This window comes from Anoplophora glabripennis, unplaced genomic scaffold (genome assembly GCF_000390285.2).
Source record: "Anoplophora glabripennis isolate ALB-LARVAE unplaced genomic scaffold, Agla_2.0 scaffold861, whole genome shotgun sequence".
Classification (NCBI taxonomy): Eukaryota; Metazoa; Arthropoda; class Insecta; order Coleoptera; family Cerambycidae; genus Anoplophora; species Anoplophora glabripennis.
The window spans coordinates 124,808-190,022 of NW_019416947.1; the positions used below are offsets into that span (position 1 = coordinate 124,808).

Sequence of the window (65,215 nt, forward strand, 5' to 3'; positions counted from 1 at the left end):
TGTGTAACTTTTTCATCTTTGACTTTTTAACAAATTGGACAGCAAATTCCGTTTTCCCGAACTGTTTTACGTTAAAAAGGTACTCTTGTTTCAAATCGTTATCTTTAACGGTTTCTGAGAAAATCGCTCTTGAATTAATCCCACTTTGGTCAATTTCATAGTAATTTAAACAAAAAATAATAATAATAATTTAATACGTAATCAGTAATACACATTATTGATGTAGAACAATTATGATATGATGATTTGTTTATGGCTTTTGCGATGGTAATGCTGCGCGGCAGAACGCGAGTACGGCAGAAGGTTTCCAAACAGAAGGCTGACATCAAGGAGGACATTCCTCACTGTATTCCGCAATTTAGCTGCAACCGTCACTTTTCGAAGGGATCATAAGATGGAAACTTAATTTTGATAACAGACAACAAGCTATTTTAAAAACTGTTCAAAAAACCCTCCACCTTCTCTGATACAAAGTCTTGCCCTACGTGTAACACTTCTCGAAGCTATTAAGATGCTAAAACGGTTTTGACGAATTTCATTGGCTGCATCATTGATACGCTGCAGCAATTCCTCACGGGTATCGACTTCGGTGGCGTAAACTTTTTGATTTAGATATCCCCAGAAAAAGAAGTCCAGCGGGGTTAGGTCGGGAGAACGCGGCGGCCAAGCTACCGGTCCGTGCCTCCCTATCCACCGTCCAGCGAAATTTTCGTTTAGGAAATTTAGAACATTGCGACCACTATGTGCCGGGGCTCCATCGTGTTGAAAAAACATGTTACGTCGTAAATTTAGAGGCAGATCATCGAGAATTTGGGGAAGATTTTCTTGAAGTAAGTTTAAATAAAGATTTGAATTGAGACGTTGTGGAATTTCAATAGGTCCAATCAGAGTGTCGTGAATTATTCCCGCCCATAAATTTATGGAAAACCGTTGCTGGAAGTTTGTTCTCCGAACAACATGTGGGTTCTCTTCTTCCCAATAATGAGAATTATGAAAATTTAATTTTCCATTTCGGGTAAAAGTAGCTTCGTCACACCACAAAATTTTGGAAGCTTGCTCGTTGTCCAGCGACAAAATCCAGCGACAAAATTGCATACGTGGCGCAAAATCTTCTGGTATCAAGCCATGTACACGTCGATAGTGATAGGCATGTAGACCTTGTCGCTTTAATATTCTTCCAACCTGAAATGTTAGTAGCACATCTAATCAATTCTGTTAAGGAAATCTTTAAGATATGTAGTACCGTTGGCCGAGGAACATTTATTTGCCTTGAAATGTTCCGTATGCTAGTCGTAGGATCTTGTTCAATAGCGTCAAGGACCTCCGCTTCCCTATTAATCCTGGGACGTCCTTGACCCGGTGCCTTTCGAAAAGTGGCGGTTGCAGCTAAGTTGCGGAATACCGTAGGGAATGTCCTCCTTGATGGCAGCCTTCGGTTTGGAAACCTTCTCCCGTACTCGCGTTCTGCCGCTGCAGCATTACCATCGCAAAAGCCATAAATAAATATCATATCAACTAACTCTTGTCCCGTAAACTCTTCCATTTTTTTCGCTTAGAACTATTAAATTGGCAATCGGGTTGACAATACTTTGACATAAGAATACCTTGATAATTTTGTTTAAATTACTATGAAATTGACCAAAGTGGGATTAATTCAAGAGCGATTTTCTCAGAAACCGTTAAAGATAACGATTTGAAACAAGAGTACCTTTTTAACGTAAAACAGTTCGGGAAAACGGAATTTGCTGTCCAATTTGTTAAAAAGTCAAAGATGAAAAAGTTACACACGCAAAGTACCAAGGGCCCCCCCGTACCCACCCCAATGGACCTTGTGGAAATAAATGGATTAGTCCATCAAATTGCTCATCAAAATTTAGCTGTGTATACCAAATTTCATTCATTTATCACAACGCGATTGAGAGATATTGCAAAAAAATTATTTCCATTCCTCCCTCTTCAATGGGTCCCTGTGCCCTTAGGTAGCATTTCCGGACCCAACGGTCTGATAACTTCAGGGGTGACAATTCCACTGGGACCAGCAATATCACTATCAAACTGATTTGAAACCGAAGAATCCTCTAACGTTGTGATATTTTCGCTTGTGATGTTTTGATCAAGTTCATGCATAACTGATCAGTCTGTTACGTATGAACTCTGAAAGTCTACCTCAGTAAATATATGATCATTTAGCGGCCACAAACCACAAGATTCAAAAGCTTCTGTTATGTTTTTCGGAACAAAGCTGGCAAAAATGGTTGCTTAGACAAAAGTGGAACATCGTGTATTGATATTTGCTTTCCAGGATGAGTGGCCATGTGGTTGCTGAAAGCATTGCTTTAAATGGTCCATAAACTCCAACATCCAGTGGTTGAAGTTTATGTGAACAATGTGGCGGAAATGAAAGTACCACAATCCCATTTTCTTTACAAAAGCACAATGCTGGCAGTGATATATGGAATTTCTGATTATCTATAAACAATAAAACNAAAGCATTGCTTTAAATGGTCCATAAACTCCAACATCCAGTGGTTGAAGTTTATGTGAACAATGTGGCGGAAATGAAAGTACCACAATCCCATTTTCTTTACAAAAGCATAATGCTGGCAGTGATATATGGAATTTCTGATTATCTATAAACAATAAAACGGGGTTTTCCTTAGTCGGTAATACATGATGCACGATGCACAATATGTTTAAGTACATCCATAAATAACTCGGCTGTCATCCATCCACTTTTATGAACTAAACCAACAGCTCCAACAGGTCCGCCATTCACAAAGTGATCTTTTGCATGGACTCTAGGAAACACGTAGACGAGTGGCAATGCATTTCCAGTTGCTGTTATAATTCCTGTAAAAGTTACAAGCTGACCACGTTCAGAAGAAACTATTTGGCCTACTTGTTTCTTGCCTTTCTCGGTAATAACTTTTGGAGATGGTAAGACAGTTGTTATTCCAGTCTCGTCTAAATTTAGTATACGGTTTAGTTCAAATTTAATTTTTTCTAATACACTCTTATAATTAAAAAAAAAATGCATTTACATTTGCTGCGTTAAAAGAAGTTACGCGAGCCAGGCTAGTATTTTCTGGTTTTCTCAATGAAATGTTCGCATGTCTTTTCAAGAACGATTTCATCCAGTCAATGCCTGCTTGTTTTTCTATATCCTTTCTCCGGAAATTTCCTGTTTAATTTAAGAGCATACTATGCTAGTGTTCTGGTTTGCCGCAAAGTCAACCCATAGTGAATAGATGAACTTTTAAGCAGATAATTAATCAAGTTGTTTTCTTCTTGTGATGAAATTCCCCTTATCTAAAAAATAGTTTCTGTAGCAGAATCATCCCCTGCGTCATGTTGTTTTTTGAACAGCGCGTATTGACAATTTACCATTAAGAATTTCTGTTAAAGTTCTTGTCACAACCGCTTCATCAATATCAGCCCTCAAAGTTTTACGCTTGTAGGACCTTACCATTCTGTTAAAAAAAATCTTATTAAAGATCCAAAACTTATCGAATTAGAGTATGCTCTGACAGACAAATATAGTCATAAATATGTATCTACTATTTGTAAAATCACTTTACACCACAAGTAATTTATATAAACAGTGCTTCGGCCTTAATTTCAATTGAAACATATCAGATTAATGCTATTTTGCGGATGCACACTCTATAAGTCAATATTTTCAGGCTCATACGATAATCCGGGGCACATGTGGACAGTATAAGATCGAGGCGGGGTGCATGTAGACTGTCCACATCTCCCCCATATTTTAATGTCCACAAGTGCCCCTGGTTACATTTTTTAGATTAGAAATAATTTCCAAGTCTGCTATAAATTCACAGCCATCATATTGTAATAATAACATCTAATTAAGGCTTGTAAGCATACACTACCAGTTGTATTATATGAGTAATGTACTTACTTGAATATCATGTACCACTAATAAATTTAGTTTGTCACCACTAAAACGTATTTTCACTCACGACACAAGAAGTACTAATTGTTTAACGTTGAAACTTTTATTATATATTCAGTACAATTGAGACATCTATGAGAATTTTTTTGATTTCATGTTTTTTAAGGCGCAAAGGTCAAACTGTCCACATGCACTCCCTGTCCACATGTACCCCCCTCTACCCTACTATCTCTTGAACTCTCACCGCATTTGCAGAGAATGTTAAAAATAAACGTATTAAGAGATCCCACCCACCCGTTTAATTTTCCAGGCCGTTACGGATGGTGAAAAGGGGTGGGTTTAATAAAATTCGAAAAATTCCAAATAAAAAAATTATTTCTTGAACCGTTACCCTATACGCAGAGAATGTTAAAAATAAGTATATTAAAAGATCTCACCCACCCGTTTCATTTTCCAAGCTGTCAGGGATGGTGAAAAGAAGAATGAACTTGAAAAAATTCGAAATATTCCAAATAAAAAAACTATATATCTATATATCTATAACTGTCACCATATTCGCAGAGAACGTTAAAAATAAACGTATTAAGAGATATTTATATACCTAATATTTTTTCAACATTTTTTCCCAGAGAAACATTACTTTTGATTTACAGATAAGTTTGACGCAGTGAATCTTTTTCGCCTTTCTTCGTGCCATAACTGACTTCTGCTTTGGTGTATTGTTTTTGCGGCAAAAAGCGTAATTTCATTATGATTCAATTTGATGTCGTGTATCCATCTTTGACATTTTGCCTGCAAATCTGTTTTTAAACTGGTGGACTTTGCATTTATAGATTGTAAGGTCTGTTTTAATAGTGTCTCTTTAAAATTGTTGTTGGGGGAGGTAATATTTTTGTTCCAACTTTCTTGGGTCAATAGATTGGTACTTTCATTGAGAATTGTACTGATTTTTGATGGTCGTTTCCATTTCCGCGTGCAGTTAGACTTTGGTCTATCCAAAATGATTTCTTTGTACATGGATAGTACCTGCCTTCTAATCTCCCGAACTACCCTACTTACCTTCTGATTTTTTTGATTCATGAGAATATAATTTTTGACAATAAGGAACGAATTTTCGATGTTTGCATTGCTTTTACGCTTAAATTCTGGAGATTGCAATGGTAATCCACTCGACATCGGCAAATAATGAATATACTTTTTCAGGACTAAATTAAAAAAAATTCAATATTATAGTATTTCTTTTGTTCCGACGACGATTGTTGAATGTTCTGATTATTTTGCACCTCATCGTGTATCTTTTTGAAATGTATATAATATGGACTGCAGGAAAATATTAAACCATCATCATCGTTTTCCATTTCGGAAGGTAAGTTATCAATTTCCTGCACTACCTCATCCGTTTCGTTCCCAACGGATATTTTTATACTCCGCGGTCGAAATTATAGAGAGTGACTAATCGCTAGCTTTTGGACTAGTAAGGGGGATGAAGCGTGCCGGGAACGAAAATCCATTGGCGTGTCTACGTAAAAGGCAACAAGATATAGAAAATATTGAAAAAAGATAATAAAACATAACATCTAATATTTTCTACGGTTTGCTATATATAATCGGCATTTTGATCCATTTTAATTATTACAGCATTTTAAAACGTCCCAATTGTATTTTTTTAATTTATAAATTTATTATAGCCATGGAATTAGACCCCTACGTTTATGCTATGACGTTTCTCAGGACTGGTAAATCAAGTCCGTTTACACCCATTAAAAAAGCATTTCCCTATTCCCTACCAAGTGCAAAAGACAGAGATATATATATCGTCGAATATAGATCGACGTTCGGTGTAACTCAGTCTATAGACGATTATACATTCTATCGATGTGCGTAGCGAGCGGCACAAAGATAAATAATATTGAACCGTATAAAAAGCATTTTATATTTTATACGCATTATGGTAATAGTGTTTTTATATTATGTCTGAATCACTCTCTATAATTTCGACCGCGGAGTATAAGGCTATTTTTCGCGAGTGAAGTCGTATGTTGTAGTATGTGTAGTATGAGTGAATATTACGTTTTTGCGAGAATAGTCAGTCATTTACACTACTATGTGACGTCACAAGGTTAGATCAAATGACTGAACTCTTCACCCTTCAGCTGAATATTCTGTTGGTATATTCAACTAGTATAGTCAGCCGGTAACCACATACTTCTATACATATACAAAGCATTTTGAAAGGGAATTGAAGCCAAAAAGTGGGGGTGTTGCACTTTGTGTATTATACGCACGCGCTACGATTCATTTTCTCATTGGTCGGTTTGTCGGTTAACGTCATTGTTATTTCCGAAGATAGGTTATGAATTTGAATAGAAAGACAGCTGAAAATGATTTGTAAACAAAAAAAGGAAAGGAAACGAGGCAGACCCATAAAAAACATAGGACCAAGGACCAAGTAGTGGCAGAAGACTTAAAGAAAAGAGGAACAAACTGGCAAGAAGCGATGAACCTAGCAAAAAATAAAAAAGAAGACAAAATTTGTTTATAAGTAAAAATGTATATCTTTACACCCTATGGATACTTAAGGTTTTATTGATTGAGGATTTTTATTAATTAAGGGTAATGTATTGATGAAATTGGCTAAAGCAAATTTTTACGTGTCCAATCAGTAGCTAGAAATTTCACATTTTGCTAATGCATGAAACTTCGTGTTTCATGGTGAACTCTTACTGTTATATATTAAAAGGAGACGAGTAGTTTCCTTTTATATATTTTTTTGTAAATGTCATAAGAAATTATTTTTTTAACCTGTGAAGTTACAAAGCCCGCTATATAAGATACCACATCTTCTACATACGGCGAAAGGTCAAACATGGTTTTTACGTGATCATGTTCAAATAAACGACACTTAATGTACCTACTTGTGTTTGGATCACAAACTGGATCAGCTATTTTATTTGAAAAATAATACATAGGGACAATTTATATCTAAAACCGGCACTTCTTCAATGTGTTCTAAGATCTTGACTAGCTTTGCATTGTATATTTAATAAAATAAGACCTGATATTTAGCCTATGTTAGAAAATCAAATTGAATCTGCTACCTCGAATCATGAAACACATCATAGGTTAATATGATTGATATGATTTATTATTATTATTATTTATATATAAGTATTAGTTAAGGTAGATAACTCGTTATTATTTTTATGTATATTTGTACATAATGTGTATTTTTATATGAATTTTTGTGAAGATGCATCGATTTTAAATTTCAAAAAATGTTTACTATTTTATATAAATAACACACTTGTACTCTCTTTTGGATTGCATTTTATTGTGCCCATTTTATTTTACATTCATACTATCTAACATTCTCATAAATTACAATTAACAAGTTGTATAAGTAGATATACAAAATAATAATTGGTAATTTTGCTCTGTTAATAGTACATCAGTTATTAAATTTCATTTGAAATAATCCGCTAAATTTTCGGGCTTGCGCAAAATTGACAAAGTGCAACACACTTTTTATCCCCTCTTTTTGGGAACAAGGTCATTCAATGTAAAAGTTATGCAGTGCTTGGTATAAGTATAGAAGTATGTGCCGGTAACTTAACCTTTTTCTTTTTGACATTTTGTTTGAATGAGGATAAAAGCGTTCAGCAAAATGATGGATTCTGATACGGCTGTGGAAGTTAAATTTAAACTTTAGAGGCACAGATGTTTTAGTAAACGTAGACGTTGAAACAGCAAATATTTTACTTAATGGTAAGATTAATTTTTTATATGGGACATATGTGCGAACCACTTTTTGCTTCAGGATTAACTTCCTTTTTTTTGTAACCTACGCCAGAGATAATATTGGTAGAATCATTTGTAATTCAGGTCTTTTTCGTATGAATTACATAAAAAACCGACCTAACCTCTTTCTAGTTTAATTTTTTTTTTATATAAAAAAAATTTAAAACATATGGGGAGCCTTGAAGCAAAATGGGCTGTTTCTAGGCACTATTTTAAGCACCTACTTTCAAATCTTTGTAGATCCCGAAGAATTGGAAAATATTTCCAAAAGTTAATAACCTTGGGTCAATTAACTGAAAATATGTAATAATATTAATGAAGGGTGTTCTAGTATTAGTGATACAGATGTTCTTTCTGACATATCAAATAATTTACTAGAAGATACTTGTAGCAACTTATGGCTTTCAAAAGGAAGGCCCACTGAACAAGATCGGATGGCAACTCAGATGTTTTTAGATTTAAGGAAAAAATATAAATCACAATTTGATGATAGAAAAACAGTAAAAATGCAGGTTTGGCAAAAAATTGCCAATGAACTTTGCAATTCAGGATTTGATGTAGGGAGTGGCAAAGCAGGAGCTCTTAAGTGCAGGCAAAAATTTGCAAACCTAACAAGGACTTATTTAGGCTACATCAAACATAAGAAAACAACAGGAGCTGAAAAAGTAGATGAGAAACCATTTTATAATGATATGCATGAAATTTTAGGGTCTAAAGATAAGGTAAAACTGTAAATACTATCATATTTTAAAATAACAATGTGAAAAAAACTTGTTTGTTTAGGTTAACCCTAAGAATCTGCAAGATTCTATGGAGTCAGAAGGTGAAAATGAGAATGTAACTGACAATTCTGAAAATCAAAGAGAAGAATATGATGACGAATCATCCAATGTTAGTAATGCTAGTTCCAGTTTTTCAATTCGAAATAGGTTTTCAAATGTTTCAAACACAGTTAAACCAAAAAGTATTAATGTATTGATGTTGGAAGAAATGAAGAAACAACATAAAGACAACTTGCAACAAAAGGAAAAACAGTTTAACCTTCTAGAAACACATGTAAAAGAAAGCCTAAAACAAAACCAAAGATTAATAAGGTTAATGGAGAAAATGATTAAATCAAATATGAAAGATGTTGATAATGAATCAGATTAATCATAATAGTTGTAGTGTATTATTTAATAACTAGATAAAAGTAGAAACTTTCTTGTTTCTCTGTAAATCCTAAATAAATAAATTAAAAATGATATTTTGTATTTCATTAGACTTCAATTGTTTTTTTTATGTACACAAATTTCACTACTGTGTTAAGTTTAAAGTGCCTATGTGAACTTTAAACAATATATTTTCAGAAATAGTGTTCCATTTAAAAAAATATGAAATTAGTAATTCTTTCCTTCTAATACGGTATGAGATATAACTTTTTTTTATAAAAATCCAAAAATCAACAAGATTTTTCACAGGAATTATTTATTTATTATATTTATTTGAATTAGTTGAATTGGTTTTTGTTATTTTTAAGATTTTGAAGAAAATGTTTTTTTGATATACTAATTTTATCGGGAAAAAGGAAAACTACAAAAAACACATTGCGCAAACAATAACATTTACACTTGCAAAAATTAAGTACAATTTTATTCAAGATTTGATTTTACAACTTACATAATAATTTTAAAACATACTAAATTCGAATTACCTATAATATATTTATTAATTGCCTTGAAATATTATCTCTTTTTAGTTTACCTAAAATTAGTGGTTCATGGTTAACTGTTATGTCCCCTAAATAATTACTTGTCATCATTTTCAAAAATTTCTTCCCACTCATCGTTTAAATAACAAAAATTGTGTAATACACATGNTATATAGCGGGCTTTGTAACTTCACAGGTTATAAAAATAATTTCTTGTGACATTTACAAAAAAATATATAAAGGAAAACTACTCGTCTCCTTTTAATATATAACAGTAAGAGTCCACCATGACGAAGTCTCATGCATTAGCAAAATGTGGAATTTCTAGCTACTGATTGGACACGTAAAAATTTGCTTTAGCCAATTTCATGAATACCTTTATTACCCTTAATTAATAAAAATCCTCAATCAATAAAACCTTAAGTACCCATAGGGTGTAAAGATATACATTTTTACTTATAAACAAATTTTGTCTTGTTTTTTATTTTTTGCTAGATTCATCGCTTCATGCCAGCTTGTTCCTCTTTTCTTTAAGTCTTTTGCCACTACTTGGTCCTTGGTCCCATGTTTTTTATGGGTCTGCCTCGTTTCCTTTCCTTTTTTTGTTTACCAAATCATTTTCAGCTGTCTTTCTATTCCTATCTTCGGAAATAACAATGACGTTAACCGACAAACCGACCAATGGGAAAATGAATCGTAGCGCGTGCGTATAATACACAAAGTGCAACACCCCCAGTTTTGGCTTCAATTCCCCTTCAAAATGCTTTGTATATTACGAAGGGGCCACAAGAGTTTTATTTTCAACTCACTATAGTCACTTAATATCTAACTATAGTTAGATATTAAGTGACTATAGTCAGATAGTATCTAACTAGAGTTAGATATTAAGTGACTATAGTCCGATATTATCTAACTTTAGTCAACTGATTATAGTCAGAAAATAAAAAATATTGCTTCATGACTATCAAGTCTAATACTACTGATCACAAGTGTTATGTCTGTTGTTATGTAGTGTAAGCCAAAAGCCTAATGTGTAATGTACTGAGTGACAAATGAACCAAAAATCTTTAAGTGTAAAACATGAGTGAAATGTTTTTCGACAATTTAATTAAATACTTCTTTCTTTTGGGTTTAAAACATTTTGAAATTTTGGCTTATCTGATGCAATATAACATTTACATGAGTGAACGTTCTCTAAAACGACGCCTTCGCAAGCTTAATTTATATCGCAAGAAACATTATACAAATATCACTACATTGGTGCCGTTTTTAATAAATGAAATACATGGATCTGGTTGTTTACATGGATATAGATGGATGCATCTTCGTTGTCTTCAAGCAGGGTTTACAGTGAAGCAAAATACAATTCGTACCCTACTTAAAATTCTAAATTCTCGTGGTGTATCAAATAGGCAACGTAAGAGATTAAGAAGAAGGCAATACCATAGCAATGGTCCCAATTTTATTTGGCATATGGATTCTTATGACAAATTAAAGCCGTATGGAATAGGGCTAAATGGGTGTATAGACGGTTTTTCCAGAAAAATTATTTGGATCAAGGCTTCTCGTGCCACAAGTAATCCGAAAGTTATAGCTGGATTCTACTTAGAATCTGTAAGAGAACTAGAAGGTTGTCCATTAACAATACGTTCTGACATGGGAACTGAAAACGGGCATGTAGAAAATATGCAAATATTTTACCTTAACCGTAATCAAGTAACAAATTCATCGAGACCGGCTTTTCTATATGGGACGAGTCAAGCTAATCAAAAAATAGAATGTTGGTGGTCGATTTTAAGAAAACACAATTCCCAGTTTTGGATTAATCTTTTTGAAGTCGTAAAGGATGATGGTTACTTTTCAGGCAGTTTTTTAGATAAAGATAGATTAGATAGATTCAGTATTGTTTCCTAGATATTATTCAGGTAAGTTTTTTATAATTACTGTAACGACTGTAATAATTATCTTCCATGCTACGCTCACACGTTAAAGGAGATCATCCACCAAAGCGGAGTGAGAGTGAACAACAGATAGGACCGCGGTATTTTCACAGCTGTTTCAGCCTAGTTTTCGTACCGCGATTTTGTTGTTTGTTTATTATTACGCATCTCCTTTTCGCTTTGGCGGATGATCACCCTAATCAATTTAAACGGATGAACGTCCACTAAAGCGGAAATGAGCAGAAAAAGACAAGATGTGTAATAAACATCCATCAATAGGAATAATAGGATCGGTCGCGGTACTAAAGCTAGGCGGAGTTGAGATGTGAAAATACTATGATCCCATTGTTTATTACTCATCTGCTTTACGCTCATTCATTACCGCATTGGTGGAGGGTTACCTTAAACCATTTATAAAGGTATATTTGATAGTGTGTAAATAAGTATTGTATGAATCTCGATCGTAAACGGTGCTTAACGCCCTAAGCGTATAATATCCATAAAGCTATACTGCCGTCCTAATACTAGTTGTTCTATCTACAAATCATCTATTTAGAGCTCTCCAACAGTACCATTATCTAAAAATCCGAAATTTTGTTCCACATAATATAATGAACTGCATGCCGATCTCGGAAACGGTAAGAGTTACATATTTACTTAAATGGGGTAAAAGTTGCGCAATTAGGAAGATGTTAAAACAGTGCAAACGGATTTCAAAAATTATTTTTCGATTTTGAGTTATTTTGAAAAAAAAGGAGTTTCTATTTTCGTTTTAAATTTTTTCTAGATTTATTTTATCAAATAGGGAAAAATAAAAATTACTTTCTCTTTAATAAGGCTACAAAAAAATTTAAAACGAAAATCGAAAAAATCTTTTTTTTTAAATAACAAAAAATAAAAATAACTTTTGAGATCCGTTTGCACTATTTTAAAGTCCCCCTAATTGCGGAACTTTTACATTCCCCATTTAAGCTAATCTATACCTCCTGCCGTTTCCTAGATCTCCATGCAGGTCATTCTTATGTGAGACAGTATATATAAATAATGTCTTTAACAGGTTATTTATAAAGCAAAATATAAAAACTAATTCATCGTAGATGCAGCATGGAAGAGCACAAGCGTGACGTATAATTTGTGTTGTTTCGTTATAAGTTTATATATTTGCCTCATCCTGTAGGTGTACACAATATTTTTTTTATAGGAGGAACACGACCAAATGCAATGCGAATGGAATTATCACAAGATTCGGAAGTCAAGAAACGGAAGAGGAGCATACGGCCGACCGTCGGTAATGTTTGATTTGCCAGAATTATATGAATCGGATAATTATTTAGTTACTGTCAATTATCAGGACATAGCATACTGCGAAGAAAACTCCTTATTTCTGACTGAACCTTGTGACAAAGATGTGTTTGATTTATGTAATATCATTATGCAAGATCTAAGACTTGAAAAAAGTCGAGATCCTTACAAGGCAATTAATCTGTACATTAGATTAAGAATTGAAAAAATTTCGCTTTTACTAAATATGGAATGAATAAATAAATGTAAAAAAATGGTGTTTTGTAAAGTCGTACCGGAAGTTCACATCAACTTCTTTATTTTAAATGATATGATATACTTTTTATTATAAATTTGGAATCTACAGGTTATTTAAAGGAAACTTTCATGAAATTTAAAACTCATAAATAAATCACTTTTGGTTAAATATTAAATAGGCCCCTTTTTTGTGAGATGGAGCCAAGCAGTGAGTGGGGTAAATAAACATTAGTAAAAGTCAATAAAAAAGCAAATTTCACAGGTAAAACAAATTTAAATTGTGGGAAGAACTGGCAATCTGAGTTAAGAGTCTAATGTTCTAATAAGTGAGTTAGCATAAACACAAGTACACACTACACGACATATATCGCACAACACCGACAAGTGAAATAATGAAAGTAGACACACACTACAAAATGCCACACACACTTTACACGAACAATAAAAGTCAAGCAACTAAAGTCAATAATCCCTCAATCACCTGCAAAACAAATATTGCATTGTAGTTAAACGAAATATTAAATTAAGAAAAAAAAAGAAATCTAACGCATTTACAGGCATATTAGTTCCAGCCATCTCTTCTGTTTACTTATATAAACTTTAGTTTTATAAATTTTGATAAATCAAATTGTATGTTATATTTCATATTATTCAACACGATACAAAGGGATATGAAAGGAAACAGAAGGGACTTAATAACATCAACTAAATTTACAACAATTATTCAAAATTTTTAAGCCTTAAAAACTCAAATTTTTATTTAATAAACCTGTACTTTATGATTTAAGTGAAAATAAATAAAATAAACATGTTTTTCTAACTAAATTGTTTAACAATAATATGGCTAGACCATGTCAATAGACCAGTCTGTATTTTCCAAATTTCCTTTTGGGGATACATCTCCAGAGAAAAATAGTTCTATCCCTTTCTTTATAAGGCTATCCTTTTTAAATGATTTTAAAGCGCTAAACTTCCTCGTATCGCCACCACATTTAGATCGAACTTGAATATATCTGTCACCATTTAAGCTACAAAGCCATCCCATGTCAACTAGTCGTGTAGGTTTTTCATTCCCGTACTTTGTTTTCTTCTGTGTGGTCATTGCATCTTCATCGCTGCTAGAAATCTTATCACGACGGGATTTATTTATCTTCTGTTGTAGCTTCTTTAAGTGATAATTTTCTGTCTGACCTATTTTTCCTACCACAAAATTGTCTAACTGCCACTCGATCTCCGTAGGCTGGAATATATTTCATTAAATCTCCATCGGGAATTTGCTTTATTACTTCAGAATCTATCTACAACGAAACAATATAGTTAATATATCAATCAGTCATTTCATTATAAAAAAATCAGCTCAATCAGAATTTCTGATCAATTTCTGATCAATCAAGAAACACTTTTTTTGTGTTCCAAACCGATTAACAACAAAATTGATTTATTTTATCATGTGCATTTTTACTATACTCATTACATTACTTAAAATTATAACAAAATAATAAATTAACAATGGAATTACTTTACTATGATTTATGACAAATGTTGGAAATCGCCACCTTCAGCCAAAGTACATGCTTCAGATCTTCTTGAAACTGCAGATCGAACACATGCATTTGTTTTTTTTTTTAATTTTTGACATGCTGTAGCTGTCCTAAGAACCCACATTTATATAACAAAAAATCCACAGAATACGCTCCTGGACTCTACTTAAGAAACACCCTTTATGGCAATCAGCTAAAGATCTCTAAGGTCTTTGTGTGACGTTTTTGGACGCCATTTTAGGAGAGCAGACAGTTTCTGACTAAAATAATTTGGTTTTCTACTTCCTTGTTCCTTGTAACAAAACCGTATTACCCATTGTCAAATAGGTACACAAATTTTAATAATTAATAAAGGTTGTACAATAATTGTGGTTTAGTACCTAGTGTGCCACTATCGTCTTTGACAGATGCTCTCTTCAAATGACGTCAGATAACCTGCTGATTGCTTTATATGCTGTGATTCGTGTGTCAGCAGCAGTGTGATAAAAGTCAGGCTGTTCAGACCAAGAGATGGCCATGCAACCTAACTGCAGCAGATACCCTCCGTTTTAGCCTTAGCACCAGCCACAGGGTGTTCCAAATTTTATGAAAAAAAAACATGTCTTTTTAACGCTCTGTATATATTCAAAACTGAAATACAGATAAACAGTTGTATCACTTACTAAAGAAATAAGCTACCATTTAAAAAATAATAATCATCAAAATCGGATAAGCAGTTTGTGGGAAAATTGACTGAATTTTAGGTAATTTTTTAGTGGTGCGTTAATTTTGACGGCGTGTAAATTTAAAAATAAGTAAAAAGTTCGTTTAAACATGGATCTAATATACCTCCTTTTTGAAATACAGGGTGTTTAAAATTTTCTTTCTTAATACACTTAACATTTCAAAATCAAATCACATACATATATGACACTTTATGTATTTTATTTTACTAAATATGGAGTAAATTTATGACAATCTGACAGATGCCAACTAATACATATATAAGAACTTACCTTTTCACTTCGTAAAATATTTATAACCTCTTCATTTAAGCCGCGCTCCAGTAAAAAACTTTCTAAATCCATTGCAATAACGGACGTATTGTCTCCACTGTCTGAACTTGTCCGACAGGTTAGCTTGTTGAAGATTCTGTGAAGAAATTCGCGGGGGAATCAGGGGATATGCGCAACGCAGTGTGCACTTGTCAGTTATAACCGACTATAGTCTGACAACATCTGACTATAGTCAGTTAGGTATCTGACTATAGTCACTTAATATCTAACTATAGTTAGATATTAAGAGACTATAGCGAGTTCAAAATAAAACTCTTGTGGCCCCACAGCGCCTTCGTAGTATATGTAAAGAAGTATGTGATATCGTTGCACATCATAGACTTGACAGTACACTATGGATACAGCCAAAGCCGACTTTCTATACATTATAGCTGTTCCAACATGAACTGCAGAAGCAGCAGCGATTTGCCCTAAGTCACGTGACCTAGGATAAAACCGCCGACATTGATTTAAAAAGAAACTCTATTCTTATTAGGAAATTGACGTTTTTTGGTGCAACAATTACAAAAATTACTGTCAGATCTATATGTAAAATGCGCAATAATACTTAATACCACGTATTGGATATAACAAATCACCCCTAGTCACGTGACGAGAGACTATTTGCGTCTCACTTTACATCCTTTACCCGTTCTGTCTACATTCCATCCATAGTATACTGTCAAATCCATATTGCGCATCTACCAGCTCTCCACGGTCGCTAAAAGGCAGCCCAGGGAAACTTATTGGCGATTCAAATGAAATTTTCCCGCGCCTCGCGTAATCAGCTGATTTATGAACAAGGCAGTCAGTTAGTACGTGGATGGTCTATGCTTACTTACCAAAATCGGTATCGATAGACAGTTTATATACAGGGTCGGAAAGTCCCCATGGTTCATCGGCCGTTACGTGAGAGCGATAAAGTAAGTCATAGAAATCCGTGCGATAGAGAGAGTTGGCGATAATGAAAGCGTCTAATAATCACCGCCCATTTCTCTCTTCCACAAATTTCCGACCCTGTATTTTCTCTGCCAGCACTTATTTGTTTTTCTTTTTGTGATTATTTTACTTTAATTTCCTATTTTTATTTGTTGTTTGTGGTTGTTAGTTGACGAATAATGAGTCTTTGGTATTTTCTTGTTATTATTATTATTATTATCATTATCATTATCATTATCATTATCATTATCATTATCAATATCATTATCATTATCATTATCATTATCATTAACTTTATCTTTATCTTTATCTTTATCTTTATCTTTATCTTTATCATTATCATTAACATTAACATTATCATTATCTTTATCTTTATCTTTCTTTATCTTTATCATTATCATTATCATTATCATTATCATTAACATTATCATTATCATTATCATTATCATTATCATTATCATTAACATTATCATTATCATTATCATTATCATGATCATTATCATTATCATTATCATTATCATTATCATTATCATTATCATTATCATTATCATTAACATTAACATTAACAACATTAACATTATCATTATCATTATCATTATCATTATCATTATCATTATCATTATCATTATCATTATCATTATTATTATTATTATTATTATTAGAATGTACACCAGCGAGGGTGAGGCAATTGTGAACTCTGGACATTTAATTTTGTGTGGAATAACCGAGTCTGATGATAAGTACTACATTTTTCTGTTATAAAAAATTAAGTTCTAATTATTGCAACCTGCATTTTAGGTTTGTACATTGCAGTTATTAAGTTTATGTTTGCAAACCTCAGCTATTACCTCTCTACCCCATGAAATTACTGGCAAATTTCAGGTTGAAAATGATAATATAAAAATAATGGAAACAATATGCTCATGTAAAGCAGGACTTGGCGAAAAGTGTAAACACATATCGGCTATGTTGATAAATTGCTCCAGGTTGTATAACTCAAATTTAATACAGTGTCCCCCTAAAGTCGTGCACAAATTCATTATTAGGTAAACAAAAGAATTTATTAAAAATTCCCGAAACAGGTCGATTTTTGAATTTAATTTACTATTTTTTCAAATAATAATTTAATATACATGGTGACCTATGTTCGAGTAATGACGTCATCGCAATTTTTTTTAAATGGAACACCCCACTTTTTTTCCAATTTTCGGATTGCCCTAACTGAGCTGATTCCAAAAATATACCACAAGTTGCTTCTAATTGTTACAGGGAGGACAACAATACCCAAATTATTTACAAATACTAAATTTATTTACAAATAAATAAACGTACTAAAAATTGAATCAAATCACCANCCACAAAGCGCTTACACCGGCCGCATTTGCCGTCGGGGTAGACGACGGATGGGGCCCATCTACGAAGGCTGTCCAGGCCTACACGAGATGAGGCAGAATAAAGAGGGATAATCCCCCTCGATCCCAAATCATTGAGGCCAATTTCTAGTCATGGAAGAATGGCGCGTGGCGCTCTTAAAAAGTATCAGTATCGAATACTTTTCACATCGATTACTCAGTATTCGTTACTTATCCAGGTAACGGATAAAAAGTAACGAATAATTATAATATTGACATCACTGATCACTACCTTCTCAGTGTTGCGAGCACTATTACTTTCGTAATAGATCTATTACCACTAAAAGCTCCCTATTACGCTATTACGCCGCGACGAATATCTATTACTTTTTTCAATATGACATGACGTTATTTATACCGATGAATGCTACCAATACAACCCTTGCTCAAAGTGAAACTAAATCGCTCGCCATTTGCAAGAAATCTCACTTCATTACTGTTCAATGACTGTCTGGTCTAATCTGTGTTTTATGTTTTATGGTTGGACTTGTATAGTCATAAAGCAATGATACTTATAATACATGTACATGTATTATAAATATCCTTGGTACCCGGGCTGTCGAATTGCCCTGTTTCACGGGTTCTCCACCCGCGGCAGCACACTACAGGACAAATTACCATACCTATATGGAATTACATCTTCACAATTGATTGATCAACTGATCAATAATTTGACGTTTCTTATAAATTACGACATTTTGCATTTAACGTGTTGTGCGTAGTTTGATTCATTGCATTTCTTTGTGTTTCACGTCATTCTTTACTTGCATTGTTGTTTATCGGTATTTCACGTTTAGTTTTAATGTGGTTTTGACATTTATGCTCTAACATTTGTGTTTCCAAATAGTGACACTGGAGCCACCACACTACAGGACATTACAGAATTCTATTTTGAAAATCGGCCATGTCGACAGACAAGTATTACGCAGGCGACGCGATTTAGCAGACTATGGTCATGATGACGGTCGCGAATAATTCCTTAGTGTAATAAGAATTCTTGCCTTTTAATGATAGATGGAGCCATTAAAGTATATTAAAATTACAGTACCTAGGCACTGTAATTAAAATGTATTCAATTTTCACTGTTTCAATGTTTAACTGACCGTTTGCTAGAGAGTATACAATGTTTTATACTTTATTATATATACTGCAAAAAGATAACCCTTTTTTCTAGTAAAACGAAATCTATTACGAAAAGTTGAAATTTATTACTAATTTACAACGACATCTAGTACGAAAAAAAGAGACCTGCTCGGAACGCTGGAACGATTAGCTCCTTCGTTGCGAGTCGTTCGTTCACGGCACAAGATTATGTGCCGGCAGTGCCGGCACATTCGTGCGAGTCGTTCATGAGCGACCCAGCTCTATTTCTTATTTAGAATGTACACCAGCAAGTAGGACAATTAGAAATGGTGAGGCAATTGTGAACTCTGGATATTTAATTTTGTGTGGAATAACCGAGTCTGATGGTAAGTACTACATTTTTCTGTTATAAAAAAATTAAGTTCTAATTATTGCAACCTGCATTTTAGGTTGTACATTGCAGTTATTAAGTTTATGTTTGCAAACCTCAGCTATTACCTCTCCACCCCATGAAATTACTGGCAAATTTCAGGTTGAAAATGATACTATAAAAATAATGGAAACAATATGCTCATGTAAAGTAGGACTTGGCGAAAAGTGTAAACACATATCGACTATGTTGATACATTGCTCCAGGTTGTATAACTCAAATTTAATATAATTACCATATCGGATATTGCAATTGGATAAATTATACTTCATTAATTATTTTAGTTGTTTTTGTTTCTGTGCGTGTTTCTTTGTTTCTTTGCAGGAAAAACCTGCTTGAATTGGAAAATATTTCCTCAACGGATGTGAAATGTGTTTGGGCAACTAAAAAGGAGGCATCTTTAAATAAGTACAAGCCTCAACCAATATCTGATTTTAGTTGTATTCGTTACAAACCCGTAGAAGTTCTGTGATATTTAGTGATATTTATAAATTATTTTTTTTAGAAAAAAATTAATAGAAAATGAAGAATATAAAAATTCTCCTGGGCCTTCAATAGCCATTGATTTGTAATGTACATATACATATAATTTTCTTTACATATTTTTCTATATGAAATAAATTTTTAGTATTCAAGTTGAAAGTCAACTACAAACAACTGATACATTATGCACTGATTTGTATTATATTTTCGAGAATGCCACAAAGTCACCTATCATGAATAGAATTGCTGATATAATTGTACACCCTCAAAGGAAATGTTGTGCTGATACATATCAAGAAAAAATTGTTTGCTATAATATAAAAGATATACCTATGTATAGAAACTTCTTTAAATAGGAAAAAATGGCAAGAGCAGAGGAGGTATTGAATAACAGGATCTAGGTAATTTAGAGTAAAAACATTTTTTTAAATATTTTTCTTTGCACTATTTTAATAATTTTATTTAATTCTCATTTTTAAACCTTAGAATAAAAAAAATAAATATTTATTTCTTTAAATGCTAACTTATACAGAGCGATCCCAAATGATTGAACAGTTGGGGAGCGCAGTGGATATATCTGCCTTTGTCTGTTAGAGACAGGCTGCGTTTCCCAACCATTCAGTTGTTCTGGAGGTCTCTGTAGAAATACATTTGTTTTAGATGCTATGGACTTTATACTTATAAAAAGGGAGACTGGGAAATAAAAAGCGCAAAATATTTCTGGCCTAAAACATTTTCAAATAAGTACACAAAATATGGAAATGCTGCTGAAAAGGAAGCTAGGGATACATATTGCAGGAACTTGGGCAGAAAGGTTTTAACATGTGGATTGATTATTTCAAAATCAAATCCGTACCTAGCATATTCACCAGATGGTATTGTGATGGACAAAAATGTTCCTATTAAATTGCTTGAAATTAAATGTCCATTTAAAGGTATTTTTTAGCATTTTGTTTGATAGTTTTTGTTTAGTTGTTGTAGAATATGTAATAAATTATTTTAGGTCAAGAGCTTACTGCAGGGGCATTGTTTTCTTGTTGCCCATTTTTGAAAATAGAAAATGATCGATTGGTGTTAAATAAAAATCATTCATATTATGGACAAATTCAACTGGGCATGGCAATAATGAATTTAAAAGAATGTGACTTCATTGTTTATTCATCACTAGATAAATCTTTTTTAAATATTGTTGTACCATTTGATGAAGGATTTGCATTCACAATGATGTCAAAATTAAAGACCATATATTTTGAACATATGATATTTGTATAAATTAGAAATAGGACTTTTTAAAATTTCATATTCGAATAATTCAAATAATCAAAATTAGATATGTAGTCAAATATTCAAATTACTGGAATAATTAAGCACATAATTATACAGATATTTTATTTTTAATACCTAAAACTATATTTTCAGTTTTAACTTATTGTGAAAAAACATTCAAATGAAAACCACAGGAGAACACTAATCTAAACCATATAAATTATTCTTTGTTGAATATTTATTTATAATAGTTTAGTAAAGGAATTAAAAATAAACAATCGTTTTAACTAATGTACTACCTAGTAAAAAATATAAATCTTATATTTTTAAATTTAACTTAAATCAACTTAATTACTTGACATAAAAAACCTTATATATAAATTAATTGCACCATTTATTGATATGCTAATACCATAAATTATTTTTTGATATGAGGATGGGGTATAGGGTGTGATGGGAAGTAAAATTCAATACCTACATCATGTTGCATACCACAATATATTTTAAAAATGATGTTATGACAATTCATGGGAGATAAAATTACATTTTATAACTTAACTAACGTTATATATTTACAACAAATTTAATATACATACAGTTTTTTGTATTAATAATTAACAGTATCAATCAAAGTAGGTATGTTATATTTCTAGTTATTGGAGCAGATACATAACAGAATAAATATTTCCCCAAAATGCTTCTCTCAAACACAGGATGTTACAGTTGCATGCATGAGCACCGGCAGAAAAATTTCAGGGTGGCAAGAAAAATAACGTGTAGGTAGTTTTTTCTAAATTTTAATGAAACATTTAAAATTCTTACCCAAGAGAAAACAAATTTTAACCTTCTTCGGTCTTAGCCAAATGTATCCAGTAGTGCCTCGATAAATTGAGTTTTATCGCTTTCAATTTTTTTCCTATATACACTAAGTAAGCATATGCTAGCTAAGCAATTTTTGGCCATCGTTGACCTTAACCAAGTGTTGATCCTTCTTAGTGTACTAAAGGAGTGTTCAATTGAACATGTCATAGGTGATAAGGAAGGAAACTTCAGCATTGCCATTGTTGAGAATATTTAATTTTACTCATTTTATAATTTTCAGGTATAGTTTATCTCATGGCTATAAGGGAATATAAAAAATTTCAAAGGACGCCAACAACAAGTCGTGGAATAGAGTGGTGCAATATTTCAAGCAAGTGACATAAAAATCATTAGAATATATGAATATGTGCATAGTACGTTATCAGAATTCTGTAAATATTGCCTATTTAAGTCATCTGACTCGATATTATTAAAAGCGGGATGGTTATTAAGGGAATCTTTTGTCTCGTCATCAATCAGTATTATTGGTTACATGTTATGTTGATTTTTTACTTCTCTATCTATGAATAACAAAAATAACAATTTAACACTTATAATGTCCTTAAAACCGTTTTTCATTGAGAATTGGTCTGGATAAATTGCAGATTGCACATGCAATAAGAAAAATGTGATCGATTACTTCGATTAATGACCAATCCAATGTATGATTTAAAATTTTAAAAATTTTTATTTGCTGGTTCACTCTTTCAATGTGGACTCTGGCTTTTGCTATGCAAGCATTACTTTTAGCTTCTTCATAACTGTCTTTTTTTTAGAAATGGTGGACGAATTATTTTTATTCCATAATTATTGCAAATATCATCTACCAGAAACCCTTTATCCACCATTATAGCATCTTTATAAGGAATTCATTTTTCTATTATGCCACTCTGCTCAAATATTGCTTTGTCTGAAGCTCTGCCACCATAAGCTTTGCTTATAAACATAATTAACCCTGCTGGACTAACTCCTACCATGTACTTAATAATATTTCTCGATTTATAATGAGAATAACACTTTATTCTACAGCACAGACACTTTGGCTTTTGAACATAAATTTCTGTGCAGTCTAAAACAACTCTTATATTTTTAAAGTTTTCAAAACACTTGGGAAGATTTGACAACACTTCTTCTTTACTTACAAAACTAATGGTGGCACCAAGAACTTTACTTAAAACTTCAAAGAATACAGTTTTGCAATGCTGAGATGACATTCCTCCGAACAAAATTGATAATACTACATGATATATTATTTTTTAATTTTAAAAAAGTTAGAATAATTCTGTCTCTCAATGTCCAACGAGTCGACCGATGTAATTGTACACCCTCAAAGGAAATGTTGTGCTGATACATATTAAGAAAAATTGTTTGCCATAATATAAAAGATATATGTATAGAAACTTCTTTAAATAGGAAAAAATGGCAAGAGCAGAGGAGGTATTGAATAACAGGATCTAGGTAATTTAGAGTAAAAACATTTTTTTAAATATTTTTCTTTGCACTATTTTAATAATTTTATTTAATTCTCATTTTTAAACCTTAGAATAAAAAAAATAAATATTTATTTCTTTAAATGCTAACTTATACAGAGCGATCCCAAATGATTGAACAGTTGGGGAGCGCAGTGGATATATCTGCCTTTGTCTGTTAGAGACAGGCTGCGTTTCCCAACCATTCAGTTGTTCTGGAGGTCTCTGTAGAAATACATTTGTTTTAGATGCTATGGACTTTATACTTATAAAAAGGGAGACTGGGAAATAAAAAGCGCAAAATATTTCTGGCCTAAAACATTTTCAAATAAGTACACAAAATATGGAAATGCTGCTGAAAAGGAAGCTAGGGATACATATTGCAGGAACTTGGGCAGAAAGGTTTTAACATGTGGATTGATTATTTCAAAATCAAATCCGTACCTAGCATATTCACCAGATGGTATTGTGATGGACAAAAATGTTCCTATTAAATTGCTTGAAATTAAATGTCCATTTAAAGGTATTTTTTAGCATTTTGTTTGATAGTTTTTGTTTAGTTGTTGTAGAATATGTAATAAATTATTTTAGGTCAAGAGCTTACTGCAGGGGCATTGTTTTCTTGTTGCCCATTTTTGAAAATAGAAAATGATCGATTGGTGTTAAATAAAAATCATTCATATTATGGACAAATTCAACTGGGCATGGCAATAATGAATTTAAAAGAATGTGACTTCATTGTTTATTCATCACTAGATAAATCTTTTTTAAATATTGTTGTACCATTTGATGAAGGATTTGCATTCACAATGATGTCAAAATTAAAGACCATATATTTTGAACATATGATATTTGTATAAATTAGAAATAGGACTTTTTAAAATTTCATATTCGAATAATTCAAATAATCAAAATTAGATATGTAGTCAAATATTCAAATTACTGGAATAATTAAGCACATAATTATACAGATATTTTATTTTTAATACCTAAAACTATATTTTCAGTTTTAACTTATTGTGAAAAAACATTCAAATGAAAACCACAGGAGAACACTAATCTAAACCATATAAATTATTCTTTGTTGAATATTTATTTATAATAGTTTAGTAAAGGAATTAAAAATAAACAATCGTTTTAACTAATGTACTACCTAGTAAAAAATATAAATCTTATATTTTTAAATTTAACTTAAATCAACTTAATTACTTGACATAAAAAACCTTATATATAAATTAATTGCACCATTTATTGATATGCTAATACCATAAATTATTTTTTGATATGAGGATGGGGTATAGGGTGTGATGGGAAGTAAAATTCAATACCTACATCATGTTGCATACCACAATATATTTTAAAAATGATGTTATGACAATTCATGGGAGATAAAATTACATTTTATAACTTAACTAACGTTATATATTTACAACAAATTTAATATACATACAGTTTTTTGTATTAATAATTAACAGTATCAATCAAAGTAGGTATGTTATATTTCTAGTTATTGGAGCAGATACATAACAGAATAAATATTTCCCCAAAATGCTTCTCTCAAACACAGGATGTTACAGTTGCATGCATGAGCACCGGCAGAAAAATTTCAGGGTGGCAAGAAAAATAACGTGTAGGTAGTTTTTTCTAAATTTTAATGAAACATTTAAAATTCTTACCCAAGAGAAAACAAATTTTAACCTTCTTCGGTCTTAGCCAAATGTATCCAGTAGTGCCTCGATAAATTGAGTTTTATCGCTTTCAATTTTTTTCCTATATACACTAAGTAAGCATATGCTAGCTAAGCAATTTTTGGCCATCGTTGACCTTAACCAAGTGTTGATCCTTCTTAGTGTACTAAAGGAGTGTTCAATTGAACATGTCATAGGTGATAAGGAAGGAAACTTCAGCATTGCCATTGTTGAGAATATTTAATTTTACTCATTTTATAATTTTCAGGTATAGTTTATCTCATGGGTATAAGGGAATATAGAAAATTTCAAAGGATGCCAACAAGTCGTGGAATAGAGTGGTGCAATATCATTTCAAGCAAGTGACATAAAAATCATTAGAATATATGAATATGTGCATAGTACGTTATCATAATTCTGTAAATATTGCCTATTTAAGTCATCTGACTCGATATTATTAAAAGCGGGATGGTTATTAAGGGAATCTTTTATGTCTCTTCATCAATCAGTATTATTGGTTACATGTTATGTTGATTTTTTACTTCTCTATCTATGAATAACAAAAATAACAATTTAACACTTATAATGTCCTTAAAACCGTTTTTCATTGAGAATTGGTCTGGATAAATTGCAGATTGCACATGCAATAAGAAAAATGTGATCGATTACTTCGATTAATGACCAATCCAATGTATGATTTAAAATTTTAAAAATTTTTATTTGCTGGTTCACTCTTTCAATGTGGACTCTGGCTTTTGCTATGCAAGCATTACTTTTAGCTTCTTCATAACTGTCTTTTTTTTAGAAATGGTGGACGAATTATTTTTATTCCATAATTATTGCAAATATCATCTACCAGAAACCCTTTATCCACCATTATAGCATCTTTATAAGGAATTCATTTTTCTATTATGCCACTCTGCTCAAATATTGCTTTGTCTGAAGCTCTGCCACCATAAGCTTTGCTTATAAACATAATTAACCCTGCTGGACTAACTCCTACCATGTACTTAATAATATTTCTCGATTTATAATGAGAATAACACTTTATTCTACAGCACAGACACTTTGGCTTTTGAACATAAATTTCTGTGCAGTCTAAAACAACTCTTATATTTTTAAAGTTTTCAAAACACTTGGGAAGATTTGACAACACTTCTTCTTTACTTACAAAACTAATGGTGGCACCAAGAACTTTACTTAAAACTTCAAAGAATACAGTTTTGCAATGCTGAGATGACATTCCTCTGAACAAAATTGATAATACTACATATGATATATTATTTTTTAATTTTAAAAAAGTTAGAATAATTCTGTCTCTCAATGTCCAACGAGTCGACCATCGATGAAGTTTATCAATACATACCGACTCAACTAACCTTTCTATTGTCTCTAATAATTTAAAGTTTTGGAAACCTGTCATACTGTTTAACTGACCATCTGTTTTTATCAGGTCTGTCACACATCTAGGAGTAGTGGTATTCACTTGAACACATATCTGCAACTTGTTTATCACATAGTAATAGTAAGCTTTGTGCAGTAGTTATTTCATCCACGGAATACTTCGTTCCTTGTGAAATTTCTTCATCTTCATTAGGCACTGCGTCTTCTACGACATGATGTTCTAGTAACTAGAAAATAAAAGCTGTTTATTTCTTGTGATAAAGAAAACTATTTAATTTGAAAAAATCAAACTACTATGTTTACCTCTAATTTTTCACAATGAACAATTGGTTTCGTTCTCAATGTTCTCGTTCTTGACTTTGTACCTTCAATTACGGAATTTTTTGGAAGATTTTGTGAAGGAACTGCATTTTTCTTTAAGTACCTCTTCAAATATCCACCTGTTACACCTAAAATAAAAAGACATTTTTTATTTTATATACCCGACAATTTTAAATTGTTCAATATTACCTAAATATCTGGCACAATAATCACTTGCTTTGAAGTGAAGTGAACAAACCCTCATAAATTTGGATGCTGGTTTACCCATCTTTAACCTTAAAGTTTATGTATATCAATTTTCTCAGACTGTCCAAATTTATTTTCAACTGGAACATTTCGAACACCCCTTTTAGGAAATAGATGAAACGTATTTTTCTATTTCTTGATGCTTTAGAGTCACAGCCGTAAACACAATAAAATGTTTTATTATTACTGGGTGCTTTTTCAGCAAACTCCATTCTCGTAAATTGTTAATACAAGACAAATATAAATATCACTGGTAGAAATGGTCAATTACAGGCAATTAAACACGGCAATAAAGTTAATCAATAATAACAATAACGACAACGAGCGTACAACAGCCACTGAACAGACATAACTGACTGCCTTGTATTGGTTCATCAATCGGCCGCAAGATAGCGTACGGTTAACATGAATCGCCAATATCGATTAAAGAAAAATCATCAAAATAGGAGCCATAGAAGCCGAAATATTGAACGCCGAAGCGCGCGCGCTTTTTTTGAACGCGCTATTTCAACTTCTATAATTCATCCCCTCCCCACGGTTTTGCGGCACAAATGGTCGGCTTGGTGATATTCATTGAATTTTCTTCGTCTTGAAAAAACCTACCAAATTCAATTGTTATTGTTGTTACATTATGCATAGTTTTGCAGCAAGCGCTTGTTGACTTTGACACTCTATATCTCGAACTTATATAAGACCGATTTGAACGTTATTTTTTTTCAAATTAAGCGTCTTTCCGAGAACTGTTTTTTAGTACTTTGGTATATTTTCCAACCCGCGAAACCGCTTCACGAAAGTATTTGTTTATAAAGTCAAAATTTTTCGAACTTTTAAAATTGCTCCAAAATTATTCAAAAAAAAGAAAATTGATATTATAACGAATCTATATGATTGTTAAGGGGTCCAAGTATGTGTAAAAAAATCAGCGTCAATTAAAATGTCTAACTTTAACCCCAGCACTCACATATAAAAATAACGACATTTCGCTGAAATTTAGTAGCAAAACTATCAGACCGATTTGGATCGGGTTTTGGAATTTCGTTTTGTAATCCTTTAAAGTACTTACATCCACATTTATAGTAGAATTGGACAATTACTTGCCTGTCAGTTTGACGCTTCCAAATTACCTCGATTTTCATCACTTTCTTATGTTGTTTTGGTCATTTAGCCACAAAAATATGTTAAGCGCAGGTATCAAAACAATTCTATCTTGTAGCAAATTTCATAACAAACAATTTCATCGGTAATAGTTTTTTCTGTAAACTGCATATTTAAGAAGTTATATTGGAAAATATTAGAAAAAACACGCCATTCTTGAGTATTTGTGCAGTTATTAATTTTTTCTGCAAATAGCACAACTTTTTTCTTAGCGCAACCTTATATTTTCATTGTATATATTATTTTCGACCGATTTTTACTAATATCTAATCTACGTCAAGCAACAGCCATATCTGGAAGGTTTTGAGCTTAATTCTCTTGGACTATAGTAGACGAACGGTCCACCCCTAAAAAGATGCTTAGAAAATCAAGGTCACCGACCACGAGGAGAGGCCAGGATGAATCCTTTTGTAATCAATGCATTGAGTTATTGCGAACAAAAAACCTAACTAACATCTTTGTGTCCGAGTGGCAGGTAATTTGTTATTAACAAAAAAGTTGCACGCTTCCTTTTCGAGCTAGGGGCGATTTAAGGTCGAAAAATGGCTAAAAATTGCCAACTTTAAAAATTCATATCTCAGCTCCTATCAAAGCTTTCGGAACGTTCAAAAGCGCAAAACGATCCTCGAGACTTATACTTTAATGTAGTATTTTTTTAAACCCGCCCCCTTTTTTTTAACCCGTTAAATTTGCAGTTGAATTTCGGCCGCTAGTGCCCACGCGCCACCCCTACGTATCGTATATGTAGATATAACGCTGTCATGCATATAATCGAATAAACGCTATTTATTCATTACTTGTTACAATTTTTACTATTTAGTATTTCTAACACTCATACATATTTTCAAATTCATCAAATATTGTATATCATATAATTATTTATAAGATTTAATAATATGAATATGATATTTAAATGAAAAATAAATTAATTAAACATGCATATATCAAAGGTATTTATTAATACAAAAAAATATATTTACATTTAAATATAAACTTAACTACTTATTTAATAAAAAATCAATTTTCAGTCTCCGAATCAGTATCATCAGTTTGTATTTCTGCATTTTGACATTTTATAGAGCAATTGCAAAGATCGCAAAATTTGAAGCCTTGTGATAAGCAAGAACAAATGTCTTCATCGCTGCAGGGTAACTTTCCACTGCAGGAACATATGAATTTTTGTAACATTTCCATGGCCGTATCTCCTTCAAAATAATTGTAGCACAATACATTATTTTTTAATATCCAGCCATATTGTGTTGGGTCGAAGGATGTTATGCTTGCAGATCTTGCTTGAGACCATTCATTGATTTGCCATTTAACACGCATAACATGTTGTAACAATACAGGCTCTGCCGGAGGTATTGATGATGGTATTGGTATCATGATGATTCGATATTTACTATACTATCATGTACATACTAGCTATTGGGAATAATAAATATTGTATTAAATAACGAATAGCACAAGAATATTTTTCGAAAACTTACCTGCAGTTTTATACAACATTGAATATTCACATACGTTGCATGATTGTTTACAGACTAATAAAGGATTGTTGCACTATGACAGCACAAATGAATATTGTAGAAAATGTATTATTTATTTTTTATACATTATTTGTCAAATGTTCACTGTTATTGCCTGATGCCAGACAATAAACTAATGATCCATGCGACACCCGATCGCTGCAGTCTAATCCATTGCGCTTGTTTAAACAAGTTATAACAAGTAATTCGCATAAGCGCACGTTCGCGAAAACTCGGTTAGTTAATATTTTGGTTGACTATCTATGCGTATCCTTTTATAACATTTTATATTCTAGTTCTAAATAATTTTTTGATATAAATATAGTTATATATAGTTATTATTATTGAAGCTACATTAATGAAGATACAGTTATAAATATAAATCAATATATTTGTAACGTAATACATATTATTTTCCATTTAAATATGATATTCATATTATTAATCTTATAAATAATTATATGATATACAATATTTGATGAATTTGAAAATATGTATGAGTGTTAGAAATACTAAATAGTAAAAATTGTAACAAGTAATGAATTAATAGCGTTTATTCGATTATATGCACGACAGCACTATATCTATATATAGCGATACGTAGGGGTGGCGCGTGGGCACTAGCGGCCGAAATTCAACTGCAAATTTAACGGGTTAAAAAAAAGGGGCGGGTTTAAAAAAATACTACATTAAAGTATAAGTCTCGAGGATCATTTTGCGCTTTTGAACGTTCCGAAAGCTTTGGTAGGAGCTGAGATATGAATTTTTAAAGTTGGCAACTTTTAGCCATTTTTCGACCTTAAATCGCCCCTAGCTCGAAAAGGAAGCGTTCTACGAAAAAATGTCAAGAGACAAAAAGTGTTTATTTTTGCCCAATTTACCTTAGAAAATTGTTTGCAGAGCGTTTTTTTGCAATATTTTTATTTTGCAACTTTTTTGTTAATAACAAATTACCTGCCACTCGGACACAAAGATGTTACTTAGGTTTTTTGTTCGCAATAACTCAATGCATCGATTACAAAAGGTTTCATCCTGGCCTCTCCTCGTGGTCGGTGACCTTGATTTTCTAAGCATCTTTTTAGGGGTAGACCATTCGTCCAATATAGATTATAAACAAAAAATATTCAACTATCAACAAGTTATTAGGTTATTACATATTTGACAACAACTACCGTTACTTGGATTATTTTCATATTTGTCAGCACACAATAATAAGAATTAAATATGTAGTTTTCCAAGAAACAAATCTACCAAAAATTGATATTTTGAATTTTAGTGTATATAACTTTCTATTTGAAACATAATTTGCAGAAAAAACTTTCTCATAATTTTAACATATGTATTTCATATACATACATCTGCATCATACATCTGCCATTCGGAAAATACTGTTCCGCTGATATTGTACATATATCTTGTACAAATTTATTATCTATAATTTTATTAAGAAAATATTACTCCCATCTTGTTCAGCGACATTACTTTATTCTTGTCGGCCATTTCGTTTTCTTATTCTGGTAACTTCATAGTTTGATTGAGACTACACACTATAGTGCCAATTAGTGCATAAAAACGACTTTTAAACAATAGTGAAAGAAGTTATAGTTTTGTGTTCATTTGAAGTGAAACAGACTGTATAATATGTATTAAAATATGTTCATGACAGCTATACATCAGTTCAGATAAATTAACGATTTATGCCCTTTTCATAACATACTGATTCAATTACATATACTTACATTAAAAAGGGACCAGCTTGACGAAATCTTCTGTATTCCAGGCGATATTTTTCTACTGAATCTAAACAACACCTAATTGGATAAGGGCCTTCATTTTGGAAAACAGCATTTGCATGCTCTGGCCTATTTAACAACACTACATCACTACCAAAAGGGCCATGAAGTCGAACTACTGGCCCATAAACATCAAAAAATTTTTTAAAAAAATGTTTATTGCCACCCCAACTTAATATACCACCTGTAATTATATTAATATTATACAATACATAAATCACTTAGCAACACAATTTACCAAAAAACTTCCCACCACTCAGTAAGTATTGGATAATACTAACGGTTACTTCAGCTCCCATAATAGGAATGGTGCCCCAAAATTTCGAAATAAGCCGAAGACTATGAGGTCCTGGGATATCATCAAATGACACAGATCGATTATCAGACACAGCAGTCATTGGTGAAGATTTTGCAAAATTGGTCATAAAAAAAGGTTTCGCCTTAACAGCATTAGTACTAGTAGATGTAATTTTCATATCTGAGATTAATTCATTAGGTTTTATTAGTTTTTGACCTGAAATTATAAGTATGAAAAACAAATATACACATAGAGCAGCACAGCTCAGTCTCGGTATACAGTGTTTCCAGGAATGAAGGGGCTACAAATCAAGAGTAGCTCCTTTAAGGAAAAATAATATATTTAGCTCGTAACTTTAATACAATTTTATTTCTTTGGTAAGTTAAAGAATTTATTTTTTTTTAATTTTATTTTTAAGTGAAATTTGGCATAAGAATTTTGTTTGTGTTTCCGAATACGATTATACGCTTATTTTTACCTAAAACAGTTACTCAGAAAAGCCGTCTTTTTTTTTCTATAATTTATTTTACAGGTAAAGATTGTGAAAAGTGACAGGTGTTTTTACACAATGGATCGTAAGACCTGAATGCTGCTGGTAAATGCACTACGTTGCACAACAACAAGGTGTTCTTAGTGGCCTCTCTAAAGCGTTTTAGGCAAAAAAAGGAGTTTATATCATATTTAACTATCACATTTAAGATTCTTTCTTGAAAAATTAAATAAGTCTTGTAACATTAAAATTAGGTACCTCAAAACTTCATTTATATGGGTTTATTTCATTCAAAGCTGTACATTGTTTCTGCATACCTTGTATGTTTGCACTATTTCATTTAATTTGTTAATATTCAGATCAGCAGTTTGTTTGTTACTTAATTTACTTTCAGAAAATGTTAGGTATATGCAAAGTAGTTGATGAACATTTGTGGCAGTTTCAAATTAGCTGTCGACAGCAGTTGGAGCAAAAATAACTGCATCTCTAATTATGTTTATGATAATTTGTACCTTTAAAAAATCCACGATTTGTGATTTGGTTAAAAGTATTCATTTGTCTGGATTAAGAGTTGTCACAGTTACAGGAGTTTAAATTATTTATATTTTTTTATAGGTATACAGGGTGTCCCATAATTAGTGTGCAATACTTTAGCTGTAGATTCTACGATCAAAAATAAGATTATTTTTTCCTGTAAACAAGGGTCGAAAAATGCTTCCTAAGGGAACTAAGCCCCTCTAAAAGGAGTCTTAAGAGATTATATTTTTTAAAGTATTTCCAAAATCAGTTAACATATATATCATTATGAATTTTGGTATATCGGGCACTCAATGAATGTTCATGAAAACTGTTCTAAAATTTTAGTCAGGGGTGTCTCAGGCAGAGGGCTCACGGGTAAAATGCGCCCACAATTTTTTGCATGTCAACATTTTCAAATTTAAACATCAAACTATGATAGATATGAGTTTTTCACAAAAAAAATGTATTCTTGATTTACTTCGATAAAATGCTTCATTTACGAGAAAAATCGATTTTAAAGTTTCATTACATAATCTCAAGAATGAAAAATGATTACATGAATTGGTAGGTAGGAAAACAAACGTTTGTTCACTTGAATAAATTTGACAGATTACTAAACTCAAATTTTTGCTTTCACTTTACGGTGCTGTATTGATATTAATCTAAAGAAAAAACTTAAAATCGCGAGCTGGCAGACATTCATTTTGTGTATAGATTTTGTAATGGGAGAGCTCTACCGGCACAAGGGGAATGCCAACGGCGATACCTGAATCGGAGGCAACCTGAAAGTAGAATATTTTCTACGGTCCATAGACGATTAACGAAAAATGGATCTTTTAAAAAACTGCGAGGTCAAGTAAGGCCACCAAATGCTTATAATTTTGAAAATGCCTTAAATCAATTTGATGATCATCCTAATATCAGCATCCGCACAGGATCAAGAGCCACTAATATTCCACGAACAACAGTACATAATGAGAAATGTAAGAAACGTGTATTAAAACTAATTCAAAGCTCTCACTATTCAAAGGCTTTATCCTTATCATTATCAAAGGGTACAAAACTTAAGAAATGAAGATTTTGTACTCAGGATTGAATTTTCTCGGTGGGTCATTCAGGCCGAGTATGTATCCCATTTTATCATAATAACAGTTATGTTATTTCAGGGTTGTTAACGTTACCTGTTAAGATATAACATGCATGTTATTGAGGAATTAAGACCATTTTTAGCAAATACTCGTATTGCAATTTTGTTGTTTTTTGAAGACGCTTTTGTGTCGACATTTTTAATAATAATTATGCAAAATTATTATAAACAAGAGTCAGTATTAGACAAAAACACATATAACTGACAGATGTCTTTTAGGTTATGAAACATGAAACAAATGCAAACTCGTAAATAACGGGTAAGTACAACATAAAATAGTTTGTAACACGTTATCTTAAATTATAACAGAGTTTCTTAAAGGCAAGGAATTTGGTGTTGCTATAGTTTAACGTAGGTGTTATTTGTCTAATGAAAATGAACGGCTTGTTAAATTTCCATTTACTTGCCGGTTTTATAAACGCACATCGAAGGTAAGTTGTAAAATTTAAGTAACTTAGGTAGTATATACGTATATGTATACAGCGTGGTAAAAAAGTTCTGCATAAAATTCATATTTTCGTTAAACAATTTTTTTTTGAAAAACGGTGAGACCCGTCGATTTTGATTTGATCCAGGGCACCTTGTTATGTGGAAAAATTTTTTTTTCGATAATCCACTTACGGCAGCGATGACATAATTTTTTTTTAAATGACAACGCATATTTTTTTCGTTCGAAATTGATGACAGTGATAATTATCTAAACAACGGTGTGAAAATTTCGATGTCTTACATAACAATTTTTTTTAGAAAAATGCACCTTAAGTTCTTATAAGTGATAATTGTCTACTTACACTATTAATGGCTCCGAAAAGGACAAAGTTGACAAAATTACATTTCAAACGAGTAAAATTACACTAATGTTTGTGTAAGTCTAGCGAAATTGTTCGAATTGCCCACCCTGTACCATTTGGCATTGTCCTAAGCGTGTGTAAACGCCGTCTACACTTCGTTCAAGCATTCCCGGGTCGATTTAATTTATTTCAAAACGAATACGGTTTTTAAGTTCTTCCATATTTTTATATATATGTTGTAGACTCGGTTGTAGAACATGGAAAATTAAATGACATATTTTTTTTATCGGCGGAAAAACATATTTAGGGGGTGAAATACATCCTCAAAGTTCACCTCCCAAAACAGTTTTTTCTAAATATCTGGGGTTCTAATCAATATTTTGGAATGAAAAATATAAATTGCTTCTTATAAAAAAACAAATGTTTTACATTAGATTCCGTGTTTGGAGGCTGCTACCCTTATTTTTTATTTCAGAAAAACTATATTTTTCAAACATTTTTTATATATATAAAACTTCATATTAAAAAAAATTAAAAATATGATTTATGTAAAGAAATTGAGAAAAAAAAGTTCTTTTTTTAGGGGGTGAACAACCCTCTAGTGTGCTAAAAATGTCTACGATTAGAATTAACTGCAAAATAAAAAGTTTTTACTTTTTCTCTAATCATACGAATAATTTGTTCTATTAGCCGCAACAGATTTAAACTACCCCTCATGGTCACCCCCAAAATATTTCTGTGACATCTCAATATTTTGAAATGAAATAAAATGAAAATTACTTCTTTTAAAAAAATAAAATGTTTCACAAGTGATTTCGTGTTTGGGGGTTGCAACCCTTATTTTTTATTTCGGAAAAACAAAGTATATTTTCAAACATTTTTTATATATAAAAAATTCATATTGATTCAAAATATTAAAAATAAGTATGATTTATGTAAACAAATTGACAAAAATAATTTCTCATTTTAGGGGGCGAACAACCCCCTAGTAATCCCCTAGTGTGCGAAAAATGTTTTAACTTTTTCTCTAATCATACGAATAATTTTTTCAGATGCAAACTACCCCTGATGTTCACCCCCAAAAACAGTATATCTGTGATATAATCGGATTCTAATAAATATTTTGGAATGAAACAAAATGGAAATTACTGAACCCGTTTATTGGGGGATGAACAGCAGGGGTAGTTGATGAACAGCAGGGGTAGTTTGCATCAGTTTAAATTCGTTTTAGACCAATAGAAAAAATTATTCGTATGATTAGAGAAAAAGTAAAAACTTTTTATTTTAAAATGTTAATTCTAGTCAGCACAGAAATTTTTCGCATACTAGGGGGTTGTTCACCCCTTAAAAAGAGAACTTATTTTGTCAATTTATTTACATAAATCATATTTTTATTTTTTTTTTAACAAATATGAATTTTTTATATACCTATAAAAATTGTTTGAAAAATATAGTCTGAAATAAAAAATAAGGGGTAGCAACCCCCAAACACGAAAACACTAATGAAACAACTAGTTTTTTATAAGAAGTAATTTTGCATTTTGATTCGTTCCAAAATATTGATGAGAACCCCAGATATTTAGAAAAATCTGTTTTGAGCAGGGGCGAACTTTGAAGGTGTATTTCACCCCTAAACATGTTTTTCCGCCGATAAAAAAAACGTTTTTTAATTTTTTTGTTTTGTGTGGTTTTTCCCCAAATTCATGGTCAATAAATTAACTTTAGTAGCAAACTGTTGTCATAAAGCATTAATAAGTTTTAATTGTGATTGTTTCGTTCTGCCGGTAGTCGTAGTCTGTTGTTATGAAACATGAAACAAATACCTACAACGTAGAGCGCAAACTCGTAAATAACGGGTACGTACAACATAAAATAGCGGCCGTGTTCCGTTTCATTTCATTACAATTAAATAACATGTCTGTTTGACGGATACTTATGTTATTACGGCATGTTACTTACAAATGTTATTTCTAACAACATTTTAACGTAAATGGGATACATACTCGGCCTGATTAATAATGAAACCTTGCTTCCGTTAATTCTCTGGACCGATGAGGCGACTTTCACCAGAAGTGGAGCTCTTAATTTTCACAATACCCACTATTGGGTACATGACAGTCCGAAGGTAGTTCGGCATAATAATTTCCAACACAGGTTTTCAGTTAATCTGTGGGTGGGGATTATCGGTAACAAATTAATTGGACCAGTTGAAATTCCAAATCGGCTAAACGGTAAAGCTTATTTACATTTTTTACAAAATGAATTTATTGGAAGATGTACCTCTGTAGAATATTAGAGGAAACATGTACTTTCAGAATGATGGAGCTCCAGATCATAATAGTAGGAATGTGAAAAACTGGTTGAACGAATATTTTCCAGAAAGTTGGTGGATTGGACCAAGCGGTCCCATTGCCTGGCCACCTCATTCACCTGACCTTAATCCACAAGATATTACTTATGAGGACATTTAAATAGTATCGTTTATAACACCGAAATAGAGACTAGAGAAGAATTATTAGAAAAAATAAATTTGGCCTCTAATATGCTAAGGAACAATGAATTTGAAATTCTTTGTGCTTCTCATGGAATAAAGAGCTATGCTGTGCATTCAACAAAATGGCGGTTATTTTGAGCAATTATTGTATTGTTTTTTAGTTTTTAATAATTTCTTTATTATCTGATTTATTACAAAACTTCGGTCAACTACTGTGCATATTAGATATGGTTCTGTGGTAAATTATTGATAGTTTGCAAACAATTTCTACTACGCATGCGCGGATGCGAACAGTCTACAAACGGTTTGTGATTTAAACGATGCAAGAACGGTTTCTAAATTTGTAATTTGAATTGAAGGAGATGGGACATGAGATATAATTTCTAAATCTAAATAGATATTTTTCAAAAATGAAGCATTTTATCAAAATAAATCTAGTCCATTTTTTTTGTAAAAAAACTCATATCTATCATAGTTTCATGTTTAAATTTGAAAATGCAATGCAACATGCAAAAAATTATGGGCGCATTTTACCCGTGAGCCCCCCTGCTTGAGACACCCCTGACTAAAATTTTTAAATAGTTTTTATGTAGTTCATTAGAACATTCATTGGAGTGTCCAACATACTAAAATTCATAATGATATGTTAACTGGATTTGGAAATATTTTGAAAAATATGATCTCCTGAGGCCCCTTTTATGGGGGGCGTAGCTCCTTTAAGAAGCATTTTTCGACCCTTGTCTATAGGAAAAAATAATCTTATTTTTGATCGTACAATCTACTGCTAAAGTATTGCACACTAATTATGGGACACCCTGTATATTTAGTAGGTAATAGAAAATAAAAGTGAAAATTACATAATCAAATTTTGAGATATTTGAGATATTATTTAAATCAATTAAGTTTCATTTTACAGGTATTGCTTTAACAATACTTACCACTTTTTTCTATTTCTAAACTGGTAGCTGCATTAGAAGTATGATTGATTACATTTGATTTTATGGTTTCACTGTAATACCGATATTTCAAATATCTCTCTAGTAGAGAAAATTGGATATTCTTCAATTTATAATGCCACATTCTAGTGTTTTGATACGTTCATAAAAATAGAAATGTAACTGATTATTCAAAATGACACTTCACAATTTAAAAACTTCAATTGTTTCCGGATGCCTTCTACAAATGTCATATAATTATTTTTAGAGGAAGTACAGAGTGTCCCAATATTCTTTATATATGGAACTACGAAATTATTATAGCTAAAACAGGATAATTTAACCAAACAACTCTATTCAAAGTTCCATCGTTTAGCCGATAGATGGCGATAAAATGCACAAAAAAAATGTAGTTATTTGTAAGCAATTAAAACAGTTTGTCGGATTTAAATGAAAATTTGGCATATTAGTACCTGTATACAGATGTTACTTTTTGACATCTTAACCAAAGTAATTGCCTTTGCATAAGTGAGAAAAATACCCCTACTAATATGCTAATATTTTTCTTGTGGGTGATTTTACCAAATCTGTTCTCTTTTTATCGAAAACATTATTAGGGCTTTCTTCAAGTTTTCCCTCATATAATTTTGTTGATACAAAAAAATCTCATTTAATTGTCATAAAAAAATTGATTTACTTGATAATAAAAACTAAACAATTTAAAAAATTTAAAAACTTATAACCAAATGTTTTTTTACAAAAATTATTGGAATTATATAATTTTTGGTTACTCAAAAAAATATAATAGATAACAAATTTATTTTAACATTTATCTCAGATTTTTCTAAAAAATCATCAAATTTAACTGTGTTTATTCTTATATGAGGAATACTAAATTTTAAAATTAAAAAACATTAATTTGTTGAGAAACTACTGTTCATAAAAACTATAAAGAAAATTTGAAATGAATACAATATTTTTTTAACTAAATTATATTACTGAAAATTGTGATCATTTTCAATAGTTTTTGCAAAATAACATTTGACGTAAGTTTCGTAACTCCACAAAATATTATTCCGTTTTTATCATCAGCTAAATCAAATTTTTCATGACAAATAGGATGTGCATCCAAAATGTTTTTCAACGTAGCTGGGACTTTATGTTTATTTATCAGGGACGGCAAAGCAATTATAAGGGGATGTTTTGCACCTTTTCATATATTAGCATAAAATAATGTAGCAAAAAACTTGCTCCATATTTTTTTATTTCTGCTATACAGCATGTCCCACTAGTATGGGAAAGTCCAATATCTATGTTAAAATGAGGAATATATAGATTTTTCTTTTTACTTTTTACACATTTCTCGGAATGTACAAATTAAAAACATATTCAACTATACAGGGTGTTCCACTTTTCCTGGCCAGACACTGACTTTGGTTTTTTAAATGGATACACATTTTTTATATTTTTTTCGGATTCTACATAAAAAATAAAGGGTACTTTGTGTAGAATAGTTCTATTCAAATATTCAGTTTTTGAGATATCTCGCTTGAAAGGTTTTTCTAGTCGATATTGGCTGCTTATATTTTCTGATACTGACAGGTTATACTGATAGCTACTAAGCACTTTTTTTATCAGATGTTTAGTAAGGATGATTCTTCCGAATCATGCTCCAAAAACTGGCCTGCGTTATACAGGGTGACCAAAATATCATATCAAAATTGCCAATTGAAAAATTGAAATATCTCGAATTTTTTTAATTCAACACCCTGTATATTTTCATACCATGAGATGCAGAATTAAATTCTCTACAACTTTGCTATACCTGCTCCTATACCAAAATTCATTAGTTTTTCATGAAATCTCATTTCTATGAAAAAATGCGAAGTTTACAAATTATGTAAAATAACGCAGTATGCTCCTGTCAAAGGATAATCTGGAAAATTTTTGATTCACATAAGGTTTAATAGAAAAGCGACAGTAATAATTGTGAAATGAATTACTCTAAAGAAGAATTAGTAAATAAATAATAGAATAATTAGTAAAACTCATGGTAACTGTTTATTGGCAAGTATTTACCAAACTAATAATCCAGATTTACAAAGATATCCTCATACAGTGCTTTGTAAAACTGGAGGTTTGAAAGCACAACAAATGCAAATTATGAGAAGACAATAAGAACACACGCATGCAGTATCCAAAACAGTAAATTAACATCGTGCATTTCTAACAAAAGTAATAAAGACATTAATTTTTCTACTATTTTATTTGTACTGTAGTTGTAATCAGCTAAACCAAAATAGCCCTTTTGAAGTCCTGTTAAATACATTTCTAGCTGTCACATAAAACGTCTGGGTTGGTTTTCCTTTTTCCACATAATTTTTAAAAGTCTTCATATTCGTGCTACATTTAATTTCAATAATATTGTCTTCACATATTCCATCAGGCGATTCTGCTATCGTGGGATAATATTTGCAAAGCATTATACCATATTTTTTAAATTTTTTCCCCAAACAGGTACTTACAGTTTTCCTCACTTCATCCTCCAACATTCTATCGCGTTTCATGGCCGATGTCTGAGATTTTTCCTCCCATTATTAACGTGATCAGAGTTGCATCATTGGTTTTGCACCGACTAAATTCAAACGCTCGTGAGGCCGTCACTATGCCATATCTTAACTCATGCCAAAACAGCTTTGATGTTGGTCTCGTCTCTTCTTCAACTTTCATGTCATCTTCATCAGTCAATACGAGTTTTTTCAAAACTGTGTTGCAGGACTGTTCTTTGTATTCAGCACCAATTTATGCATGGACAAACTTTTAGACATGGTTTTTTTGATATTTTATTAACTCACAGTTGTTGAGCTTTATTATCTTTCTTCTTTTAGAAACTTTTCAAGTACCTAACGATTCCTGATTATGGTTTTGGTAACACAAAACCACAGAGTACCAACCAGAGACCCGAGTTGATAGGGAAATGTTGTCTCTGTTTTTTATCTTTGTCTGAACCTTATTAAACGCAATACTTCTCTCTTTGTCGCTTTAAACGTAAAACAGAGGTAGGCGGAGCTAGTGCTCGTTATCGGTATAGAAGAAATTTGAAATGGGTTTGGGAAATAATAATGTTTCTGATACAATTTGGTAGGTGGCGCTGGGTGGAAAATATTGAAGAGATCTATTTTTTGAATTTTATAAAATTCGATAGATGGCCAGATAAGAAAACGAGAAGTTGGTAAATTCAAAATACGTTCGGTAAAACTTATATTGTTTACAGAAATTAGTTAAATAGCAATGAAAATAATATTATTAACATTGTGGCGATCGCATTTTATATAACCTATGCATAGGTTACAGGTAAGTACGTAAGTAAGTAGTTAATTTAAATATATTACCACATATTACTTAAAAAAAAAAATGGTGCATTGGGGAATGTACTACCGTTTTTGGTACGTATTTTAAATCGTTTACGTAACGATAAAAAACATGAGTTTTGTCTTGCCTTTTCGAGCCTTCTGATTTTTCTCGTGTTTTAAATTGTTTAAAGTGATATATATGTGTATATATTTCTTTTTTACGCCATATCTTGAATCAAGTGATATATATTTATATGAATATCACGATTGGCATGCCAGAAATTCTAAAGATAGTACTTTAGTAGTATTTTAACTACGTATCTTTAAAGTAGCCATACATATAGCAATATCTGTTTACATATTTAGATAAATTATCTATTTCTTTCTTGTAATAAAAATTCTTCTATANTTGACACTTGTGACAATGACATTATATTGTATTATTTGTGGATATTCCGAAGAGGACGTGAAAAAATTATTCTGTTTTCCACGAAACTCAGAGAAGTAAGCATAATTTTTATTTTGACAAATATACATGTACATATGTATATATATTTTTCCTTGATGATATAAGTAAACTTAAATTACTAAATATGCGAAAAAAAAAACTCATCGGTCACCGAAAAATATATAATAATTTTGCTACTGTTATAAATTATAAAATATGATAATTATTTACTATAGCGTAAAACTCTCAAATGATAATAAAAATATAGTCCACTAATATTCTTAAATTTAATTTCGGCAACTTGTCTTTAATCTACTCATTGAATTGTGATAATCGCCTCCGTGGTCATGACTTAAAGTTAAAAAAAGAAAATTTTAAATCTAGAGTTAGGCAATACTTCCTGTCCAACAGAATTTTTACAATTTGGAATAATTTACCAGCTTCAATAATTGGTGCACCATCGCTTAATTCATTTAAAAATAGACTGGATGCTCACCTTTTGTAATAGATATTAGTTTTAAGTTAATTCTTTAATATGTTATGTTTATTATCCCTATTATGCTGTACATATTTTGTTAATTTTGGGTATAATAGGACGTAAGTCCTCTGCCCTAACCTATTTTGTAATAATAATAATAATAATAATAATAATAATAATATATAAAAGAGTAAGTAGTACTTATTATATTTATATCTTATTTAGGTATGTCTAATATGTCAGTATAATTTATTGTACTATATTTTAGATCCAAAATCTGGCAAAAATCCCTTGGTATGGTATATCACGAAAAATTATCTGCCCATATACGACTTTGTGATAAGCATTTTGAAAAAAAATGTTTCAAACCTTTTACAATATCACCATTAGTCCTCCATCGAGATGCAATACCAACTCTTTTCCCTGCAGCACACCATCAGGTATATCTAGTTATTAATTGCAGTGTAATACAAGTAAGTATATGTAATGTGATTGATTGAAAATTATATAATATTTGGTTCATGCGTTTCATATTTTAAAATAAAAATGTTAAAACTTAAATGAAAATATGAAATAGCATTTGTATGTTACTATTGTATACAGGGTGTTCGGAAATAGTGGTACTTCACTTTGAGGGTAGATTGTCGACTTAAAATAAGACAAAAATTTCATATAAACATGGGTCCGCAAATCAACCTTACGGGAGGTAAACGCGTTTGAAGATGACTTTGAATAAATGGTTTTTTGCCAATAACTTTTAACTGCTTTGAAGGAGAGAGATAAGTTTTGGCTGATGAGTTACTACTAAAGTGCAAAGAATTATTTGGTAGTACAAAAATATCCAGAAATTAACAGAACAATTTTTTTTTTAATAAAAATGTGGTCATGCACGCCACGGGTTATAACCTGGATCAACTAATACCCTCACATAATCATGTTTCTTAGTAGTAACTTATAACCCAAAACTTATCGCTCTCCTTCAAAGCAGTTAAAAGTTATTGGCAAAAATCCATTTATTTAAAGTAGTCTTCAAACGCGTCTACCTCCCGTAAGGTGGATTTGCGGACCCATGTTTATATGAAATTTTTGTCTTATTTTGAGTCGACAAATCTACCCTCAAAGTGAAGTACCACTATTTCCGAACACCCTGTATATAGATAATTAATAAAATTGATACACATGAAATAGTACGCATTTACCAATCTCAAAGTATGCATGAAATATATATCAACATTTTATTTTTTAAATCAACAAAATAATAAGTTTTGTAATACCTACCCGCCTATATAAAAATTTAATGTAGATACTTATGTTTATTTATTATTTAAAAAAGAACCACACACACTTTGTACCACACTTTTATTCTGAAAAATTTTGTTCTGAAATGAAACTGTATAAAAAAAAACAACTTCTTACTTCACATTTTCCCAACTTCTAAAAATATTAGATCCAAATATTCTTATATTGTAGGTACTCTGCATGCATATTAAATTGTGTTTAACAGCTAGGTATATACCAGCACATTATATGTTATATACCACTGTGTTTCTTACTTATATGTGATTGCAGGTTGCAGGTGATACTCCAACTCCATCAATATCTACTGAATTTTCACCTCCCATAACTGTTTCTTCTACTTCAACTTCTATGTATGAATTAATGGCCGATACAGTTGAAGGAACATCTAAACAAACATTTATTTCTGACACCTTGGAAGATCATGACGCTATACGGAAGACTTTAATAAAACCCTCCCTTTTTAAGGGAGTACAAAGAACAAATTCAACTGAAGAGAAAAGATTAACTTCTATTATAAAAAAGAAGGACAGATATTTAAGAAAACTGAAGAAAAAGTGTCGAGAAAGAGGTTGCAGGATAAAAGATTTGAGTACTAATATCCAGAAATTTATAGAAGTTAATCATATTTTCAAAGGTACTTATAAATTATTTGGTTTTAAGCAACAAATGAGTATAATTTATGTTTAAGAAAATTTTTGATTATCAATAAGTCATTTATTTGTTTTTAGGTATGTCCCCTCCAGCGGCGCAATTTATGATTTCGCAGATAAGATGCAGCGGAAGACCTCCACACGGCAGAACTTGGACACTGGATGACAAAGTTTTTGCATTAGCCATCTATAAGCGGAGTCCAAAATGTTACTCCTTACTTAGACGACTTTTAGCTTTCCCATCAAAAACTACATTGGCATCCTTATTACAGAAGGTTCCATTTGGTGTTGGCATTAATACACATATATTTAAACATCTTGGGGAATGTCTTAAAAAATATCCTGATAAGGATCGAGTATGTTCTTTAGTTTTTGATGAGATGGCAATTAAGGAACATATTCAATACAACTCTTTAAAGGATTGTATAGAGGGGGTAGAGGATTACGGCAGCTATAGAACCAACAAAGTGGCAAATTATGCCTTAGTATTTTTTGTGCAAGGAATTTCAAGTAACTGGAAGCAACCGGTGGCATATTACTTCAGCAATGGCGGGGTAACTTCTTTTCAGTTAGAGTCACTGTTGAAAGATGTTCTTCGTGCTATGTTAGATGAAGAAATTCCAGTTATAGCAACAGTATGTGATATGGGATCTGCAAATGTGAAATGTTTAAAGAATATGGGAGCTGATACTTTAAATCCATATTTTACATTTATGGGAAGACATATATTCACCATTTTTGATGTTCCACACTTGTTGAAATGCACTAGAAATTTGTTTAAAAAACATAATGTGTTAGTTCCTGCCCTTGCAATTGATGGTTCTGATACTAATCAATTGCTTGAAGCTAGATGGTCTGACTTAGTAACTGCGTATGAAGAAGACAAAAAAAATCCATTCATTTTTAGATGTCTCCATAAAATTAAGGATAGTTACTTGGCACCATTAAGGCAGAATGCTATGAAAGTAAAGGTTGCAGCACAAACACTGAGCCGCTCAGTATCTGTGTTTATCTACAGTCTTATAAGACATGGTAAGATTTGAGATTTTACCTTTATTTTTTCGCTTCTAATAATAGGTGGAGTACAATTTACGATGTATTTAAAACATAAACAAAATTTTGTGATAGATAGATAGATACATGTAGAAAAAGGTGTAGAGTAGAGAGTAGTAAATAATTTGCTAAATATTTTAACATTATTAGGAAATATTAATGTTACGCTGGCAAGTTATTATTACACTTATATTTTAACATCAGATTTCCTTATTTTGTTCATGGCAAGACAACAAAAATAAAAATATTAGTAAGGTTCTCTGCTATACACTTTAGTAAGAGTCAATAATTGTTTTATGTATTTAATAAACTAGTGGAAAAAATTAAGAGATCAAAAAAAAAATCTAAATTTTCGGAGATTTTTCAAATGGCTGTATCTTTGATAAAAATGGTCGTATTGGAGTAAAAAAAAAAGCAATTTGAAGCTTGAAGTTTCTAATTTTTGGATCTTGCAAAAAAAAATGTTCAAGTAACACGTATCGCGCAATCTTTGAATATCATGAAAAAAATTTTTCGAAATTTTTTTCGATCTTATTTTTGGTGGACGCACTTGAAAAAAATTTTTCCATCTTAACCACCTTATGGATTAGATATGTTGTTCATTTAGCTTCAATTTCTTTTTTTTTTTTGGTCTCGATACGACAATTTCTCGGGACTTTGAATGAAACTGGATCATTTTCTCTTTGTTCATCGATATCTCAGAAACCAATAGTTGCACAGAAAGTCGACGGTGGGTTTCAGAAACTCGAATGAATTCTCTACAAGGTCCTGGCACGGTTTTTTAGAAAAAAAAAAAATGTTTAACCGATTTTCAGAAATTTCGCAAAACCGCTGGCATTAGCGTTACCCAAAGCGTACCACGTGCAGGTTGCACGGTCGGATTTACGCTTCTTTTACACACGTGCGAAAAGCGTTTGAAGTTATGACAAAAAAAAATGATTTATTTGAAAATTTTTTTGAAAAATTTTTTCGTTAGATTCACTCCAGAAAATTTATCTCAGTAATCCCCAAGCATTTTCGACACGATTCCCCTTCATTTCGTGATTAGGCTGACCGAATTTTAATTAAATTTAAAAAAGTTGATACCCCTAACCGAATATTGACCTCGGTCTACACTCTTTTCAGAGATTATTGCTGCGATCCTTCTGAATTCATAAAACGCTTTTTCCGAATTTACAGAACACTAAAACAAACAGTTTTTTCAAACCACCTTTTTTCAGTCGAAAAAAAATTTGAATAATTTTTTTTTTGTCATAACTTCAAAGGCTTTACGCACGTGTGTAAAAGAAGCGTAAATCCGACCGTGCAACCTCCATGTGGAGGTGTGGAACATGGAACGCTTTGGGTAACCCTAATGCCGGCGGTTTTGCGAAATTTCTGAAAATCGGTTCAAAAATTTTTTTTTCATAATTTCAAACGCTTTCGGCAATAAGAATGTTACAAAAAATCTGGAAAAAAATGTTTTTTTCATTTTTTTACAGATTATGAGCATTTAAAGGTAAAAAACGTAATCTTTTAATTTTTTTAAAAATTCATCGAATGAAACAAAAAAACAGCTTGATGGATCGAATTGAAACTCTGTAGGGCTTTTAGAGGTACAATGACCTGTAAAAGGCACACTTAAAATTAGTCATTTTCCCAATATTCTCAATGTGGCACGTGATTTTCTAGAAGACCCCTAAAAGTCCTACTTTTTACGATTTTTTAGTCGTTATGGATAGAAAAAAATTTTTTTTCCAAAAAACCGTGCCAAGACCTTATAGAGAATTCATTCAAATTTCTGAAACCTACCGTCGATTTCCTGTGCAACCATTGGTTTCTGAGATATAATGAACAAAGAGAAAATGATCCAGTTTCATTCAAAGTCCGATAGCTCAGCGAGAAATGGTCGTATCAAGACCAAAAAAAAAAAAGAAATTGAAGCTAAATGAACAACCTATCTAATCCATAAGGTGGTTAAGTTGGAAAAATTTTTTTCAAGTCCGTCCACCAAAAATAAGATCGAAAAAAATTTCAAAAAATTTTTTTTCACGATATTCATTAAGATTGCGTGATACCTGCTACTTGAAAAAATTGTTTTTTCCAAGATCCAAAAATTAGAAACTTCAAGCTTCAAATTGCTTTTTTTTACTCCAATACGACCATTTTTATCAAAGATAACAGCCTTTTGAAAAATCGCCGAAAATTTAGATTTTTTTTATCCCTTAATTTTTTCCACTAGTGTATTTAGCAAATTTTAAGACTCTCTTGTACTGTTGTAATATTAATGATTAGTGTAGGTAAATGTTTCAGTTTTTAAATTTTATATCATTCATTTTAGGCATTTTACCATCAAGGGCATTGGCTACAGCTACATTTACCCACGACGTTGACCAATTATTTGACAGCTGCAATGGAAGTTCTAAAAAGGGGCCAGATGGAAAACCATTTAAATGTATGGTAACAAAGCAATCAGGTCATGTGTCTTTCTGGGAGGAAGCTTCTAAAAGAGTTAGTCAGTGGAGATACATTAGAAAACCTCAAGATGTAAATGCTGTAGTTTGCTGGAAGCCACCTTCACAAACTGGCTGGCTACAAACGTTAAGTGCGTTTCAACATTTATGGAGATATTTGCAATCGAAAGGTTTCACAACATTTCGTCCAAGAGCTTTAAATCAAGATGGTTTGGAAAATTTATTTGGGGCAATTAGATCAGGTTGTGGGTGCAATGAGAATCCCACAGTGAACCAGTTCATTGCATCTTTAAAAACGCAAGTTATCAATGGCCTGACTAATCAGGATTTAAGGGGCAGCAATTGCGAAAAAGATCATTTAACTTTATTAAGCAATTTACGATCCTTTTTAGTAGCTGATACTGCGGAGACTGAAGTAGAACCCGTATCTCATCTGCATCCCACTATGCATGAATCTAATGAATTCTTTAATGATCGCATTGCACAAAATGTTGAGCAGCATGTGGTTGTTGGCAGTATTCAGTCATTATCTGTAGCCTGTCTCAGGATTTATTGCCAAAAAAATTTTTGAGAAGTTTTCTTGTCACAGTTGCAAAATAGATTTGTTGTCCGATAATTTAGAACCTTGCAATCAATTTATTAATCTGAGAGAATTTTCTGATGACAATAATAAATTATTTTACCCATCAGAAAAGTTAGTAATTGCAGTAGGACTTGGTATTTCTATATTAGAAGATAAAATGCCCGATTGGCACAAAGAACTTCACCTTAAAAAACAAGCTGTCATTATGCTTGGTAGAGAAATAGATTTTTCTTGGTTGAGGTCCTGTTCCCTACATTCCTGTTATATTATGAATTGTGTAATTAAAAATGTATGTCATATAGGAATCCCATGGTACTGTAAAAGAATTATACGAAGCATGAAATCAGATGCTAAACGACAGGCAACTGAACGAAAACAAAAGAAATTGCGCCATATCTAGGCATGAAAAAAATTGAGTATGAGGGGTAGTAGTAAAGGGGCGGCCTCAGCCTGGCAATTAGGCCACGAGTGGGCCCTTTTCTCCTACCCCGCCCTCCCATCACCTAACCACTCTCTGCCTCTGACCCTCCTCGAACCTACCCGACGCCCTAATGAACGCCAGGATTTTGGTCCATGGAAGGTCTCTCACCTCAACCCCTTGCAGCTCTTCAGCACCTAAGACTTTATGTCTTATTCTCCCAAAGGCTGCACACTGTCTCAGAAGGTGGACAGGGGTGTCCTCCCATTCGCCACATTTCGTGCATAGAGGGTCCTCCTCAATTCCTATTAAGATTAAATGCCTCCTAAGTCTGCAGTGGCCTGTCAGAACCCCCACCATTTGGTTTAGGGCTTTTCGACTGAGGCTCAGCAGCCATCTTGTCTTGGATTTGCTAGGTCCATGTATAAAACTATGGGCCTGCCTGCATCCTCTATTTCTCCTCCAATCCTGACCTAAAGTTTGATAAGGCCCAATTATTGAGGGCCCATTAATGCTGCCTCGTGTGATACCTAAGATTGGTTCAGGTCCCTGTCCAGGTTCCCTGGACCCGAGTATGAGGGGTACTTACACTTACCACCAACAAAATAAAAACCACTATGTACAAGATAAACAATTTTTCCTGAGATAAAGTGTTTTCAAATTCAACTCGAATAAAAATAAAAATTGTTTAACATAAATCTTTTACGTTTCCACTGTTTAGCGATCTTGATTAGTTATCCAAGTCAAGGTTTTAGTGGAATAAAGATATCTTTTATTTATTGATCTGTATCTGTCCCACTAAAACTTTAACTTGGATAAATCTTTTAGCTTACATATAAAAGTTAAATATATTGATAATAATAACTCAGTGTATTATTTTTACCATGTCTAAATAAAAAATTAAAAAAGAAAATAAAACATGTTTACATGTTACTGCACAAGATTTTATGCAAATTTTTGTATAAAGTGTAGGTTGAGATATTTCCAACCTGGTACTTTATATAAAATTTTGCAGAAAATCTTGTATACTGGTAATAGGATTTAAAGAATATTTCAAAATTCCCGCTATGTTGTATACCGCGCCATCTACATAGGTTTTACATTGAGAGCGAGAGAGTAAAATGATATAGCTCTGTCTCTTGAACTACAATTACACATTCACTTGGTCATCTGGTTGGTAATCTGTGCACAAAACTAAGCAACTGATAGTTGGAAAACACAAAATATTTAAACGAAGATTATTGCGGATATTGTCGAAGTCCACATGACACAAAATGACATTTACATAGATGTGACGTAAATCGCTCTGATTGGTGTTCAACCTATCATGGCGGTTTGCTGTATTTTGTAGTTTTATTTTATCAAAAATATTATCAATCTCGCTCATAATATGAAAATAAATACGTTTTTTATAATCCAGGAATTTCATTAGATAAATACATAATTTTAATGATTCTTGGTTACTGTCATCATGCCTATTCTTCTTTAGAGTAATTCATTTCACAATTACGTATATTACTGTCGCTTTTCTATTAAACCTTATGTGAATCGAAAATTTTACAGATTATCCTTTGACAGGAGCCTACTACATTATTTTACATATAAGCTATTTGTAAACTTCGCATTTTTTCATAGATTGAGATTTCATGAAAAACTAATGGATTTTGGTATAGGAGCAGATATAGGGGAAGCTCGGTGATGATGGCACCCTTTTTTTCAGTCATTGGATTTAATACCTAAATTAGCTAGTAATTGTATATAATCAAGGGCACACGTCAAGGATGTCATAGTCTAAATTAATTTGAGTTGAAAATACACTACAATATAGAATTATGATTTTTATTAAACTTTTCCCATTTTATAACAAGGGTGCCATCATATCAACCGATTTGATATGATGGCACCCCCTGTTGAAGTATGATGGCACCTATAATATAAAAGTAAATAACTACATAAATGATAAGTGAAATAAAAATATATTTATGTACGAAAGTAAGTAGGTTACAATAACTGCCTAGGTAACAAACGGAAAAAGATAATTCTGCATGAAATGAGGAAAACAAATATTATTTACAAATGTCGCATGTGAAATTTTTTGTTCTTAGAGGTTTTCCAGCGCAAGCTGCATGAGCCCACATCCCACATGATTGACATTTGAGCCAGATCTCTTTGGACTTAGACCAAGAAAATAGTTCATTGCAGTACAAGCAGGGGACATCTTCAACATCAACATCTTCGATATCTATTTGTGTGTTCTCTTTATTTTCATCTTCAGCTTCATCTCGCTCTTCAATAATTTTTAAGTTTCTCTTCGCAGCCCTTGCCAATTTTGCCCTTTCCTTCTGCTGCTTTTCATTTTCGATAGCTTTCTGTCTCAATATCTTGTGATGAATTTATGACGCCCGACTTGCCTTTTTCCTTGGTTTTTTTGTTGTTGTCTGGAGCATTGGCGTTGTTGGTAGAGGAGAACTGTCCTCCACACTGACAGAAAGTTTCGACTTGCACTTAGTTGTCTCTCCGTGCAAGGCTTTTAATACCTTAGAAGTACTTGGTCTTTCAAAATCTATCACAGGATTGCAGGGTGGCATTAAGTGTTCCTCTACTTCAGCAACAGTGTGGTTATTTCGTTTGCCTATGTTTTCTTCAGAAGGAAGAGGTCGATTTGTGGTTTCGGCTGGGGCAAACATCCAATCCCCGAATATATTTGGATTATACGGAATGATTCCTGTTTTCTAGAAGGCCTTGATGGCGGTTGAAGGTAGTGCGGCCTTGAGATAGGCTTCACAAAAAATTTGGGCTACTTGCAGATGTGTTACTACCCTTCCAGGGTGAGCCTTTAGCCAAAGACGAATTTGTTGATTGTAGTAGATCTGTAGCGGTGCGAAAAATGCAGAGTATTAAGGTTGTTTGCTGGGTAGTATGCGTATTGCACATATTAACTTACGATCTATATTTCCAGGTTTTAATGACTTCCGGAACTTAGTGCTTGAGAATGATTATGATGTAGTTATGCTTACCGAAACTTGGTTGTCGGTTGAACATGATTCGAATATTGTTGCATTACCAGGTTATCGTCTGGTACGTAAAGATCGGAATACGAGAGCAGGAGGTATTGGGGCTCATATAAAGTTGATATATGACTTTGAACAGATTTTATTTGATTTCGTGGTAAGTGACAATTTGGAACATCTTTTTATAAAAATAAAGTTAAGTAGTTTTTCAGTTGTAATTGGTGCCTTTTATAGACCTTTTAACTCAAACAATACTGCACTAGTTACAGATCTGGATAAATTTTGTCTTTTCTTTCTTCAGTTTTCGATGTATGGGAGATCTTAATTTTAACTTTTTTAACATGCCAAATCTAATCACTGATTGTTTTGAATCGTATAATTTTTGTCAGTTGTTAAACGAGCCAACAAGAATTACACAATTTTCTAGTACTCTTATCGATCCCATTTTCATTAACCGTAGTGATATAGTTAATAGTTGTGGCACGAAGCCGACCGAGGGAATCTCTGATCACAGGCTTGTTTTTGTAGATGTGAATATAAAAACACATAAAATGAAACCGAAAATGGTTACTTTTCGATGTTTTAGTAATTTTGATAAAAACTTATTTCTAAATGATTTACATAATCTTCCATGGCACAGTATTATTTACGAACATAATATTGATAATAAGTTAGTCACGTTTAATAATCTTATAATTGAATTGTTTGATGTACATGCACCTATTAGAACGATGAAGGTCACTAAGCCAAAGGCTTTTTGGCTTACGCCTAATTTAAGGTTGATAATGAAAGAGAGGGATAAAGCATTGCAAAGGTATAAGCAGACTAAATTGGAAACAGATTGGATAAATTACAAAAATTTGAGGAATTATGCTGTATCAGCTGTAAGATCAGAAAAAAAGGCTTTTTTAAATTCAATAAGTATCGGGCATAACTCGCGTAAAATATGGCGCACTCTCTCTGATTTTAGTGTGCGCAGTTGCAAAAAAAAATTCGATATACCTGTTAAGCTCTCAAACCCTAATGAGATAAATAGCTACTTCGCTCCATTCCTCCAATACAATTCTAATAATTGCGATGATTTGATTGAATATTATAATAATAACTGTCGTAATGATCAGTTATCTTTTTCATTTGACCTATGTACAGTTGATGATGTTACCGAGATATTGCTAGATATGCAAAGTAATGCTTGTGGTTGTGACAATATATCATCTTTGATGTTAAAGTACTGTTGTCCTTTTATTTGTCCTTTTATTGTCAATATAATAAATTGTTGCATAGAACAAAATTATTTTCCACAACAATGGAAAATAGCGATTGGTAAACCCTTGCCTAAAAATAGCAGTCCTGACACTTTTTCTGATCTAAGAATAATTAGCATTTTACCTACTCTATCAAAGATTTTTGAAAGAATATTGTATAGACAAATTTATAATTTTATTAATACGAACGACATTCTGTCTAATTTTCAATGCGGCTTTCGTAAAGGTTTTAATACTACAATTGTTTTAGCTACAGTCTTAAACGATATTATTGAGGCCTGTGATAAGGGACTGGTTAGTATCCTGGTATTGTTAGACTTCTCTAAGGCGTTTGACACCATTAATCATAACTTATTGATTTCTAAACTAAAGTATTATGGCTTTTCACGTGAATCTCTTAATCTGGTAAAATCTTATTTATCTGGCCGGTCTCAAATGATTCAGGTTGGTGATCGATTCTCTTCAGAATTGAATATTTCCAGTGGAGTGCCTCAAGGGTCTATTTTAGGGCCACTATTTTTTATAATCTATACCACTGATATATTGAATTCAATCTCCAATAACTGTATTGTTCAAGCCTATGCAGATGACACGCAAATATACATGCACTTTGATACTAAAGACATGGCTCGTGCCGCTGAACTTATAAATATGGAATTGAGTAACATTAGAAATATATCTGAAAAACATGCGTTAAAGTTAAATTCAAGCAAATGTAAAGTGATGTGCTTTGGCAGTAAGGAGAGGGCGAAATTTATTACGGATAATTTGGTAATTAAGATTGATAATACTCCCTTAGTTTATACAGATACAGCTAGAAATTTGGGTCTTATAATTGATACAAATTTGAGATTTGATCAGCACATTAAATGTTTGTTCCATAAAGCTTACTCGTCATTAAAATTGTTATATTCCAATCGGTATATTTTGAATATGTCACTAAGAAAAGCACTTTGTGATTCTTTAGTTTTATCTCATTTTAACTGCAATGATTTCATCTATGGACCCTGTCTGACAGCTGCTAATAAATACAGAATTCAGAAAGTTCAGAATTCGTGTTGTCGGTTGATTCATGGTCTAAAAAAGTTTGATCACATCTCGCACAAAATTAATGAAACCCGTTGGTTGACTATGGAAAACCGCAGACAACATCATCTTGGTAATTTTGTTCATGGTCTAATTATGAGTGACAATACTTCCTCTCTACTTGGACTTAAATTTATTACTAGAGGTGATATTCATACACGCGATATTCGTTTTAAAAATACTTTTACTTTACCCCTTCACAAGACGGCCCTGTTTCGGAGATCTTTCATATATAATGCTGTTAGATTGTATAATTCTCTGCCTGATCAATTTAGAGCTTACAATATTAATAAATTTAAGTATAAATATAGATTGTTTTTATTTGGCAAACAATTAGGTCATTGTAACGATTCATAATTTATTGTATATTTGTTTGTTGTTATATTTAGTGAGCAAGCACTTTGCTGTTTGTGTGAAAAAATAAATAAATAAATAAATTTGTGTGAACCTGCTGTATACTTTTTTTTCTTACTTTTGTATTTTTGTTAATTTATTGCGTATTATATTTATTATGTACTACATACCTATCGCAGTTTGTTCTGTATCTATAAATTTTGTTCTGTTGGACTATATCCACCATAGGGTTAAGTATGAATAGCTTATGCTAGACTTCGCCCATTTGGTACTGTTATTTGATTTTTACTCTTTTTTAATTGTATTATTATTTTTTAATAAAGACCATTTATTATTATTATTATTATTGAATCCGATGTCCAGAGGTTGGCACCTGTGGGTACAATGAGCCGGAAAGCAGAATAATACGATTTCATGCTCTTTCGCTTTTTGCAGAACACTAAGATGTTTGTGGCTCGTGTGACCATCCAATAAAAGTAGTACCTTGTTTTCTGGCCTTGGTTTAGCAAATTTCCCGCATGTTTTCTTCACTCCACGCTTGGCGAGGTTTGATACTTGGAGGCTTGAATTTTGGCATTTCTTGAATTATATTCTTATTCTTATAATCGCACTAACCCTGTGAAAAACCATCACCAATTACCAAAACATCACCATTAACCAAAGCACATTGCCAAATACAGATTTCAGATCCATTTGATATGATGGCACACTATGCCATCATAACAAACATTTGGGGTGCCATCATATCAAAAATACAACTTTACAAACTTTGTTAATTTTTCACATTGTAACAAAAACTTGGCATATATAGTTAATCATATTTAGAAAGCCTAATGTTCATACTATCATGTAAGCTTACTTCAATCAGCAAGATATCTAGACATGTGACCACAAATTACGAAAATTAAATGACCAGGAAAAACTTTTGTACTTACAAATAATTTCAATGTCACCCACCAACGGCTAAATAAACTCTACTGCAGGGCCCGAGAACTTATACTTGAAAAAATGAGGACACTCTGGGAACCACGTGACTTGAGATGGATATACAAGTTGGGGAAAGAGTCTATAGATGTCGCCACAAAGATTTTGTAGAATAAATTTTGACAATTGCAATTATGAATCATTTCATGTCATTCTTGTTCATGTTTATTGTTTATTGTTGGTTAGGTTTGGCGAGTGTTGGTGTGTGTTTTATTTGTGTTTTTAGTGTGTTTTATTAGATATTTCATTCACATTTATTTATATAACATAATAATATCTGATCATCATATAATCACATTTTTTTATTAATAATAAAATGTTTTTTTGTTTTTTTTTAATAAAAAATGTGATCAGAGGTAGGTAGTTTTTTTTATGGATATCCACACAACGAAAAATTTAAAGTTGCATAATAAATCTCTATTACAAGAATTAATCAAAGATTGGTTTAGTAAAATTATTTACTTGTAATATTTTTTTATTCACCATGAAAGCTAATACAATATGTACTAAAATTTGAAATTTTTTCAACAAACATTTTAAAAAGTTACAGTATCAAAATTATTTCTTATTTTAAGTAGGAAGACTATTAGAGCATTTAAAAGTGTCTTTAATGCTTGAGTGATTTTAATGCTTTTTATCAAATGTACTTATTTTCTCATGGTGACAAAAAAAATTATCTACGTGAAAATTATTTTACAAAATCAATTTCTGAGTGATCTGTGTAGGGTGAGATTTGTTATGTAATTTTAAATTTAGCGGCGGCAGAATACCTAAAACAAATAGAGTAGGTAGGTATATAGTTGTAGAGCGTACAACTAGATGGCGCTTGCATCTTTTACTGGCTAAAGGTAATTTAACTCACTGTATTACCGATAATTCCTAGAAAAGGAAAGCAATAGAAGTTGGAGAAAGTGTCAACAGTTAGCGCTGTTAATGACCACGAAATCTGTTCAAGTTTCCTATCTATAGTATCATTTATCTAGGCTCTACTGGCGTACCGCTGCTACAGTAGATCCATGGTGGCCTCTGGCGCCACCAGTGAGTTTCAATTAAACTAAATTCAAATAAATAGCGCCAACATTGGCAGGGTGCCATCATATCGACATTTCCCCTAGCAAAGTTGCAGAGAATTTAATTCTGCATCTCATGGTATGAAAATATACAGGGTGTTGCATTTAAAAAATTCGAGATTTTTCAAATTTTCAATTGAAAATTTTGACATGATATTTTGGTCACCCTGTATAACGCAGGCCAGTTTTTGGAACATGATTCGGAAGAGTCATCTTTACTAAACATCTGATAAAAAAATGGGCTTAGTAGCTATTAGTATAACCTGTCAGTATCAGAAAATGTAAGCAGCCAATATCGACTAGAAAAACATTTCAAGCGAGATATCCCAAAAACTGTGAATATTTGAATAGAACTATTCTACACAAAGTACCCTTCATTTTTGATGCAGAATCCGAAAAAAATATAAAAAATGTGTGTTTCCATTTAAAAAACCAAAGTTGGTGTCTGGCCAGGAAAAGTGGAACACCCTGTATAGTTGAATATATTTTTAATTTGTACATTCCGAGAAATGTGGCAACATAGTAAAAAGAAAAATCCATATATTCCTCATTTTAATATAGATATTGGACTTTCCCACACTAGTGGGACACGCTGTATGTTGTTATTTAACTGGCATTTAAAAAAAAGTGAAAGTGAAACGAATTTGGTAGACAGCTGTGATGTACTATACTATGCCTTAATTGTGCCGTCTGTTATTAAGAATCTTATACCATTGCCTTTACTATTCACTAATAGAAAGACAGAGAAATTTTCTATAATAACGCTCTATATAGTCTAGCACAGTGTTTCTCAGTGTGTTCCACGGAACACTGGGGTTCCACGAAAACTCGCCAAGGGTTCCACGAAAAAATACTACGTCGATCGATTCTTAAATCACAAGAAATGAAATGCTGCAGATCACACCAAATAGAAACATATTTGCTCAATTATGGAGGCATTTTTACCATTCTTTTTGGGTTTACTTATAGTATCTACAGGGTAGGAAAGTACCGATGGTCTATCTGAAGTTACGTGAGAGCGATAAAGTAAGCCATAGAAATCCATGCGATAGAGAAGGATGGCTATAATGAAGGGGTCTCATAGTCACCGCCCGTTTCGCCCTTCCACAAATAAGATCCACTTCTTATTTGTGGAAGGGCGAAATGGGCGGTGACTATGAGACCCCTTCATTATAGCCATCCTTGTCTATCACATGGATTTCTATGGCTTACTTTATCGCTCTCACGTAACTTCTGATAGACCATCGGTACTTTCCTACACTGTATATCAAAACTTCACATATACGGGGTGTTTCCATAACATCAGGACACAATTTCTGATGGTATTTAAAGAAAAAAACTTGTGGCTGGAAAAGCTTAGATAATTTTGTTAATACATCTATTTTTATTTGCTATTTCTCCCACCTATTAATTGGTTTTAACTGTCAGGTGGTGTAACTTGAATAAATAAATAAATAAATAAATAAGATTCCGAGATACAGGATGTTCAAAAATTTTAAAAAATATATTGATATTTGAGAATTTGGAACAGTCAATGTTAGGTTCTTAAAATTTGGCAGTTATTGTACGTTGGTAAAGAGCTGCATTTTTAGTATAAAATCAATTTTTAACATCAGGACACAATTTCTGATGGTATTTAAAGAAAAAAAACTTATGGCCGGAAACGCTTAGATTCCGAGATACAGGATGTTCAAAATTAAAAAAATATATTCATATTGAGATTTTGGAACAGTCGATGTTAGGTTCTTAAACTTGGGCAGTTATTGTACGTTGGGTAAAGAGCTGCATTTTTAGTATAAAGTCAATTTGTATCTGCCGCCAGTGGCATAGTTAGGCGTGAGTCAGTCGACGTTTTCATCATAAAATGTAGAAAGCCGGATTTTTAAAAATTTTTATTATTTTCACACATTTTACAACAAAAATGGTGTCTTGAATTTTTTGCCTAATACTAATCTATTCTTAAAAAAATATGTAACTACAAACAACAATCATAGAAATAATCAGTTTCAACACAAAATCAAAGCAGATATTGAAAATGGCCACATTCTGATAAAACGCACGAATCCAATCGTTTTATCATTGATTGTCTCACTAGTTCGAAAATTCCTGGAGAATTTTGTATGACAGCACAACTTATTCGATTTCGTAACTCGTTTTCATCTAGTACAAGTGTCTTATACACAAGAGACTTTCGGTGACCCCATAGGTGCATAAAAGTCCCAAGGATTCCTATTGGGACTGTGAGCTAACCAAACTTAAGGACTTGTGCGTCCAATCCAGCGATTAGGAAGGGTGTTGTCGAGGTACTGATGAGCAACAAGGCTGAAATGAGCTGGGGCACCGTGGTGCATAAATCAGAAATTAGTTCTTACATGTAGAGGTACCTACGTGTTCTAATAAAACTTTTAGTTCTTCGGCTAGAAACTGTCTATAATGTCACCAGTTAATCGAGCTGGTAAAAAGTGTGTTCCAATAAGATAGCCATGAATAATGCCTATCCAAACATACAGCGAAAATGATTGCTGAAAACGACCATCTCTTATTGCATGTGGATTTTATCCGAAAAATGTTCATTATAAAAATTAATAATTTTCATGAAAAAGTTGCCAGCAGAGCTTGTACCCGTTGTATGCGGTATGGGAAGAGCTGACAAGTTTGCAAAACTTTCCAAACAACCTTTGGACTTACATGAAGCTGCAATGCTATCTTCCCAGTACTGGTTGAAGGATCTTCTATCTCTTGAAGTATAGTTTCAACTCTGGGGTTGTTACTGTTGAAGGTCTGACTGGAACTTGCTTAAAACTATCAGTTTCAATCAGAGATGTAGCTTTGTTTTATCCCAGGGCATTACTCTGTTAGGATAACGTTCCTCATAAATTCGCCGCACTTCCGCATTCCTATTTGCTAAGCCATAGATGAAATACATCTGAAGCATTTCAGCATTAGTAAAGTTATTCATTTTCAAATTTTATCATCTAATCCACAATTTTGATTGACAACCTCGGTACCAAATAAGTGATTAAGACAACAAAAAAAAGCAGCATACCATATTATCTCTTATTTTTGTTGCTGCTGAATTAAATAAGTTTTTTTTCTAAGAATAGATTAGTATTAGGCAAAAAGTTCAAGATACCTTTTTGTTGTAAAATGTTAGGGGAGTCCGAAAATAAAAAAAATTCTTAAAAATCCATAGGCGTTCTACATTTTATGAGGAAAACGTCGACTGACTCACGCCTAACTATGCCATTGGCGGCAGATAAAAAACTGACCTTATACTAAAGATGCAGCTCTTTACATACAATAACTGCCCAATTTTAAGAATCTAACATTGACTGTTAAACACTGAAACTATCATTCACACATATCCTGAGATGGAGCATGTTCACCATAAGCTTTTCGAAGTAATCGGTATGATTCAGCAGCAGTTTTCTTCAAATGAAAACAAAAAATTAATGCTGTCCGCGAATGCTTTTTGTGTGCACACTTTTCCAATTTATTCTGACACTTGTTGATGACACAACAAAATGTTGCAGTGTCAAATCTTTATAGCACAAACTACAGTGACTCTATACAAGACAGTGGCGACAATAGAGTGTATCATTTTTAATTGATCCACGTGATTTTAGCTGCCATGTCACAGAATTATAACACCAGAAGCGACAGTTCCGCTTCCCGCCAATTTTTTTTTCGAGTGCTCATGTGCGAAAATCGCCATTATTTTGTAGGTATTTCCGTCAACCTCAAAATATTTTATGTTTGATGCGTGTGTCAACAGTTATTGTATTTCTTGCATATTCGTGCATAAATACTTTTTTATTTCTGTATAATATCATGAGTAGAAAAGGTGGAACAGTTTGTGTTGTTCGTGGGTGTTAGTTCGTTGTAGTATTATATTTTTTATATACTTAAATATAATATACCAACTGTTAAGATACATACTTTGTATTTATTTCATATAAGAAAATTTGTTTGTATTTTGTAAATTTTAATTAAATAAAAATATCGCTTAAAAAATTCACTTAATTTTTTCATTTCCAACTTCTTTTTAAAAACAAAAAATAATCAGAACTGTCCAGGGCACAAAACGTAATTTTGTTTAGTATCATCAACATAAATTATGATTAAATATTTTATTTTAATTTTCATTTATTATCATCAACAATAAGAGTGTTATAAACAAGTACGTAATGATGAATGAAATAATGAAAATATATAAGTACTTGCTATATAATAATTATATTTATCCACGACTATTGTATAATGTACCCATTATACGTCTGTTTGCTCGACCTTAATAATACCCATTAATCACGGCAGTGATTAATGAGTCATTAATCACTACTGTCAGATGCTTCCTTAATTTAGCTATAATATTATATTGTTCTGCTACAAACAATCCGTTTTTAAAATTTTATCGTGTAAACCACTAAATATTTTCAATTCAGTGCTGTACATATAAAAAAAAAATTAAAAAAGTGAATTTTCCTAGACCGGATTCGAACCCGGGACCCGCGGTTGGAAGGGAAAGAGCATCTACACTGAGCCATCAGCGACTTCAATTGTGCGAGTCGTATATCTGTTTCTTAACATACCATGTTTTTCGAAACATTTCAAAAAAAACTTCAACAAAAATATTTAGTAGTCGTGGATAAAGTATAGTATTCTACTCCCGTATAATGGGTATTATTCACTCGGTGATTTAGGCCACTCGCCTGCGGCTCGTGGCCGTAAACTTCACCTCGTGAATAATACCCATCATTATACGCTCGTTGAAAAATATACTATTATCTAACAAGCTGTCACTATGCCTTATTTTATGAATGAAATATAAAATAAATTACTGAAATGAAGTACATATACCATGAAATTAAGAAGAATCCACACCATATTTATGTAAGTAAATCTCTATTCAATGAATAAAAAAAGTTTATATAAACAACACAACTGATTGTTGTCACTTTTAAATTTGGCGCTTCTCTATACCTACAAAATAATGGCGGAAGGTCATCGAAATTTGATACGGCGAGATCAAAGGAAAAGAACCGGCTGTCGCTTCTGGTATTATAATTCTGTGGCCATGTTGCATCCAGTGTCAAATTCATTTGTGATGTGTCATGTGTCAGGAGCGTTCTTATGGTGTTATTCAATATTTGTATTGTTTTATTTTAATTTTGGAGATTATTAGTGATACTATATTGGGTATTCTGTGCTAAGGGTTAGTTATAATGTTTGCAGAAGCTATAAGAACGACGACCGTGAATTTCTTTCAAGTTTTTTGGACACCATAACAAAAAATATAACACCTACTTATGAAGTTAAGGTTCCTGCTAACATAGAAGAACCAAAATTTAATCTTAGTTTTAGTGAATTAAATTCTCTTTATAATGTGTGCGGATATATTGTTCAAAGTATCGTTAAAACATCAAAAACTGTGTACACGCTGTTAGTTCTAAAACGCACGCTGTTAGTTCTAAAACGCCGATTTATAAAACATTTTCAAAATTTAGCGTACCTACTTAAGAGATTTAGAGAACATTCACTCTTTTTTGCAATGAAGTGGTATTTTGTTTCTTCTTGCAGATGGAAGTGTTTTACAATATTTTTTGCGATTGTAACTTGACAAAACATAAATTTAAAAGAGTTTTTCTGAAAAGAAATGTCTGGTTTAAATTTAGATCTACTAAATCAAATATAATATTGTTAAAAGATTTATTATGTTCCGATTAAACATAGCTTCCAAAAAATGCCAAAAAGCATAAAAAAAGCTTGCAAGTAAAAGTGTTACTGGACATTTATTGTAACAAATACTATCACTAGTATTAAGTATTTATTTTTGTAATGTAAGCTCAATAATTTTCATTGTGTAATGTGGGTAAGCTTAATTTTACTTGCCTAGAAAATAAAAACTAATAGTTGCTACTATTATACGTTTATCATCCCCTATTGCACAAGTAGATTCTAACGAGCGTTCAAATAAAAACGTGGTCAAGTTGGTTCTGAAAATTTGGACGTAGGGCGTAGCGTATAGCAAATGAACTTAAACGGCATCTGTCAAAGCGCTATATCGCCGCTATCAATTTGAATATTTTCGTTTTAAAAAGCGTTTAAAATGGTGTTTTCTCAAGAACAAAAAGTGTTTATCATAGAGTCCTACTTTAGAAATGGACGCAAGATTGATGGAATATGGAAGTATTCTATTGAGGAATGTTTCATAGAATTTCAAAATCAATTTCCCGGCGTTGTTGAGTACAAAATTTTTCAAAGTGAAGTTCAGCGTTGTGTTAATGTTTTTCGTGAAACGGGCAGTGTAACAAGAAAAGGAAGCGGCCGACCTAAAAAGCAGACTGCCCAGACAGCACCATATATTCTGAAAATATTCTCTAAACCTTCTAAAAAGATTATATATATTCTGAATAAACCTAGAATATTCATAGAATGTTAATATGCTTATAAAATATTCGTAGAAGATCCCTTTTTAAATATACATATGATATTCTCCATAGATATGCTAATAATAATATCTCAGGAATATCCTTCAACTAATATTTCTAATACATTATCAATAGGATATACGTAGTTTAAAGAAACTGTAATTTTTATTTAATAGGGAATAAAACTGAATACCTATTCTAATTTAACAATTTGGAGGCCCTATTTAAATCGAATTTGCGCTTATTCCAATTTTATGCAAAAAGTTGAAAATTAATCAAAATATGTTGTTAATGTTGGTAGTACCTGTCGTATGTTTTGTATTTGTAGTTGCCAGTTGGTAATTCATTGCAGTTGGTTAGAAAATGGTTAGCAGTGTTAGGTTAACATGTTCTTGTAAATCAATACAATATATTATAATTTGTACCGAGTACAATTTAATCAATTTACAATAATAAGTGCTGCATAAACAATGAATTATTATTATTACAGTATTTTGTATTTTGCACAAAGCAGGTTTAATGCTTTGTGGTGTTTGTTATGCTTAAGATTGATTAGAATTAGAAACTGTGATAAAATGGCAGAAAGAAGAAAGGAGACCTGGAGACCATATAAACTACAAAGTAATAAGTTTTCTTTAAGGCTATACTATTATTTGTTTAAATTAACGAAATGACAAGAAAACGAAATAAAATGTGGTATGTATTGGCAGTTTCATAGAGATTAATGAAGTTACAGCAAAACTACCTTCATAAAATTCATTGGAAAATAACTCATCTAGTGGAAGTGTCACTAAGCCTAAATCTTTGCAAAATTCCGCCCTAGAACTATCTCTTACAAAACCCAGAAATACATTATAGTCTTAGTTACACTGAGATTGATACGTTATTTGTTGAGATCTTAGTCAATCTCTCAGGTATATAGAACTTGCTTTAGTTATAAAATGAGCTTGGGCCAATCACTTCTTATTTTCATTATTTACACTTCTAACGTTTATTGTGGTGGAGAAAATAAAAATACATTTTCTACTAAAAGTTAAAGAAGTACGTTCAATTGAAAATAGTAATGATATCAAAAATGTAAAACCAAAGTGGAACCGTTTTATCTAGAAAGGTTCTTATGAATATTATTAGTTCAAATTTTTTCCACATATTGACATACAGTCCAACAAAAAGAAAATGCAAACATATATATTTTTGTTTCAGAATTGGTAACCGAGAAGAAATAGACTGAGAGAGATGCCAGAAATGTTATTAGTGAAAAAAATAAAATAAATAGTTAACGAATTTATTATTAAGAGTAGGTAGTTATTACCCTCGTCCCGTATTTTATATTTTTAGCCATGAATATTAGTCTAATTAAATGGGCCTTTAAATCGCAATTTTGATTAACTTGCCTGAATTTTTTATATAAGTTAGTTTAAGGTATATAATAACAATTAAATGACAGTAAAGACCCATATAATTGGACTATATTCACAGTAAAGTTTAAAACATAGGTTCATAGAACATTACTACATGTTCAGAGAACATACCCAGAAATATTCATGTAATATCTATGATATTCAATTTCACATCTATAATATATTCTAGGTACATTCTTATAATAATCTGATTAATTAAATATTGTACCAAGTATATTCGTTTAAGAATATTCTGATTTTAGATATTCTATATATATATTTCTTGAATATTTGTGAATATCTACAGAATATTTCAAAATGTATATTCTAAGTTTATCTGAGATATTCCAATATGATGTTTCTATGAATATTCTCAAAAGTATAAATATATTTAAAACAGATTCTAGGAATAATCAAATGTTCTAAATCGAATATACTTGGATTATTCTGGGAATATATATTCCTATTTTTTTTAATGGTAGGTACTCTTACTGAGCAAAGGTATAGAGAAGAAATTATCGCTCCTTTTGTTAACCAGCTGGAAGAAAAAGAAATTACAAACTTTTACTTTCAACAAGATGGCGCAAGGGCACATACGGCAGGCGAGACGATGAATATGTTGAGGGAAGTTTTCCAAAATCGACTAATAAGTCTCAATGCTGAACATGAAT

General features: G+C 31.9%; 2 protein-coding genes and 2 long non-coding RNA genes across 9 annotated transcripts; 3 read left to right on the forward strand and 1 right to left on the reverse strand.

The window, feature by feature from the left end:
• Positions 1-19,563: 19,563 nt before the first annotated feature.
• On the forward strand, positions 19,564-21,291 carry LOC108913042. Of its 2 annotated transcripts, XR_001964602.1 has the most exons (5): positions 19,564-19,727; positions 19,825-19,892; positions 19,948-20,203; positions 20,463-20,737; positions 20,806-21,291. It is a non-coding gene; the product is annotated as an uncharacterized LOC108913042 (long non-coding RNA). The 2 variants fall into 2 exon arrangements; XR_001964601.1 differs by lacking the exon at positions 19,564-19,727 and having other exon boundaries at positions 19,751-19,892.
• Positions 21,292-23,254: 1,963 nt separating this feature from the next.
• On the forward strand, positions 23,255-26,278 carry LOC108913043. 2 transcript variants are annotated; one of them, XR_001964604.2, is made up of 3 exons: positions 23,255-23,387; positions 23,647-23,921; positions 24,906-26,278. It is a non-coding gene; the product is annotated as an uncharacterized LOC108913043 (long non-coding RNA). The 2 variants fall into 2 exon arrangements; XR_001964603.1 differs by lacking the exon at positions 24,906-26,278 and adding an exon at positions 23,990-24,472.
• Positions 26,279-26,367: 89 nt separating this feature from the next.
• LOC108913041 lies at positions 26,368-55,682 on the reverse strand. 4 transcript variants are annotated; one of them, XM_018718505.1, is made up of 7 exons: positions 55,595-55,682; positions 55,143-55,275; positions 31,773-32,048; positions 31,481-31,718; positions 27,001-27,086; positions 26,794-26,939; positions 26,368-26,717 (listed from the first exon to the last, which is right to left on the reverse strand). In XM_018718505.1, exons 3-7 carry the CDS (start codon positions 32,008-32,010, stop codon positions 26,553-26,555), a joined length of 873 nt encoding a protein of 290 aa, XP_018574021.1. In that variant the 5' UTR covers positions 32,011-32,048; positions 55,143-55,275; positions 55,595-55,682; the 3' UTR covers positions 26,368-26,552. The 4 variants fall into 4 exon arrangements, with proteins under 4 accessions (XP_018574021.1, XP_018574019.1, XP_018574020.1 ...); XM_018718503.1 differs by having other exon boundaries at positions 54,830-55,275; XM_018718504.2 differs by lacking the exon at positions 55,595-55,682 and having other exon boundaries at positions 54,830-55,408.
• Positions 42,741-44,734, forward strand: LOC111692038. Its single transcript, XM_023455738.1, has 4 exons — positions 42,741-42,927; positions 44,057-44,420; positions 44,515-44,634; positions 44,709-44,734. The coding sequence occupies exons 1-4, from the start codon at positions 42,784-42,786 to the stop codon at positions 44,732-44,734; spliced, it is 654 nt and encodes a 217-aa protein (XP_023311506.1). The 5' UTR covers positions 42,741-42,783.
• Positions 55,683-65,215: the final 9,533 nt, after the last annotated feature.

Coding starts and splice junctions, on each gene's coding strand:
- LOC108913041 (XM_018718502.1), bottom strand. CDS start 38,353: ATGTGGCATTATAAATTGAAGAATATCCAATTTTCTCTACTAGAGAGA. Junction 31,719..31,772: donor GAGTGGTGGGAAGTTTTTTG/GTAAATTGTGTT, acceptor ATATAATTACAG/GTGGTATATTAAGTTGGGGT. Junction 27,087..31,480: donor CAAGCTGGTCCCTTTTTAAT/GTAAGTATATGT, acceptor ATAAACTTTAAG/GTTAAAGATGGGTAAACCAG.
- LOC111692038 (XM_023455738.1), top strand. CDS start 42,784: ATGGTATATCACGAAAAATTATCTGCCCATATACGACTTTGTGATAAG. Junction 44,421..44,514: donor AGTTAATCATATTTTCAAAG/GTACTTATAAAT, acceptor ATTTGTTTTTAG/GTATGTCCCCTCCAGCGGCG. Junction 44,635..44,708: donor ATTAGCCATCTATAAGCGGA/GTCCAAAATGTT, acceptor TCCTTATTACAG/AAGGTTCCATTTGGTGTTGG.